This window comes from Gobius niger (genome assembly GCF_951799975.1).
Source record: "Gobius niger genome assembly, chromosome: 19".
NCBI lineage: Eukaryota > Metazoa > Chordata > Actinopteri > Gobiiformes > Gobiidae > Gobius > Gobius niger.
In genome coordinates, this window is record NC_136870.1 from 25,046,647 (window position 1) to 25,116,935 (window position 70,289).

A 70,289-nucleotide genomic window follows, 5' to 3' on the forward strand; every position below is an offset into this window, starting at 1 on the left:
TTTATGTTTTCCAAAGTTTTCTACGTATTTATTTTCTAATTTTTTTCTTAATTTGCCCCATTTTTTTCCTAATTTTTCCAATTTATTTGAGTAATTTTTTGCACATTTTTTCTTAGTAATATTTTCCCTATTTTTGCCCCATTTTCTTTCTTTAAAAAAAAAAAAAAAAACTATTTGTAATTTTCCCCCATTCTTCACACATTTCCTGACATTGGAGATTAACCCAATATTGCAAGAAAAAAATAAAAATCTTCCACGGATTATTGTTCGGTTTTCTGGTTCTAGATGACAAATATTTTAGTTGAGGTATCGGTATCGAAAACCAAGTGTCGTTAAAGTACTATTAAGAGTGAAATTGTCAAAACAACCCGATATAGTGTTCATTTTAACAGACTCGGTAGTATTTCCATGCAGTTTCAGACGGAAAATATTGATAGAAATGTTCCCTGGAAGAAGCTCACGAATCACTGCACTAAAGGACTCGCAGAAGCAAATCCATGCGGCGCTCAGTGAGAGACCACCTGATATCCTATAGGCAGGAGAGTGTTCCACAGACAGCTGTAGATGTCACGTCGCCTCCAGGAGAGAGAGAGAAATATCCACGTCTCCCTTTATAACCCACATATTACGCAACGAGGCACCACCAAGGAGACCAAGAGGCAGAAAATGTTTCCAATACACGTTTCTGAAGTGATTCCTCTGCAAACACTGGAACGAAAAACACCAACATGACTACATTTGCAAGCACTGGCATTCTGCAAAGTGGCTTTTATTGTAGTTTCTTTTTATTTTGAACTGTTCAAAGCCGTTCCAGCACGGACTTGTGTTGTAAATGAGCCTTTGGTGAAGCACAGTGATACCAGATTGTAAGTTGTTATTCTATTTTTGTGTATCTGTCTTTAATACAGGGTAAACCTCTTTACCCCCACCTACACAAGCAAAAGGTATTATCCATCTATCCAGGCATTACCCAAATCTAAAAGCTTACTGAAAAAAAGTGCCAGAACAGCAACGAAAACAAGACGTAAATGAGGATGAAAAAGCAACAAAAAACATGATAAAAAAGCAGCAACAAAGATACAACAATGAAAACACAAAAACGTGACAAAAAAGTAACTAAAAAGTGACAACAAAGCGACAATACATGTCAATATATTGGGCCGATATTTGGGTTTTTTACAATATTGGCTATCAGCCGATCAAGCGCAAAAAAAGGGCGATATTTCCAAGACCACAAATGATAGAGACTTCCAGTTTTTTGCATTGAAAGAGCAAAGTCACAACTTTAAAACGAGTCCTCCCACAACTCCCTCGGCCTCCCTCGGTGAGAAACATCGCCATGAAAATTGGTTAGCTTCAAGTTTATTAAACACAAGTTTTGGTCATTTTGAAGTGCAGAATCTGCAGAATTCTGTCGCTGAGTTAGTTTTAATCTCCAACATTGTATTTTTGATCGACGCGCAAAATGCTGCGGCTAGTAACAACATGCTAATGCTAACGACAACTAACCAAAGCTGGGACAGAAACTATGATTGGATCACCTAAAGCAGGGGAGTCCAAAGTGCGGCCACATTTTTGGTGGCCCTCGGCCTTCTTGCTGAATTGGTACATCATCAGAGATTATCCTTTTTATTTGAAACGGAATAAGTCTACACAATTCTAACCTAACAACTAACATTGGACTGTGAGGCAGAGCTGACTTGAAGGTTTTAAGCGTAAATAAAAGGTATGGGGCACAATTTAAAACTCTGCTTGTCAAACCCCGACCTAAAGTAATAAAATAAAATCTGCCATTGCTGGAGCAGCCAAGACTTTGTTTTTACTGGATTATAGACCAGACATTTGGAAAAATCTGCAAAAAATATCGTCCGAGCATATCGGCATCGGCCAATTAACGTCACAAAATATCGGCAACAACAAAGCAACAAGAAAGTTACAAAAACACACCAAAAAAAAACACAAGAACTCGACGAAAAAGGGACAACAAAGTGAAAACAACGCATGGAAACACAAGGGAAAATCTTATCAGTTATGTAGGTCTTAGCTTTCAAATGAGAGTGGGGTTAAGAGGTTAAACAATTAGCGGCAAGTCACTCTTATGCAATAATAATGTAATAGTAATGGAACAAGCTCAGAGTTCTATGCATTTTATAATTTCCAAACAAGTATCCGTTCTAGTACAAAGAGGATGAAAGATGGAAAGTGCTACAACTGTTAATAAGTATATATTTTAAGATTTATCAAATGCAGTAACTTGATATGAAAAACAATGTTTGTACTGCACGCAAAAGTAGCAGAACCAGTGAACATTTAGGTATTCACTGCATCAGTAATAGTAAAATAACACAGGGAGAAGATCAGACCATAAAGCTGAGATGTTGATTGTGCAGTGGACACTTGAGTTTACAGCAAAGCAAACATTCATGAGGAGCTAAATGTAATAAACAGGGTCAGTAAAACAATGCGTGTGGTCATAAACACGTAGAAGCTGCTCCAGTCCTTATAGGGACATCACTGGTGCATCACAGCCTGTGACTGTCTGTCTGCTGCAGGGGTTTGGTTCACATATGTACTGATCTATTGTATTTGAGCTTCTACGAAAACAAAATAACCGGGATTTATGTGAGACTTTTGATCAAACAACAAAAATATGATGTTTTATGTTTGTTTATTATAGTGTTGTCTGCACTTGAATGTAAAAATGGCATGGAAAACTACAACTGACTAAAAACACAAGATTATTTTGAATTATAATATTTTTATATGTTATGACAGAAGTAGGTAGCCCTGTCACGATAAAATCTGATGTTTGATTTATTGCGGCTGGAAAATATCACGATAAACGATATTATGTAATTCTAAAACTAAAAAATTAAAAAGCTTTGTTTGAAAAGTACAAAGTAGGGATGCACCGATACCAATACCACATGCTTGTACTCATACTCGTACTCATTCATCAGGTCCCGATACCAGAAACCGATACCACCTGACCTGTGGCCGGCGCCGCTACAGGAGCAGCTCCACTGAAGAGAGAAAATAACAACAAACTGGAGAATTCTTTATATACATATACAATATATACAATATTCCACAAAGATCTGACTTTATTACAGACTAAAATCCCTAAATCAGCGTCTGTGTTGGATTAAACCAGAGCTAATGTTGTTAGCGCTGCAGCGTCTGCAGTGTTTATAGAGTTCGGGAATGTCCACAGTTACCATGGAGATCCGCCATCTTTGCAGCTGTTAGCATACATTTCCATAGACTAACATTAGCTAAAAACAGTATAAAAAGTGGAGAAAAAACAGCGGAACGACTCCGTTAGCTGCTGAGATACTGCTGGTAAAAACATCTAACACACTGTGGTCTCCAAGTGTTTTAATGTGAACAATAACTCCAGTATGTTAACATTTAAAATCTCCATTAGTTTACAATGGCTGCTAATCCCATAATGCTTAGCGATATGACGTCACATTCCCGAACTCTATAAGATACAGGCTAATGTTGCTAATGTTGCTAATGTTGCTAACGAGCGGCCGTTTTATGCCCAGGGGTTAATTCATCTGAAAAACTAACCCAGCGACTAAAAACTACTCAGAAAATCCCAAATAAAGAAATACAGCATGTTTATATTGAGCGAAAATGAGCTGCAACAAAACAATCAAAATGCTGAAGCTACTGGATAAGTTACTATAAACACACGAGAAAATTAAGTAAAGGAGAAAAGAGACCATTTATCTGCAGTAATAAGTACCATCTCAATACTATTGTTAAATAAAAATACATAAATGAATAAAGCACGAGCATTGAGGAGCTTTAGGACATGAGCTGTTCTGTCTATGATGGACAGAGCAATAAAAAGTAAAAATAGTATTGAAGTAAATTAACTAATTACTAACGAATCTGCCGTGAAAGTGTCAGTCTATAAACCGTCTATTCACTTCAAAAAGTCTGTTGAAGAAAATGCCTTGTGTCGTATCGGTGTTCGGTATCGGCAAGTAAATCAAAGTATCGGTTTTACAAAAAGTGGCATCGGTGCATCACTAGCACAAAGATATCCTCCAATAAACAAGAAAAACAATGAAACAAGACTTAGAAAAATGGGAAAACATGCAAATAAATGTACAGACGATAAACATTGAGCCCGAAAATGCATTGTTTTTCTGTCATGTGTTGAACGATAAGTCGGTGTAGTAATTATCGTGACAGCCCAGCAGTAGTAGTAGCCTAGTAGTAGAAGTAGTTGTAGTAGTAGTACCTTTAAACATGCAGAGGTGGCTCATAATTGCCCCTGTTTTGCAGATCGTAGACACTTCTGATACATTTATAAGGATTATACTTGTTTAACCCCTTAACTCCCACCTGAACCGAGCACATTTTCTCCAGCTTTACTCCAATCCAAAAGCTTCTGGGAAAAAAGGTGTGAAAATAGCAACAAAACTGAGACGAAAACAAGGATGAAAATGTGAAAAAAGTGACAAAAAATGTACGAAAAAGTGACAAAAAATGTACAAAAAATGTACAAAAAAAATGACAAAAATGGACAAAAAATGGACAAAAAAGTGAGAAAAATTTGACGAAAAATGTAGAAAAAATGGACGAAAAAGTGACAAAAAATGGACAAAAAAGTGATAAGAATTTGACAAAAAATGCGAATAATTTGACGAAAAAGTGACAAAAAATCGGAAAATCTGACAAAAAAGTCACAAAAATTTGACAACAAAACAAAACAAAACAAAATCTGATGATGTGAGGAAAAATATCAATTTAGTTTTGTAGGTCTTAGCTTTCAAATGAGGCGTTACACTGGCCCTACAGGATTTGGGTGAAGCTGACCTGGAGAAAATGCTCTCGGTTCAGGCGGGAGTTAAGAGGTTAAAGCGTTTTGCAAATGCAGGAAAGTGCTTTTTAGCATGCTAGCTAGTTTGCTGCAGTGTCCTTTCGTGTCAAAACAACACATGTCTGCACATGCACGCGCTTTGAATGAGCTAGCTCCATGGATCTATCATAATAAACGGCTAGCTCGCTGCAAAAGCCACAATTTGCATGACACAGATCCTGCAGGCACTGGTGTAAAAATGTGACACGTCGTTAATGGGGGGTAAATCCTCTTGTTTGGGTAGAATAAAGCATGGTGTTAGAATACAACAATAACAATCAACGAGCTGCTGCTTTTCACACCTACTTGCGTCTACTGTCCCGTGTAGTATCCTGCAATCGCCGTTTTTGACTCGGAAAATCGTGCAAAATGAGGGAAATCCAGGGGAGCAGACTCGTCCAGAGCGGAGCCACGCGCTTCTGTGTCTCTCCGAGGAGCCCCGAAGGTCCTGGGACGGGGTTTGGAAGCGCGCAGGGGGGTTGTATCTGGAGGAGGTGTGTTGTAATGTTGTAATGTCAGTCCACCACTACGCTCTGCTCATTCCGCACGTACGTGTTCCGTGTTTCTGCAGCGCACACACACGCGCGCGCGCCTCGGGGATCAACAAAGGTGTCGCCGTCTAGTGGAGAGATGGGGTCATGCATACAGTAGTAAACAGTAAAGAGCTCATTATAAAACCAGAGGTAGAGCTACTCAGGTACATTTACTTAAGTACATGTAGAGTAGTTTCATCATACTTTGTTCTACTTGAGTAAATCTATGGTGAAGTATCTGTACTCTTACTTGAGTAAAAATGTATTAAATAAATCAATGTATGAAAAACCTACTGAGCAATAGTACAGTTTTTTTTATTGCAAAGTTAATTGACAATGTATCTTAATAAAAAAAAAGGCAATACAAATGCATGAAAGTCTAAGCAGCATCAAAAAATAAACAAAAAAATAAACAAAAAAATAAACAAAAAATAAACAAAAAAATAAACATTTGTTAGAAAAACATCAGGGCATTAGCTCATATAGACAGATTTTTATTTTTTTTACATAGTTTTAAGGCACTTTTACATTCTAGAATTTTAAGAGACTCATACAAGGACATCAGTTCATTTTTTAAAGGAACAAAATTGGGATTTACATTCAGAAATCTACATCTATGTAAATAAAATTTACTCAGAATTATCAAATTATTATACATATATTGTATCTTTTTGTCTTTCATAAATACTCCAAATTTGACACAGTTATAATCCAACATGGATACATTGTTCTTTACCTTCAACCAATTGTATAAATCAACCCAACATTTCTTCACATTGCTACATTCATAAAATAAATGTTCTTGAGATTCGATATCAATTTGACAAAATGTACATATGTTATCTTGAAATTGGTATCTAATTCTTAAAAATTCTTTACAAGGGTATACATCATTCATGGTTTTAAAGTGCACCTCTTTCATTTAGCAATAGTACAGTTACTTCAACAGTTACTACATGTGCTTGAGTAAATGTAACTGACCCACCTCTGGATTTAAGACCAAATATTATGTGACAACTTGGTGAAATTACCGGGATATGAAATTCCTTGTAAAATGAGCAGAGATTCGCTCAACCTTACACATGATGATGGATGGATAGACTGTAAACACCGCCTGGTGGCAGGAAAGAGTCAACACATGCATTACACTGCTCTACAGAAGGGGGCGCTGTTGCATCATTTCTGTCCAGGCATTAACCTTTCAATAACCTTTCCCAGTTTTATGAATGAATTCCGCAAAGATTTTTAATAAAACCTAAAAGTGTACCACAGCTCCCTAATAACACTGAAAGACTGGATCATAAGCCAAGAAATATTAAACTTGCTTTTATTTTAATTATTTATAAATGAAGTCACTCTCTTATCTTTGAATTTAACATTTTTTTGTTTTTTTAGATGCTTTATAACCCTTGAATTAGAACAACGAGTTAGTTTGGTGGAACCTTTTTATTTCTGCCATTATATAAAAATGTAATGTAAATGAAATCAATAAATTACATATTGTTGATTACCAGTGTTGCGGAGTAACATCCATTTTCTTCCGCTTTATCCGGGGCCGGGTCGGGGCAGCAGTCTCAGCAGAGATGCCCAAACTTCCCGACCCACACACACCTCCTCCAGCTGTTCTGGAGGGACCCCGACCTCGAAGGAGCAGCGACTCTACTTCGAGATACTCCCCGGTAACTGAGCTCCTCACCCGGTCTCGAAGGCCGTGCCCAGCCACCCTGCGAAGGAAACTCATTGGGTAGTACTACTCATGGGTAGTAACTGAATACTTGTATTCAAAATACATATTTAGAATCATTTTTAAATAACTGTATTAAAGTAACTCTGTCATTTGAGGGTATTTAAAATACAGTTACTTTCCAAATATAAAAGGAAAACAATGAAGTTCTCAATCATTAAATTTCAGTTTCCTATTCATAACCAGGGGCGGACTGGCCATAGGTCCATTCTGGAGGAGCACAGAAGGGCTGCTGTCTTGAGGGCCATCAGTCTGTAAGGGGGTGCTGCTACCCGGCCTTGCAATTGCACAGCGAAGCAGCAAAAACACAAACAATCTCTATTCTATTTGTTTAACAGCTCTGTTGTTAATTGGTGACACAGCAATCGCGCAATAAAAATTAGGCCTATTATAAATTGATGTCAAAATATGTCTTTGTGGACGCGTGTGTTTACACTAACTTGGGCCGGGCTGGTCAGAGTCCAGGGCCATTTTTTAGTCCCAGTCCGCCCCTGTTCATAACAACCAGAAAGAGAAGGTCAAAACAGCGGGGGAAAAACTTAGCCATACAACATTCTGGGCTGTGCATGGCCATAGCTGCATGTCTTAAATCACATGCCACATTTATGCATGAATATAATCAAAATCAATCATGAAAGTATTCCAAGTATTTAGCATACAGTACTCTGATTGATTTGACAAAGTAATGGAATACGTAACAAAATACACTTTGTGGCAAGTGTTCACTATTCTGTCATGAATACAATTGCAAAGTATTCTCCCCTACACTATTGATTACTATATTTTCTTTATGTCATTAATCCATGTTTAACAGGCTATAACCAAAACAATAGGCTAATGGTGTGTCACAAAGTTGCACATCGATAACAATAACACAGGAATTACAGCAATCCTAACACAAACAGTAAGAGCCTGTTTTAATACCGCCACTCCCAACCAACCCAACGTATTCAAAGCTGATTTTCATTCGGTCCCTACCTGTCCCTAAGCCCCGCCCACTGCGCCGCAGGCCCCGCCCACAATGACGCACCTGTTCAGAGGCAAACGGCAGCCAGTCCGTCCAGTTCATCATCGCACTCCTCCTTCTGATGGATGCGTGAAAACACCGCACTTTTAACCGGGATTATGGGAAAGAAATACACCATATTCGCGTGTTTACTTCTCTGTTACATTCCTGTGGGTTTTGGTGAAGGTAAGTCGATGTTTTTTGTCGATTAACTTGAGCCGAGCGAGGAATGCGCGTGCGTGTGTTGACAATCCAACTGTCGGTGACCAAAACTAGCATAAGCTTGACTTATTTAGCATTATTTACCATTATTTACCACAGAACATGTTGTTTGTTGACTTCCCAGATATTTTAAACGGACTACAATCAAAATGGCCAAAACACTCAATTGTAGAGCCAGAAATAATTCACAGAACAACGAGGAGCATCGACAGATATGTGAGTAACTTTATAAATTGGGCGAAATTTGACCTTTTTTTTATTTATTTGGAGGGTATTACTGACCTGTTTTGTTTTGTAGAAAGAGGCAGACGAGGTAATTTCCTATTTAATTGAAATAAACCAGAAGAAATACCGCCTGCATTTGCAAAGGAACAGGTGAGTGATCTAGCTAGCAACACTTAAAAACAATATTGATTAGCTTTTAATGATATTTTCTTCCAATTTCACAGAGAGTTCCTACACCCAGACTTATTTTCAGATGTCAACTTGATAAAAGTGCCTGTGAGTATTTCTAATGTATTGTTTTAATACACTTACAATCCTCCACCTCAAGTTCCCTAAACTATGGACCTGGATTTCCTGCATTTCAAGTCTGATAAAAATATGTGGCCATGTCATTGTATAAGAATAGGAAAATGCAGAGTCATCGTAACGTGAAGCCTTGATTAATAAGATACTCGTCAAGACTAAGTGAGAATAATAAAGAATAAGAAATTAGTGCTTCCTTCTTTTGGAATCCGAGAAAAAGAGAAATGGGCCTGTGGGGAAATTCCTTTTTGAGACTGAACTGTCAGAGACATTATGAAACAAAACCTTCAGAACATTTCAATTAGTTGCTTGTTTTTCAGCCGCTATTGCACATCAAAACAACGATTCTACCAGTGCTTGTAGTGTCATTTTTAGCCCCTCGAAAACTCAAGTGGTTCTCGACTGGTGTGACCTCAGGATCACAAGCCACGACCCAGTTAACAATAGTTTCTCCAGCCCTTGAAACACTTTGCTGTTAAAATTTGTCAAAGGAACAGGCCACCGATTTTTCATACTGAGATATGTTCTTACCTTAGATTAGACGTGTTCATGTGTACCTGTCTGGTCTTCACGCGTGCCCTCAGTCACGTAAACACAGCACAGACGGCGTTAGCATTTAGCCTCTCCTCCTCTCCTCTATAGCTCCAAACCAGGTGAAGATAGAAGCTACCAAGCTCTTCCACGTTTTCCCTATTTAAATATGGTTACGTGAAGAGTTACACAAAATGAAACAATGTGGATTTTCTAAGCTGATATAAAGGGGAACTATATTGTAAGGCGTAATAATACCAGGAGTAGTTTGACATCCACACAGTAAAGTGAAGATATTACAGAGCGGATGTCGATATTATTACGCCTTACAATATTTCCCCTCTTTATCCGCTTAGAACATTGTTTAATTTTTGTGTAACTAGACTTTAGGCTAAGTGGCTAAATGCTAATCCCGTCCTTGTCTTTATACGTGACTGAGGGCACGCATGAAGACCAGACAGGTACAAATGAACTCATCTAAGCTAAGGTAAGAGCATATCTCACTATGTAAAAATGGTGGCCTATTCCTTTAACAATACTTTAATTTCATACAGATTATTGTTGATAAAAGGATGCAGTAAACCTTTGAACTCATGGTCAAAAGAAACATCCAAAAGTCATAAAAATAATTGTCTCAAAATGAAGGCATGAATGTCAATAAAAACATGCAGTTGGATTCAAGCTGGCATTGAATCTACATATCTTAGAACGTAGTAATATTGGTCGTGTTACTCGAGTATTATTACTATTAATACTGATATTAATACTGAAATTTTTGGTTTCAAATGGAACCAGCTGCAGTTTTAGCAGAATTGTTTTATGTTCAAAAGTTGCCCATAGTGTCCAATTTGTTCATGAATAGAATACATGTATGTAACTGTTTGGACATCCGTAAACTCCGGTCAATTATAACTTCCCTACATGTACGTCTGGGCTTGATCTCAGTGGCTGCGTTACATCGGTTGACCATTCAGCGAGCGGGGGAGGCGGGGCTTGTAGGTGACGTCAAGCATTTGCGCCGATTTGCTGGTTGTAGTTTGGCAATGGCGGCGGATACGAAAGAAATGGAAGCTCTTCAATCTGTCCTGGCTCGGCTCCCAAATATCCAGAAATTAAAACTGAAGCCTTGGAATGTGAAAGGAATGACCCCAAGAGTTATGATAGAGTTATGGTAGAGCTGCTTCACTCACTCGTGCACATTACAAACGTCACGACCAAACGCTAGCGAAAATCAGATCCAATGGTTTCAAAGGAGTTCACCCCTCCCACCTGATAACGGAGCTCAATTGAGAAGTTCCAGATCCTTATACAAAACGAAGGAAGTACGAGGGTATGGTAAAACCAGGTGAGACATGTATAGTATTTGGGCAATGAAATGGAATTAAAAACAGTGGACTTCACTCGTGGTGCAACAGTTAGCGTTCGTGCTTCACAGCGAGAAGGCCCCGGGTTTGATTCCCACCTGGACGGGGCCTTTGTGGAGTTTGCGTGTTCTCCCCTTGTCTCGGGGAGAGCTTTACTTCGGGTGCACCAGTTTCCCCTACCACTAAAAACATGTACAGGTGTTTCTGACCATCAGCCTGGCTCCACAGCTGGAGACGGGGGTCCGAGCGCCGGCTCACGCTGGCTGCCTACTGCTCCTACAGGTCACTTAACAAACAACAGCGGCATTGAGCGTCAAATGTAGAGAACTATTTTCCCCACATGAGTGATGTTTAAGTATAATTTTAAACTTCATGTCGGGACCCAACAAAAATGGCCTCGAGACCCGCTTTTTGGTCCCGACCCTGCATTTGAGAACCACTGAAGAAGACAGCAGGGCATAATGGAGCTAGGAACTTGAAAACACACTTTCCTCTACTCATGTAAACAAACCACTGGGTCACTGCTTGTATACATCAAAATGCATCTTTATAAACCGTGGGATTTCACATTATAAAACCTCCTTCAGCTTCTTTTCATGTCCTTGTTCGCAAAAAATCGAGCTCTGTGACTACTGCAAAGTAATAAGAAGGACTTGTAGACTTTTTAACGACACCTCGTCTTAAGAAAAGCTACGTTTGCGTCTGGTTCACTTCCTTATATACTTGGAAAATACCCGATTGTTTCTTGACAATGTCATTTGCAGCGGTTTTGGGACTTGATGGGAACTAGGACTAGACAGTGTTACCACGGGTTTTGATAAGAGACCAGACAAAGGAGACTGTTTACAGATTGTGACATCTTGTAGCAGAAATTCCCACAATTGTAAAATCTTAAAATCGCATTGACCCTGTTCAGACGCTGATTGTATTTTGTCACTCAGTATCTTTGTGTTTCTGGTAAAAACAGAAGCTCTGGAAATAGGAAAGCTACTAGAAAGACTCCGAGCATTGAGTATTGTGTGATTGGTTTGACAATAAAGGCTTGGTTTGCTGCTTATTTGCCTGGTATAATTCTTAAGTCAAGTTCTTGTGTTTGTTTTTCCCTCCTAAGGTTCACTGCTATTACCATGGAGAGGTCGAAGGATACGCAGACTCAATGGTGGCTGTCAGCACGTGCAATGGACTCAGGTTGGTTTTGCTACTAAAGGTATTGAAAAGAGTTCAATATGATCCCGATTGGAAGCTTCCGTTTGTCCGAACTGACACAATCGTCCTGTGGCGTCTCTTTTTCCCCTGGTCCTAGTTTCTCTTTGGGTTCAAACATTGAACACTTACACTTAACCTCTTAACCCCCATTTTCTCCAGTCCGGCTTCTTCTACAAGCTTCTTGAAAATAAGCACAAAAATAGCGCTGAAAACGTGACGTAAACAAGGATGTAAACACAACACAAAAGCAACAGGGATTTCCTTCATTTATCACGGAAAGAAAGCAAAATCACAAAAATTAGAGACATTTTCAAGTCTATTTACTGTGATATTCATGCCCACAAATTGCTCTGGCCATCTTACCTTGGATCAGTAATTATATGCGACATATACTTGAAGTCAAATAGGACATTTATCAATAAGTTACAGCATAATCCTTGAGAATTTATTGTAAAAAGGCCTATATTTTTATGGACATTTCTTAGAGTGACCACGATTCTACAACCTCTTTACCCCCAGCATATTTTCTCCAGTTTGGCTTTACCCAAATCTAAAAGCTTCTTGGAAAAAGCGTCAATATCATGACAAAAACGGAAGGAAATGAGGATGAAAACGCAATAAAAAAAAGTGGCAAAAATTTGACAAAAAAGCCACAAAAACACATCAAAAAGGGGACAAAAAAATTATGAAAAAGTGGCAAAAATGCAATAAAAATATTACAAAAATGTGTAAAAATTGCAACAAAAAAAGTGACAAAGAACTATGAAAAGTTAGGAAAAATGTGTTGAAAATGCAAATAAAAAGAGCCCCCAAAGAGTGACAAAAAAGCGATGAAAATGTGGCAAAAATTCAATGACAACACGGCAACAGTGCAAGGAAAAAGATCCATTTAGATCAGCTTTGTAGGTCTTAGCTTTCCAATGCATTTGGTTAAGGCGGGGCGTAAGAGGTTAAATACTGGAGAGCTACTTGTGCCACTACTGTCACTCTTTCTATTATGAATCGAATGTACTCATTGACATCAGAGGTGGAACTTAATCTATCGCCGTTTTCTTAACAATAACTACTTCTTCACCGCGTTAATCTGTGTAACTTTGGCCCAGTCTTTTCAGCGGTGTCGGCTTCATCTCGGTGTGAATGCTACGGCCGGGTTTCAAATGACATCACAACCTGTTTCACGCCTGCAGTGAACTCTATCTGCTGCTAATCATGTAAAACAGTCTCATATAAGAGCTTTATTCTGCTGGTTTTGTGGCGCGCTTTGATAAATCCAGACTGAGTGAACCTTTACTAGTTTGGGTTTGTATAGTTGTGTGGAAAATGTATCTCAAGACGGTTCCATTACATTTAAAGAGCTTCAAAATAATCTAGATCATCATTACAGTTGGATTATTTTTAAGATTAATCGCTTGGCTGAATGGTGTATGAAAATTGTATTCTAATTATTTTCCATTATGTATATGAGGGTTTATTAACCCCTTACCTCCCACCTGAACCGAGCACATTGTCTCCAGTTTGGCTTTACCCCAGTCCAAAAGCTTCTGGAAAAAAGCAATAAAACTGAGACGAAAACAATGATGGAAATGTGACAAAAAAGTGACAAAAAATGTAAGAAAAAATTGACCAAAATGTGACAAATGACAAAAATGTGGAAAAAACAATTGAGAAAAATTGGATAAAAATGTGACCAAAAATGTGACCCAAAAAAATGACCAAAAAAATGACAAAAATGTGATTTTAAAAAAAGACAAAAATGTGACAAAAAATGACAAAAATGTTACAAAGATGAGTTGAACACCCAACAAAAAAATTATGGAAAAAAATTCTGTGGACCCACCACCTGCAGCGGGCGCCATAGAGGGGCTGGTGCAAATTTACGACCCTGAGACGGAAAAATGGAAGAAAAATGGATGGATGGGTTAGATATTAAATTGCAAAACAGGATGCAGTCACAAGTCACAGTGGGGGTGGCAGGAAGTCTTACGGCAATGTGATTTAAGGAATACACTATTGAAATAAACACATTAACAAACTTCACAAACGCAGTATCGGCATTTCGACATTATGTACATTGTATCTTTGTTGACCGTGGGAAAGAATTCATCATTAGCACAGATCACATTTGTTGAGTTCATTCTCATTGTCTATGAATTAAGGAACCGGCTTATTATTCAAATCGGATGTTTGAGATGAGTCTTTAGTCCAATTCGAAGGTCAGTAAATAATCCTCACCTCTGGTGGTGACCTATTAGATGGGTCCATCACAGTCTGCATTGTCCAAACTGTGTTTGTTCGTTCTGACCGATAGATCATTCACTGGCAGGACAGGAAGTTAAAGAAATTCTGGCTCCACCAAAAGGTGTAGCTCTTGAAGGGGGGGTTTGCTCATCTATGAGGTATGCGGTAACTGTGGCGATAGGTCATAGGTCAAGCCTCACACGCTACAATGTTAATGGAGTAAACTTAAAGTGAGTGTTTTTGGAGGTGCTAATTCTGCTCCGATTGGCTCATTATCTTGAGTAACAGACAGATATTCATAAAAATACAATGCAACAAAATGGGTTTCCATCAAAAAAAAAAAAATCATGTAATTTTTGCTCCTTTTGAGTCTGTGTTTACTAGAAAACGATTAATCGATTGATAAAGTAGTTGTCAACTACTTCAATATTTTGTTTCAGCCCTACAAAAAAATGACACAAATGTATGTTGAAATTGCAACAAAAAAAGCCACAAAAAATTAACAGGAAAGTGACCAAAAAACGTGACAAAAACGCAGCAAAAAAGTGACAACATGAGGAAAAAGATCAATTTAGATGAGTTTTTGTAGGACTTTCAAATGGGGTGTTACTCTGGCCTGAAGGCTCTAAGCTTGGGTAAAGCTGAACTGGAGACAGTGTGCTTGGTTCAGATGGAGGTTGAGAGTTTTAGAACATAATGTGCTGTCCTAATTGTTATCAATATAAATAATCCGGTTCAATGTGGATTTTTTATTTGGACATTTCTTATACAATGTTTTTTAAAGGATCCTGGCTCCATGTGAGAGTGAAAGCATCTGAAAAGCTCTTAAAATCTAAACATTGTGCATCGATATGTGCTTTTATTTTAAAGGGGAGTCATCGCGCTGGAAGACGAGTCTTTTGGACTGGAGCCGCTCCCTGGATCAACCTCAAACCGACACGTTCTGTACGCTCTGAGCGACGTTCATCCGGGAGCCGCCGCGTGTGGAGTTCCCGACGGTGAAGAGCGTGAAGTTTCAAGTCAAAACCAAACCCATTTTGAACCGGGACACAGGCTCAACTCACTGCTGCGGGTACGACGGTTTGTTGTGTTGAGTCTGGTGTGTTTCATGTGTAAATAGAAGTGTTCAAACAATGTACGGGAGCTCAGTAGAAGAACACATGTCTCATAGTGTTGCTTTAGTATCAATCAAGCTTAGCACCAGGTATTCATGTATAGACAGTGGTCCTCAAATGTATATTTCCCAATAACTAAAACTTCTATATCAAAAGTGTGTTCAAATAGACTGGGATCTTCTTATATGATGTTAAAATTAATAATAAATGTTCAATTGTTTCAAAAGAAAAAGCGTAATTTGGCCGAGACCAGTTATGTGGAGCTGGCCCTGATTGTGGATCATCAGCGGGTAAGTGTTAGTGAGAATAATTTCCAAATGTGAATGTCGAAGTCGCTGTAATTCTTTCTTCACTTTTCCAGTACGTTTTCAAGAAGCAAAATGAGACGGCCGTGCGGGAGGAGATGGTGGAAGTGGCTAATCTGGTCGACGGGGTGAGATTTGTTTAAAAAAAAGACATGGATATTTTAAGGTGTTTTAGGTCTGAGAAAAAAACGAGAGTGTTATGGTTGGAGAAGGGCAGCTTAGGAGTATTAGGAAGGAAGAAACAAAGGAGGAAAGGAAGGAAGGAGGAAAGGAAGGAAGGAGGAAAGGAAGGAAGGAGGAAAGGAAGGAATGAGGAAAGGAAGGAGGTGAACAAAGGAAGGAAGGAAGGAAGGAAGGAGGAAAGGAAGGAAGGATGGAAAGAGGAAAGGAGGGAAGGAAGGAAGGAGGAAAGGAAGGAAGGAGGAAAGGAAGGAGGTGAACAAAGGAAGGAAGGAAGGAAGGAAGGAGGAAAGGAAGGAGGAAAGGAAGGAAGGAAGGAAGGAAGGAAGGAAGGAAGGAAGGAAGGAAAAAAGTCACAAGGAAGGAAGGAAGGATGGAAGGAGGAAAGGAAGGAGGTGAACAAAGGAAGGAAGGAAGGAAGGAAGGAGGAAAGGAAGGAAGGAGGAAAGGAAGGAGGTGAACAAAGGAAGGAGGAAAGGAAGGAAGGATGGAAAGAGGAAAGGAGGGAAGGAAGGAAGGAGGAAAGGAAGGAAGGAGGAAAGGAAGGAGGTGAACAAAGGAAGGAAGGAAGGAGGAAAGGAAGGAAGGAAGGAGGAAAGGAAGGAAGGAATGAAGGATGGAAAGAGGAAAGGAGGGAAGGAAGGAAGGAAGGAAGGAAGGAAGGAAGGAAGGAAGGAAAAAAGTCACAAGGAAGGAAGGAAGGATGGAAGGAGGAAAGGAAGGAGGGAAGGAAGGATGGAAGGAAGGAAGGAAAAAAGTCACAAAGGAGGAAGGAAGGAAGGAAGGAAAAAAGTCACAATGGAGGAAGGAAGGGAAAAAGGAAAAAAAGTCACAAAGGAGGAAAGGAAGGAGGAAAGGAGGGAAGGAAGGAAAAAAAGTCACAAAGGAGGAAGGAAGGAAGGAACACAGAAGGAACAAAGGAGGAAAGAAAGGAAGGAAGGAACAAAAAAGTAACAAAACAGGAAAGGAAGGAAGAAAGGATCCAAGCACAAAAGGAGGAAAGGAAGAAAAAAGGAAAAAGAAAGGATGGTAGGAGGAAAGGAAGGAAGAAAAAATGTAATAATGGAGGGAAGGAACAAAGGAGTAACAAAGGATGTAAGGACAAAAGGAACAGAAGGAACAGGAGGAACCTTGGAACAAAGGATGTGAAGAAAGAATGAAAGGAAGATTTCAGATTAGATTTACTTTATAGCATCATGTATAAAAAGGGACTGAGCTGTAGTTGTAGTAACTTTGTTACTTTTGTATCTTTGTTTGTATTGTCAGTATTACAAGCGGCTGAACGTCCGCGTGATGCTGGTTCATCTGGAGGTGTTCAAAGAGAGTAACCCCTTCAGCATCGAGGGAGCGCCCGGAGACGTCCTGACGAGATTCGTCAAATGGAGGAAAGACGACCTGCTGCCCAGGTCCAAGAACGACATGGGGCAGTTCGTGATGTGAGTTTAAACGCAGTGATCGAAGGAGCAGCATTACTGATATACTGTCATGTTTCCACAGGTCATTCAAAAGCGTTAAGGGTCGTACATTATTATAAAATATTATAATATGCACAGATTTTTGCATTTGTGGCATTAAAAAAAACATTAATTTGAATTGCTGATGCCGATACAAACCCTGTCAAAGATAAAACAAAAGTCGGGATCAAACGGCGCTAGTGTAAAAATGGTAATACTTAAAATACCAAAGTAAATCTGAAGTAAAAGTGTTTCCTTTGTGGCCACAGTAAAGCTCTCAGAGGGCGGGGGTTTAAGTTCTAAACTGTGAACTACTGTCAGATTAATAAAATCATGTCTCGTCTCTCCTGCAGCGGTCGGACCAGCGCCTACGGGGCTGTGTTGGGAATGGCTTTTGTTGGAACCGTTTGTTCCACGGCCTCGTCCGGAGGCATCAACGTGGTGAGTGCAAACACTACAACTCAATGGGAGAGACATCCATCCGCATCCAGTAGCGTTAAGTATAGAGAAAAGTCAGAATTACATTTGTAGAGGTCTAAATCAGCAGGTTTAGCAGATTGTTTAAGGCCATGATAGTTTACAACATTATCGTATCTAAATTACAACCAGCCAAATGACTATTTCACAGCCGTTCAATCTCACGGCCCGAGTTCAAATGCGTTTTTAACTCGTGGCACCACCCAACACCTGCCGCCGTCCACAAGAGCCTTTGTCCCGGCGGAATCCGATCCCCTTTTACATAATTCATGAAAAGTGTTAAAGAAGAAAACGTCCCTCGCTTCTCTGCAACAGACGTCCAACAGTAAGTCATGAAGTGTCGCCTAAAACACACCAGTCGAGTTGTCTTTCCACTCTGGGATTCCACACAGGATTAAACTGTGGAGGGAGTGTGAGCTGCAATCAAAAGATCGGACTAATTCCTACGTATTTGCATTTAGTTCTCAAAGATGTTGTCATGAACCTGAGAGATATTGAGTCACCTTCAGAGAGACATTTTTTTCGTTTAATCCATCATCAGTGCAGCGTGTGAGGGGAAAGTGAGGGGCGTGGGTGAGGGAGGGCGAGGGGGCAGCGACAGTGTTTTTCCTAGGATAGTTGGTAGATCAACCAGTCACCTTAACCCTGCCCCTGCCCTAACCACTAACCTTAAGTATTGTGGGCTGGTGCCTAATCTTTATACGTCTCTGATTGGATGATGAATGAACTATCCTAGGAAAAATATTTTTGTGAGCGGGCAGGGTTCATGGTTCGTTCCATTTGTCCTGGGAGGTCGGAACTCAGAGGTAGGAAAAACGTTTTTTTTTCCGAGTTCCCATTGTCAAGTCAAATCATTTAAGCTGTGATGTTACTATACTATGGCTCTAACTTACTTGTTTTACAAACCCGAACAGTGTGGTTATATTTACGATCTCATAAATAATGTCACAAATCAATAAGAGCCGTGAAGGATGTTGGCAACATTAGTATCGCAGAGTAAACAATCCATTTTTAACCACAGCGGCTCAACTCCTGCTTAAGAGTGACAGACAGTGAGCAGCAAAGGAGACCAATTTAAGAGTTAAGAACACAACAAATCTAAAAATATTTTGGTCTGTTGTTTTTATTTACTGCCAACACCGTGCGCCGCCATGTTTTTTTCCCCGACTCAAGGCTTGTGAGAACCGTCCGACTTTCCCAGCGTTTCCCACTGGTAAGTCGGAAATTTGAGTTCCGAGTACAAATGGAACGCACCATCACTACTCCTACTGATGATAAAAATCCAAAACAGTTGAGGGCAGCTTTAAAGCATTAACTGTCTTTAAAAAACATTCAATTAGAATCAAACTGGCATTAAAGGAACAGGCCACCGTTTTTTGATACTGAGATATGTTCTTACCTGAGCTTAGACGAGTTGATCCGTACCTGTCTGGTCTTTGTGCCCGTGGAAGAGTGTGGTCGCTTCCAACTTCACCCCCGTTTGGAGCTATAGGAATATACTGGGAGAGGCCACATGCTAACAATATCTTTGGTCATTTTGCGTGACTAAGAGCACACACAAAAGCCAGACAGGTACACATCAAAAACGGTGGCCTGTTCCTTTAAGTCGAAATGTCTTGGATCATAATTGCTAGACTCATTTTTGCGTTTGTGAGCCTTAAAAAAATATAGTACCTGGGCGTTAAAATGGCATTAAAAAGCATTAAACTTAACTTGTATAAACCTGTATAAACCCTGATCGTTAAGTAGCAGCTCCTTTCTTGAGTGCTGTATGTGTTGTATTCCCTTGTACCTGTATTTGAAAGAGCTTCAGTTTGTACGTTTCTCCAGTTCACGGACACGTCGACGCTGCCGTACTTCTCCACGATCGTCGCCCACGAGATGGGCCATAACCTGGGCATGAACCACGACGACAAAAGCTGCACCTGCGACGGCGGCTGCATCATGGCGGGAGGAGGGTAAGCCACGACACGACCATTACACACAGACTCTGGTGGACTTCAGGGCTGAACACAAAATGTTTCTCCTCACGATCATCCCGGCACTAACGCTGAGCTCCCCTGTTCCCCAGAGGCTCGGTGTTCAGTACCTGCAGCGGCAACGACTTCGAGAAGCTGGTGCTGAAAGGGGGCGGGGCGTGTCTGAGAAACGTCCCGTCTCACTCTGACGTCGTGGGCATCGCCAAGTGCGGAAACGGGCTCCTGGAGGAGGGAGAGCAGTGCGACTGTGGCACCCCAGAGGTGAGCGGCAGGGGGGAAGAGTTCAAATGTTTCAAATAAGCATTATATACTCGATACTACTACTAATTCAACAACACTACTCTACTGTTGTACTTCTTTAGGAGTGCAAAGACAAATGCTGTGAAGCCGCGACCTGCAGATTCACCCCGGGCTCGGTGTGCGCCGCCGGGAGGTGCTGTCATAACTGTCAGGTCAGTGATGCTTCTGTAGGACTGGGAGAGATTGACAAAACTTAATATCTCAATGGTTTGGGGGTTTTCTCGATAACACTTTTCATATCACACAAGTTACACACAAAGCGCTTCACATGAAAATGATTTTTATATTTATTTTGTTTTTTTTATTTATTATTTAAATATGTCAGCAAAGAGCATCAATGTAAATATGCTGGAGTTAGCACAGTAGCTAATTTTCATCCGTTGTCCTAAGGCAGGAAAGATCAGCAAACATTAACTTAGACAATATACAGAGATATTTACACAATACATACTGCTCTGGGGCAGACAAACTCGCATCTCCGGACCAACGGTCCCTCCGACCACCAACAACCACTCACATAAAGGCATTGAGTGAAGTGTCTTGAGTGAAGTGTACATAATAAAATATATATAAATAATACTAATACAATAAAAATGCACAGAGATTAAAATTGTCTTGAGCCTGGTAATGACACCTGGAGCAACAAGAACACGGACTATAATACGTGTATTAATGTGCCCTTATGTCATGAAAACTAGTGAATGTGGCTGATATTTGGCACTGGAAACTGAAAGAAATATATGAATGGTCGCTTTGTTACTTGCTTTGTAGCGATCTTGCAGGAAATAGTAATAGTGTAATAGTGTTTGGTTCTGTTATTATGTGAATAGTTCAAGCAGTGGTTGTGAGTCAAAAAGCTGTACTGAAAGGAAACGTGTTCTTAATTTTTTGTTTTGTTTTCTTTGCTATTGTTCCTTGTTGTTGTTTTGTTTACACTGATTATACTATGAGAAATGAAAAGTTCATCATTTTGAGTTTGGGGTTAGCGCTCATAAGCTTTTGCTTCAGCCTACTCCTTTTGAGCAAAATGTATGCTCAAATAAATAAATAAAAAAATAAATAAAAAAAATCTTGCCCAAGGACACAACCACAGTCTGCACCAGCAGGAGCTGGGATTCGAACCCACGACCTTCCAATCATGAGACGACCCGTTCTACCATCTGCGCCACTGTCGCCAAAAAGATAATTATCCTGAACTGAGTCTGATCCGGAACCCTTTTCCCAATTTTTTTCATTTTTTTTTCTAATTTTTCCCCCCATTTTTCAAGTTGTTTTTTTTCTTCTTCAAAACTTTCCCTAATTTTTCCCCCTTTTTAATTTTTTTCCCTCCTATTTTCCTTTAACCCCCATTTCTCCCAATTTGTTTGCCTATTTTCCCCATTTTTATTTTTTTTCCCCCAGATTATTCCCATCTCAACCCCAGCCATTTTTAGCACAATTCTTTCCTTTTTTTTTTTTAATCTTTTTTTTCCACATTGTCATCGGAGAAATACTTGAAATTGTAAATTTGCAAACCTTCCAAACAGCACTTTCGATATTATCCTGTAGACGATATATTTCCCACCTCCTGCGTCTTGCAACTCCATACACGCTTAGTTTCAATGCTGAAAAACAGGTTAATGAGCAAAAAGCAACAAAAGGCAAGGACAATGATGAGTAGAAGGTTGTGTAACAATAGTTTGCTCATTAAAAAGTGCGATAATGAAATGCTTTAAAACATTATCCAAAATAGCCTAATAGTTTCTCTCCGTTTTGCAGCTCAGAGTGGCCGGCTCCCCCTGCAGGACGTCGGAGAACAGCTGCGACCTGCCGGAGTTCTGCACAGGGAAGAGCGCCTTCTGCCCCGACGACTTTTACATCATGGACGGGCTGCAGTGTCAGAGCGGGGCGGCCTACTGCTACGAGGGCCGCTGCCAGACCTACGACTTCCAGTGTCAGCAGCTTTTCACAGGTGGAAACATCAATGTAGATCTGTGGAGGGCAGAGGTGGGAGTCAGTCACGAAATGCACGTCTCGAGTCAAGTCCAAGTCCTGAAGGTCCAAGTCCAAGTCCTGAAGGTCACGGGGTCAAGTCATAGCTTTTGTCAAGTCTTTCTCGAGCTGGCAAGTCACCTCAAGTCGCAAACGTCAGCATTAAGCTTCATTTTTCTTTCAGAATATGTTTTTTCTCCAGTTCAGCTTTACCCAAATCCTGTAGGCCAGTGTAACGCCTCATTTGAAAGCTAAGATCTACAAAACTCATCTAAATGGATCTTTTTCCATCAGATTTTTTTTCCATCATTTTTTGGTTTTTTTTTTTTTTGTAATTCTTTTGTCAAATAGTAAATTTTTTGTCACTTTTTGTCACATGTTCATCATTTTTTCATCATTTTTTCATCATTTTTTTGTCGTATTTTGTACATTTTTTTGTAAATTTTTGTGACATTTTTGCCACTTTTACACCATTTTTTTGTCATTTTTTTGTACATTTTTGTCATTTTTTTGTCATTTTTTTGTCATTTTTTTGTCACTCTGTCATTTTTTTGTCCTTTTTTGTCAAATTTTTTGTCATTTTTTTGTCAATTTTTTGTCAATTTTTTGTCCGTTTTTTGTCAGTTTTTTGTAAATTTTTGTGACATTTTTGCCACTTTTACATAATTTTTTCTAATTTTTTTGTCACTTTCTGTCATTTTTTTTGCCATTTTTTTTGTCAATTTTTGTCAATTTTTTGTCAGTTTTTTGTCAATTTTTTGTCTACGTTTTCTCACTTTTTTGTCACATCTTCATCTTTGTTTTCGTCACAGTTCTGTCGCTATTTTCTCACCTTTTTTCCAGAAGCTTTTGGATTGGGGTAAAGCCAAACTGGAGAAAATGTGCTCGGTTCAGGTGGGAGTTAAGGGGTTAATCTACTTGAAACTTTAAAGTGCTTTCTCAAGATTTAGCGATTTTGAAAATTCATGCTAAAATCAAACTTGGATTTAAAGTCTAATTAATATTTAAATAGCCACACAATTTAAACTATAGGTATTTTAAATGCTCCAGTCTATGTACAAAATTACTGGGGGAAAAAAAGCAGTCTGAAAGATAAAATAATCTTTTTATTAGTTTCTGTCAGTGGTTCCCGTGCAATGCCCCAGCCCCTGTATACTCGGATTCGCCCCTGCTCTAAGGCCTTCAGTCCCGCTGTCACTGGGCTCTGTGTGTTTTCGGAAAATAACCTCTAAATGCTGTAACTTTCGAGAGAACGCCTTAAAGGGGCTGGATGCAAGTTGGCCATTTTATACTCACTTCTGCCACCTCAGGTCATACGCGTAACTGCAGCTTCTATATTAAGCTCGTGCATGACGGCACTTCAGACCCGAAGTGACGCCTCTTTGAGTGACAGTGCAGGATTTTAGAGGCAGTTGTGGTGAACAGGTCTGAGCTCATTCTACACATTAGGACATGGAGGAACATGTAGGGGGAAGAAAATACTTAATTTTAGCATTTTTAAACTCCCTATAGTCCTTTTAAAACACCGAAAAGCCCCAAGATTTCTGTCATTAATCCAGCTCTTCCGCATCGTGGTTCTGGAGGCTCCGGTCTGCGCCGTAGCTTCAGTCATTGTTTCAAATGTTTTCCTGTCCTTTATAAATGTCTATGAATCGTCACCTCTTCACTCACTGTAGAAAAACTTTAATGTATCCAAAGAAAAACACATTTCCTCCTGCCTTTTCCCGCTGTATTGATTAGATGCTCCGTCGGGAAGCCGAAAAACCATACTGTAAACATAGATGCGCCGCTTTTACGCAATGAATCCTGATCTTTCAACAGTTTTCACACAATAAATAATAACTGTAAAGTCACAGCGAGTCATTGAGCTTTGGTCAAGTAAGTCTCAAGTCCCGAAAATTGCGTCTCGAGTCTCCCATCTCTGGTGGATGGACCTCCAAAGAGTCGTGCGTGCAAAAAACACACCAGAAATCTCTTAATTCTGGAACAAAAAAAAGGAAAGGGCAAAAATCCTTCAATCTTGAGTTGAATGAATCTTGGCCTAGAAAAGCGATTAAGCGATTGGAATGCCTCATCTGTGACTTTATGCCTTTCCTAAACTGAGAGAAGTCAAAAATAAATGATGGTATTAAATGTTTGTATTGATATTTTTACAGATCATCCTTCAGCGTCGAAAGCAGACAACATTTGCTTCCAGACGGCGAACGCTCGTGGAAACCAGTTCGGAAACTGCGGCCAAACCAGCTCCGGGGATTATGTGAAATGTCCCTCTGCGTAAGTCACTCCATCCTGGCAAGAAACAGAAGATTTTTCATGACTTGCGATTAAAAGTTAACATATTTTCTATACAGTTGGTTAGAAATAGCTAGACCGGACACTGCACTTTACTCAGAAGACTGGATTTCTCGGTTTAGGATTTAGAGCGCCCTCTGCTGGCAGGGATTAAACATTGTAATGAAACAAATCAATGGCGCTGTGACAAAGAAAAGGCTCAGAAAAGGTTAAAAATGTATAAGACACGTGGTTAAAAGCAAAGAAAAGTTGATTTCTTTATCCGCTTTCTTCCCTCTCCCCCCTGTAGAGACGTAATGTGTGGAAAGGTGCAGTGCACGAATGTGGACGCGAACCGCCCTCCTCCAGGGGGCAGCATCAGCAACCAGATCGTGAATGGATCGCAGTGTGTGAACGCCGACTTCAACTTGGGCCCCGACGTCCTGGACCCGGCCTACAGCAACCCGGGCAGCCCCTGCGCTCCGGACAAGGTGAGAGACAAGGGATCATTCTGTTCTTATTGGGCATGAGCGTTTCAGAAATGAAGCTGTGAACTGTTCTGTTTCAGACCTGTGTGGATTTTAAGTGCGTGGACGCTTCAGTTCTTCTGCCAAATCTCAAGTGCGACGCTAAGACCACCTGCAACAGCCGCGGGGTGAGTTAGGCCTGTCACAATAACTAAATAAAGTTTGATGCATTGAGGCAGGAAATTATCACCATATTAAGCCACAGAAACTCTAAAGCTATAAAATGACTGTTAAAAGTACATAATAATCCTTCAAAATGCCACAGTGAACATGAAATACAAATATTACTTTAGGTTAGATTTGTATTTCTTTACAAAAATGCCAAAAAATGTGTTGTTTATCTGCCATTTATTGAACATTAAGTCGATATAGTAATTATTGAGCCCTAGGGTGAGATGTTTAACACATTGAGGCTGCTCTGTTTTGGGGATTTATCTGTAGAGTGTCAACAATCCAGACCATTTATCATGATATTTGTTGCACTACAGCGTGTTCTATGTTATAGCTGTGGCTCGTTTGGAAGGTGAGACTCTAAGCTCTCCGTAGGTGAAAACAGTTTAATTCTACGTGCCTCAGTTCCTGAGAAATCTAAGCTGAACCGAGGCTAGTTTTGATCAAAATGAAATGGAGATAATGCGTCTTTCATGAAACTCTCTCCTTTCTGATTAATTCCTCTCTCCTCTGTGGACGGAGACCAACGTTATGTGAAGAGGCAAAGCCTAAATATTTCCGTTTCAGTTCAATTTTCCACGACATCATTGTTGACATGTTTTGAAACACGCATGTTCTCGATCTCTTTTTATGGCGTGTGCATTTAAACAGCCTGGTTCTGGATTGAAGACTTTAACAGGATGTTTCTCAGTCGTCCTTGGATCGATTTTGACCATTTAAAAACTCAGAGAAATGTTAAAATCTCAGCTGTTTCGATCTTTCCATGGGAAGTGTCGGCTTTACAGCTGTCTTTGCACAACACCACCTTGGACTAAAAAAAAGAAGAAAAGAAATGCAACAATATATATGAAATGTCTAGATCGTGACTTTCCACAAGGTTTTGATCGACATCTATTTCACTTCTGTTCATCACAGAGTTAACAAAATCACACATACGGTGTATTAGAGTGTCTAGTTTCGTAATAAAAACAAAACGCAAAAACGAGTATTTCCGTTTTTGTCACTCAATGTGTTAAAAACTGTTCACAGCAGTCGCCACCAGTGTTGGGCAAGTTACTTGAAATGTTTTATATATTCTATATTAGTAGTTACAGCTTTAAAAATGTAATATGTTTGTATTACATAATACTCTTTCAAAAATGTAGTGATGATGAGTTACACTACTGAGGTACTTTTGGCAAAATATAAACTCAAAATAGTAATAAAGCCACTGAGCAAAAGTGCAGTCGTGTTTTGTTTTGACGACATTAACCACAGACTGCAGATCTTAAACACCAAACTCCAACTTGATTTGATGCTGCATTTTATTTGAGGGAGTTTGGCCTTTTTTGCTCTATTGCTCTATTAACTCAAGTTACTTCAAATGTTATAATATATATTATTATTAATATATAATAATATATTCCCTTACTGTGTTTAAGTAATATGTTATATGCCTTAGTTACTATATATAATATATTTTTGTAGCTCTTTTGTAATACGTTACCCCCAACACTGGCTAAACTCTGCTCGCCCTGTTTATTGTTTATTTTTTATTGAAAGGATCCCCATTAGCGCAGTCATCGCTATTCTTCCTGGGGTCCCACTAAATCCATTCACAAAATATATAAACGGTATCTAAATCCATACAAAATGCGTATCAATACATCTGTATATCCAACTAAAATCCTATAAAAGCTGTACATAAAAGCAGTACATATTTGCATTCAGAAAGGAATATCACATGACACATCCATTCGCTAAATTCAATACATATTTGTTTGTAAGAGTTTTCTCAGTAAAAATTTTAATCTCTTCTTGTCCTCCACTAGCGTTAGACTCTCTGGAAGTCCATTCAATGCCTGCAGAGCTCTGTATGTAAAGGTCCTCGTAATGCTATTCAATCTTACTATTGGCAAGAGAAAAGAGTACAAGAGTCTGTTTTTCACTGACAACCATTTTAGTTTACTCTGCATTTCTTTTGCGCTTGTCATGTAGTCACATCCTAGCACCATTCGAGCTGCTCGGTTCTGTACTACTTGTAAGGTTTTTTATCCCTTCAGATGTTGCATTTGACTGTGTGCTTGTTCAGGTTTGTAACGACCAGGGCCACTGTCACTGTAACCTGGGCTGGGCTCCTCCGAACTGCGCCTATTCGGGACGAGGAGGAAGCATCGACAGCGGACCAGCCACCATCGGTCTGTCCCAGAACTCCTCATTCACTTAACACACTCAACATTATGTTACTATTATGTTACTATAAAGTTTCAAGATTGATTTCAAGTTTAACTAAAGAAGAATTGTAGCTGCTTTATATATTTGTATGAAAACCGGCTTCAAATGGCCGTAACTCCTGTAAAAACCTCATAAACGATACATTTATCATACAGATAAGTTTTTCTTTTTCTCTGCAGATCACTCCCTGAGAAACGGACTCCTGATCTTCTTCCTGCTGGTGGTTCCGCTCCTGGTCTTGGCGATTTTACTGTTTCTTTACTTGTTCAGACGTGACACGCTGGACCCCTGCCTCAAGAGACGGCGCAAGTAAGAGACGTTCATTCATCTGTATCAGTTTCCCGTCTTGTAATCAGTTGGTTTTTTTTGCCATAATCGAGCAGCAACATGTCTTTGAACACTGTTGATGAAGATTTTCTCCTATTTTCCTCCTCACAGATCTCGAAGCACCACAAACGGGACGTCGGCTCCGGCTCAGATGAACGTTTCCGCCCCGGTGCACACGTCTACTCAGATGCCGCGGGCGCCGGTGCAGACGGTTTGTTTTAAAATGACTGAATAAGTTCTAATATTTTACTGAAAAATCATCATTAAGTCATAAAAAATAACTTTCGCTTGAAATACTTTTTGACTCTGACATAGTTTAACCTTTTTTTTTCAATCTGAAATCTGTCCAAGTACTGCCAGCAAACGGAATCAATTGAATTTTGGTGAAAGACTGGAGTGTCCGTCTCTATTTGGGCTGGTTTATACAATTAACTGTAAATTAAGAATGGACCAATTGAAGCTTCCTAATTTTCCTTTTGATATTTTTTTTTAATTTTTGCCCTGTTTTATATAGTGAAGCTGGCTCTAAAACCCAGTCAAACTACTAAGCATGAACAAGCCTCAGTTAGTCAGGGGCTAGATGCAAGTTGGCCATTGTATACTCACTACTGCCACCTCAGATCATACATGTAACTGCAGTTTCTATATTAAGCTCGTGCATGACGGCACTTTGGACCCGAAGTAACACCTTTTTGAGTGACAGTGCAGGATTTTAGAGGCAGTTGTGGTGAACAGGTCTGAGCTCATTCTACACATTACATGTAGGGGGAGGAAAGTTTTAACATTTTTACACTCTGTATAGTCCCTTTATCTACAGTCTGTGGTATAAACCGGCACAAAGAGAGACGGATATTCCAGTCTTTGAATTAGTGGCTCGCAAAGTCAGGCTGGAATATTTCCTCTGCTCCCCAGAAAATCATGAAAAATATAATAACACATACAGTGAGGAAAAAAAGTATTTGGTCAGTTTCACATAGACATTCTATTGGATTTTGGCCAAATACTTTTTTGGTATTGTAATGCTGTAAAATACAGTTCAGTTAGCTGAGGGTACTTGGAAGGATTGCATTAGGATTTATAATACTGTATGATACGTCTTAAGGCTTTACTGTACTGTATGTAAAATGTTTGTTGTACTTTTGTTTTCACCAGCCTGGAAACCCACCACCAGGGCAGGGAGGATACCCGCCTGAGCTGGCAGTACCAGGGTAAGAACAGCTTTTCCCACAAATTTTAAAAATAGATGTGATTAATGGACTGATTTGGATTTTCAATGATCCCCCCCCCCTCCATTACATTTTTACAAATATGGTTCATGAACAGGAGTTGTAAATGAATTGCTCCTTGGGAAAGGGCTGGGCGATAAATCAAATTAATTACATTAATTCATGTTTTTAAAAACAGACGATTTGGAAAATGGCTAAATCGTAAAATGGAGTCCGCCGCTCCATGTCCACCCAACGTGCAGCCATTTTATCAGACGTTCCGTAGGAAAATGACTCCAGTGGAGAAGCAGAGACTTTCTAACGATCTGCTGCTTCACAAAGGCCAAAGTGTTGAGTTTTAAGAGGACACGCTGGAGTTTTCTTTCCCACTTTCCTCCGGTCTGCTCCTGTGCCTTTCTCTCTCGGACCATTTAACTCCGCCCCTTTCCCTTGAATCTCCATGGAGACGGTTGTCAATCACAGCAGAGGCATGAAGACGATAAAACAGTTCTGAAATGGGCCTAATTGTAGTGACATTATGAAATATTAATGAGCAGGACTTGGAGCAGTTTTCTTCATATGAAAGATCAGGAGACTTTTTAAAGTTTATTTCAAATAAAATCAATTAAAATCATAATTGTCCAATCAGAGTAAAAAAAAAGTCAAGTTGTTTTTTTTTGGCCATCTCGCCCAGCCCTACCTTGGGGATAAATAAAGTTTTCTGAATCAGTTTCCTTTCTATTCCCTAAACTCAAAATATGAGCCGTACTGTTTAAAGCACAACCATGAGATAAATGTGTAATAAAACTGTGTCTCTCAGTTGGAAATACGGAGAGCTGGATTACTGGAAAGAACAAGACCAGGTCCCGTCCGAGCCTCAGTCCGAACCACAGTCCGATGTCCCGTCCAGACCTGCTCCTCCTCCCAGACAAGGGCCCGGAGTCCCCCGACCCATCCCTCCCAGACAAGGCCCCGGAGTCCCCCGACCCATCCCTCCCAGACAAACGGATACTATGGATTATAACACATGAACTGGAGTCATTAACACTGTGTTAATCATGTTCACCACACAGGGGGTTGTTAATATTTCACTAATGTAAAAAATAAACGATGTATGTTACAAGAGTAAATATCATGTATTTTAAAATTATTATTTTTGGATGAGCTGTAAATTTAAGTGACTTTCTAACATGTTTTAAAATAAAGTATGTTTTTATGCATATGTTACTTTAAGTTTTAGATATAAGTGTTTACCTTTCTAATATGACAAAATAACTAATGGAATAAATCACAAAACCACGGAAAGGAAGCTGTTTCCTTTCAGTAGATTTTCTAATTTTTTTTTGGGTCCTGTTTTGAAATAAATATTTATGTATGTACCCCATTTCCCTTTTCATATTTGTTTATATATTTATTGTACAAATGACATCACCTAATTTATCATTTCCCATTTGATGTATTTGCTGTACCGAAAGCAGTAGCTTGTGCCGTTTTAGAATATATATGTTTTTATATTTCTTTCACCTAATTTGCCGTAATCTTTGAGCCAAATTTGAGACGCGCTCGGTTCAGGCGGGGGTTAAGAGGTGAAGCTTTTCTCACTTACTTTTATTTTTTGTGTAATTTGTGCTGCGTAGCTTTCAAATAATTACGCATACTTTCTTTTTTTTTTTAATTATTATTATGAATCTCTTAACTCCCGCCTGAACTGAGAGCATTTTCTCCAGTTCAGCTTTACCCAAATCCTGTAGGCCAGTGTAACACCTCATTTGAAAGCTAAGACCTACAAAACTCATCTAAATGGATCTTTTTCCTCACGTCATCAGATTTTTTTTCCATCATTTTTTTGGGGTATTCAACTCATTTTTTTTTTCACTTTTTTGTACAATTTTTCTGTGACATTTTTGTCATTTTTTGTGACATTTTGTCCACTTTTTCGTCAATTTTTTGTCACTTTTCGTCATTTTTCCGTCAATTTTTTTGTGATATTTTTGTCATTTTTTGTGACATTATGGCCACTTTTTCGTTAATTTTTTGTAATTTTTTCGTAATTTTTTTGTCATTTTTGACACATTTTTGTCCCTTTTATTTGTCTTTTTTTTTCGTCAAATTTTTGTACATTTTTTTTTGTCATTTTTTCGTCAAAGTTTTCTCACTTCTTTGTCACATGTTCATCATTTTTTTCGTCTCAGTTTTGTTGCAACTTTCACACCTTTTTTTCCAGAGGCTTTTGGATTGGGGTAAAGCCAAACTGGAGAAAATGTGCTCGGTTCAGGTGGGAGTTAAGGGGTTAATCATTTTGGCAAAGCGGAACCCAGTAAGTGGCGGTAATGCTCTGACCAACCGCCAACAAACCGAACAGAAGAAGAAGAAGAATCTCGCTCTCTGATTGGCCAACTCCAAACCATAACACGGAAGTCCGCCAGTTCTCTCTCCAGCTCCTGTAGTGTCTGTATTTTCATTTTTAAGCGTGTTTCGTGTGGCTCCATGGCCTCGCTGGTCGGGTCGGAGGTCTGCCTGGTTGTCCTGTGTGGTTTACCCGCTGTGGGGAAGTCCTCGCTGGCCCGGGAGCTCCGTGAAGCCGCGGCGGGGCTCGGGTGGAGGGTTGCGGCGCTGAGCTACGACGAGCTGATCCCGGAGGAGGCTTTTCTAACCAGGCATGCGGAGAATGACACGGGGGAACTGGTAAAATATCAATATAATGCAAAGAAATGTAGACATAAGCTATTTTTATTTTTATTGTATTAATTAAATTTAATTAATTTTATTATCTGGGACTGATCACCTCAAAAAAGTTTAAAGGATATGAGACAGGTTGTCGCGAGATGTGGTGGGACGGACTTAACCTCTTAACCCTCACCTGAACCGAGCACATTTCCTTCAGTTTGGAAAATCAACAAAAAAAAATGGCATAAACGCAACAAAAAACCGGAAAAACAACAACAGTAAAACTAGAAAATGAAACAAAAATCCACAAAAACATGAGAAGACAATGTGACAAAAAGTAATAATCACTTTTGTAGGTCTTAGCTTTCAAATGAGGCATTACACTGTTGCTCTCCAATCGAGAAGCTTTTATATTTGGGTAAAGCCGAACTGGAGAAAATGTGCTCGTTTTAGGTGGTCAGGAAATCAAAACGTATGTGTCCTGGGCCTTCCGCGAGGCCTCCTCCCAAAAGGACATGCCTGGAAAACCTCCCTTTCAACATGAAGGAGCAGCGACTCTACTCCGAGCTCCTCCCGGGTAACTGAGCTCCTCACCTGATCTCGAAGGGTGCGCCCAGACACCCTGCGAAGGAAGCTCATTTTGGCCGCTTGTATTCGCGATCTCATCCTTTCGGTCATTACCCGACTCAGCTCCCTCTTCACCACGACAGACCGATACAGCGACCGCATCACTGCTGACACCGCACCGATCCGTTTATCGATCTCACGCTCCATCAAGTGTTAATTTTGACAACATATTTTAATTCAGTTTTAGTCTTAGTCTTTTAACTAAAATGTAATTCGATTTTAGTCTAGTTTTAGTCGAAAAAATCTTTTCAATTTTAGTCTAGTTTTAATCGACTAGAATTGCATGTTAATTTAGTCGACTAAATTTAAGACGAATTTAGTCGATTTTGCATTGATAATATTCATTATAATCATATTTAATGTTGTTCCTCTGCTTCATGGAGCTGCTCCTTTAACAGAGAATTTACATGATATGAGGCTCTTTCAGACGGTCAGTAGAAGTTTGGATGATTTTAGTCTCTCCTTTTCATTTTTATTTAGTCTTATTTTAGTCGACTAAAATATCTGGACATTTTAGTCATAGTTTTAGTCTCATGAGAAACTTTTAATTTAGTTTTAGTCCAATTTTAGTCACAAAAATATCACTTTGACTAAAATTAAGACTAAATGTTTTAGTTGACAAAATTAACACTGGCCTCACTCGTGAACAAGACCCCGAGATACTTGAACTCCTCCATTTGAAGCAAAGACTGACCTCCACCTTTTTCCGGTGGAGAACCATGGCCTCGGATTTGTAGGAGCTGATCCTAGGCAGATTCTTGATAAGAGAAAAATATTAAATATCAAAATTAGCGGTGCAAACAATGAGACCATATATATTTAAATCTGATCACAATTGCTGTGTATTGCAGTCATTTTTCTCAATCCGTCTCATTGTTTTGCTTTTCACAGCACACAGAGTGGAAGCAGCATCGTCAGGCCGTGTTGAAAAGCATCGAGCATTTTCTTCAGAACCCAAACCGCTCGGAGCTCCCAGACGTCTGTATCAGCAAAGCATCATGGGAGAAGTGCATCCAGGACCTGCTCAAAACTCCATCTCAACCTTCAGCTCCTGCGATATTTCTACTGGACGACAACTTCTACTACCCCTCCATGAGATACGAGGTCCACCAACTCGCCAGAAAGTGTGAGTCCTTCGGAGAAAAGAGAAAAAAGTACAAATTTTCAATCGTTTCATGTTATTTTCCTGCAGATTCTTTGGGTTTCTGTCAGCTCTTTCTCGCCTGCGACTTGGAGACTCGTGTTGGGAGAAACCGGAGTCGATCTCGGCCCGTTCCCTCGGAGGTGATGGAGGAGATGCAGCGACGCCTGGAGCCGCCGGATCCGCAGAGGAACGCGTGGGAGAAGAACAGCATCGACCTGGACACGACGAACCGCCTCAACGCACACGACATGTGAGGCGACACTTTTGGACAAACTTCCCATATTCGTTAGATTATTAAAGCTGTCTGGTCTTATTTAGTATTTATCCCAGGATTTGGGGTTTCTTATTGTGCTGTGTTTTGTCTGTGCTTTTGCTCATTGGTTCCGGAAGTACGTTTCTCATTCCGGGCAAAATACTTATTCCTGTAGCAGATAGCAACTCAAATAGTTATAATTTGAGCAATGATATTCTTTATTTGCAAGGTAGACCTTTTGTCACACCCCCAAAAAAAAGTCTAAATAATGTTAGAGAGTTAATATGCCATGTGGTTAGACGAGTTGATGCGTACCTGTCTTTGTGCGTGCCCTCAGTCACGCAAAACGAGCAAATGATGTTGAAAAGATGTTGTTAGCATTTGGCCTCTCCCAGTGTATTCCTATAGCTCCAAACAGGGGTGAAGCTCTTCCACGGGCACAAAGATCAGACAGGTACACACATAAGAACATATCTCAGCGTGGAAAAACGGTGGCCTGTTCCTTTAAACGCTCCACACCACAGGTTACATTAACCGAAAATTCTCCATCATTTACGGAATATTTTTTATTTTGACGGAAAATTTCAAAGGCCGTTTTTTTGAAGGATTGAAAATAAAGACTCTCTCTCTCTATCTCCTCTCCCTCTCTTCCTTCTCCCTCTTTCTTCTCTCTCACTCTCTCTCCTCTCTTCCTTCTCTCTCTCTCTCCTCTCTCTCCCTCTCTCTCTTTCCTCTCTCTCCTCTTCTTTCTCCCTCTCTCTCTCTCTCCTCTCTTTCCTCTCTCTCCTCTTCCTTCTCCCTATTTCTCTCTCCTCTCTTCCTTCTCTTTCTTCTCCCTCTTTCTTCTCTCTCACTCTCTCTCCTCTCTTCCTTCTCTCTCTCACTCTCTCTCCTCTCTTCCTTCTCCCTCTCTCTCTCTCCCTCTCTCTCTTTCCTCTCTCTCCTCTTCCTTCTCCCTATTTCTTTCTCCTCTCTCTCCTCTTCCTTCTCCCTCTTTCTTCTCTCTCACTCTCTCTCCTCTCTTCCTTCTCCCTCTTTCTTCTCTCTCTTTCCTCTCTCTCCTCTTCCTTCTCCCTATTTCTCTCTCTTCTCTTCCTTCTCTCTTTCTCCTCTCTCCTCTCTTCCTTCTCCCTCTTTCTTCTCTCTCTCTCTCTTTCTTCTCTCTCTGTCTCTCTCTCAAAAAACGGATCAAACAAAACTGATCTAAATCCTCGTGTTGTTGTTGACTTTTTTGGGGCGTTTTTGTTGTGTCATTCATCCTCCATTTTGTCTCGTTTTTGTTGCTATTTTGACATTTTTTCAAGACGCTTTTAGATTTGGTTAAAGCTGAACCGGAGTAAATGCACTCTGTTAAAGTGTGGAAGAGCTTGGTAACAACATCTTTGGTCTTTTTCCGTGACTGAGGGCACACAGTTTTTCCATACTGAGATATGTTCTTGCCTGAGCTTAGATGATGATGATGATGCACTTTTGTTCTTTCTTGTAGACAGAAGGTCGTGGATCTCATATCGTTTGCTTTGAAGAACCCACTGTCTCCCATTGAAGACGACTCCGAACAAAAGGCAGGTCAGCCCAAAGAATGGATCTGCAGGAACTATAGAACGTTTCTCATACAACATAATAAACATAATTTTATATATATAAGTGCATGTAAAAGGTTGGTTTTGTTTCTCAGGAGGCTGACCGACTGAGATGTGCCAACAGCGTGGTGCACCAGGCGGACCAGGCCTGTCGGAAACTCATCTCTGAAGCCATGAAGACAGCCCGAGGTAACGGACAACCACGTATCAGACCATTCAATACTCATTTGTTTCTTCAGTTGGATCTTTCTGTTCTTCCCTTTCAGATAATCAAGTCTCCTCCTCGACTCTGCGATCTCTGGCGTCTGAACTGAACGAACGAAAATCGAAATTCCTTCAGGATTTGAAAGCTCAGCTGCTTCGAGATTCCCCGTTAGGCGAGTCGGAAAACGTGGAGCGAGCGGTGAAGGCGGCGGTGGAGGTTTTTGATCGAGAGAAAAGGGAAATATTGTCGAGGACTATTGAGGAAAACACACCAGTCCAGCCTCGTTAGACAGAGATGGTTTATTGCGTGTAATAATCTTGCACTTTATGATAGATTTAAATAGTATTTTTACTTTGTATACGGTTATAATTCCCGTAGTACTTTCACTGTACAGGTGGAAAAGTTTTTCCCTTGGACAAAAGGTTCGATGAAGTCATAACTTTTTTATTTGTATACGATTTTTTAAGCTTAGTTCTGAAATGACTGACCCGCTCAGTGAAACAAGTGAATTACTCCACACTAATAGTTTGCACCCTTGGGTAACGAAGGCCATTAAAATCTTGATAGAAGATCGGAAAAGAATATGTGGCTTAGACCTGGTTTAGTTCTGGTTTTGTCCATGAATATTTGCTGGCTATCTCTGTGCAACTGAGTTCTACTTTAAGATGTGCAAACATTACATCAAACAGAGGAAGGAATTTAAGTAGTTTGAGGATCTCTACTTTCCTTTAGCAGTATTTGTTTTGAGAACTTACTTTTACTCCACTACATTTGAAAGATAAATATGTGCTTTTTTATTTTAAAAGTCTAATAATGCACACTCTATGGACAGTAGGTGGAGCTTAGTGATGGGCTAATGATACCTCTGTGTGTCACACTGTATCACACCGTGTTGGTCGGCTCATAAGCGCCATCTGGTGGTGTAAAATCATTGCAGCAGTGAGCCTGAAAAAAAGCGAACTTAACTCATTTATTCTTGTTCAAAAATATGAACCAGGATTGAGCTGTTTAACCGCCGAGAGTGAGAATTTAGAAAGAGGAAAACTGCTCTGGATACTGAGAATAGAAACGATACAACCATCTAAAAATGAAGTCACTGACCAAGGTTTAACCTTTTAACTCCCGCCTGAACCGAGAGGATCTTTTTTCCTCACGTCATCAGATTTTTTTCCCATCATTTTTTTGTTGGGTATTCAACTCATTTTTGTAACTTTTTTGTCACATTTTTGTCATTTTTTCGTCTTTTTTTTAAATCAATTTTTTGTCATTTTTAATCAAATTTTAGTCATTTTTTGGTGACATTTTTGTGACATTTTTGCCACTTTTTCATCAATTTTTAGTCATGTTTTTGTCAATGTTTTCTCACTTTTTTTGTCACATTTCCATCATTGTTTTCGTCTCAGTTTTGTTGCTATTTTCACAGCTTTTTTCCAGAAGCTTTTGGATTGGGGTAAAGCCAAACTGGAGAAAATGTGCTCGGTTCAGGTGGGAGTTAGGGGGTTAATAAAGTCTAGTACTTGTGACAATAACAGGGCACCAAACATGTTTTTGATTTTGTTTACCAGCGAATATAAGTCAAACGACTAAACCATCATCGCCATCATCTACTCATCGAACTCACGCCCCTCTGATTGTTTACCGGACGCTCTCCTTACAGAGCTACGTGAACTGCATGCTTTGCGTACTTGCCTATATCTATGTTTTTGCGCTTCAACATGGACGTGAAAGAGAAGAAATTCGACGGCTCTTGTGCTTTACACGTTTTCCATTGAACCATTTGATCAGCGCCTGGTGCATAAATCCCACATGACTAAATGAGCCTCTCGTTCAGCTGGCGCCCCCTGCTGCACATGACACTACACCACTACTCATCACTAGGTGGCGCTGTGCAGCTGTCCTGTTTCCATACAGAGGGTAAATTCACTCCTTTGTGTGTTAGATGATGCAAAGGTATTTTTCCTAGCACTTATTTAAGCAAACTTGTACTTTACACTTTGAATACTGAAGTAATTTCTACTTTCATGGAGTAATATATGGCCAGTAGTATCTGTACTTTACTCAGGAGATGAAATCGAGTACTTTTACCATTGCTGTGCATTTTAACCATCCAAGACATTCATAGGAAAGAGTTTTTAAAGGGGGGGTATTGTGCAAAATCAACTTTTTCAAGCTTTACATCATGTTATCATGTCATTCCCTCATTAAAAACATGCCTGAAGTGTTGCCTTGGCACATTCACGTATTTTTGAGTAATCTGTAAAAACTCTGATGGCGGCCATTTTAGGGATCGGTTTGCCTGAGTCCTCCTAGGAACGCCCCCACCTCCTGGAGACGCCTCCGAGCTTTCGTCACCAGCCGAGTAACCAACCACTGCTCCTCAGCAGAACCCCCTCCCCACTGATGCCACAGACAGCGTGTGGAGGGGGCGTGTCGGAAAGAGTCAGAGGTTCTTAAAGAGACAGAGGCCTATTTCAAGACATTCGCTACAGCCATTTTGAGAGAGCAATTTTATACAAGGCAGTTATTCTAATTTACTGCATTTACAGACCAACAGAAGGTTTGCTCATCATTGTAGTGTGATATAGACTGTTGCTATGTGATTGAAAAAGCATAATACCCCCTCTTTAAGCACATTTCACAGCTTTCAGGGCGAAGCACTGTCACAGAAATGAAAACGACGACTAGCTGCTACTTTACCATTGATATAAAATACTGTATAATTAGACATAGCGTTAAACATCTGAGTTTTCACTTCTTGTGCTGCCCGCGGGCGAAGTGGCAGGCGAAGTCGTACTTGTCCCGGCACAGGTGTCCGCACACGTTGCACTGGAAGGGCTGCTCGAAGCCGTGGCAGCCCATGTGAACCGTGTACAGGATGTTGTCCGTGAAGAGGACGTCGCAGTGGAGGCATCTCTGCGGCGCCTCCTCCTCGTCCGCCGCCGCCAGGTCGGGCGAGTTGGGCGGGCTGTCGCTGCCGACGGCGTTGCTGTCGAAGCTGATGCCCGGCGTGGGGCTGCACTTCTGAGACACGGGGGGCGACGTCTGGACGCTGCTCGTGCACTTGACCTGACTCGTGATCTGCTGGATGATGATCGGCTTTTCCTCGTGTAGGTTTTCACTGGAGTCCGGTACGGAGTCGGAGAGCTGCCCCGCTAGAGTCGAGAGCTGATCGAGAGGATTCGTGAACGGCAAATTCCCTTCACACATTCGACTTTGATCTAAATTTGGGATATTTCTGAAGTCGTGGTGCTTCTGGGAAAAGTCGCTAAGGTAGTCTGGTTTCTGCATGAGCATCTGAGCCGGGTTGAAGTTCAAAAGCAGCCGGCGCCCGTATCCGTACGGGCTGTTCCTCTTCTGCAGCGCGCTGTGCAGGCGCTTGGCGTTGAAAGGCTGGAGGCGCGGCACTCGGGCGGGCAGCAGTTTGTGGCGCCGCCTCCGGTGGTGGGACAGGTTACTGCGGTCGCTGCAGCGGAACGCGCACTGGTCACATTTGTAGGGCTTCTCCCCCGTGTGGGAGCGCATGTGGGCCTCCAGGTGGCGCTCATAGGCGGAGGCGAAGGGGCACAGCTGGCAGCGGTGAGGCTTCTCTCCTGACGGACAGAACAAACAAATGTCTTTTTTATGACATGGTTTAATACGTTTAAGAGGTGCCAATATGCAAATGAAGGCAAAATGACAATAAACCAACTGCCTGTTTAGATACTTTAACATTATCTCCTCCAAAGTTGAAATAAACTTTTTATATGAGCTTATAAAATGTACTTGTATAGTGAGAATTGAACGTTTCATCCCCCATACAAATGAAGAGGGAATACGTGTGCAGTACTAAAGTATGGGGAGGTATGTTTTGTCCTTTTCATGGCATTTATATCATTTCTTTACCATTAACATATTGAGATTATGTTAAGTGACCATTGGACGTGTATCCGACCCAGAAAAAGGAAAAACGTGACTGGATTTACGTTAGCATTTAGCTCAGAGGAGGCTTGTGTACACTAATCCAGGGGTGGGTAAGTTTGTTTGGCGGAGGGACGATTTTCTTCATTGTAAAAAAGACCAAGGGCCGGACCTGTCAATTTAAGCCCAAAGTAAAACACCATTTTCAACAAATGCCAGCGTTGTCTGTACATGATTATACCGTTAAACAACTCCAGTCTGGTATCGGGGAAAAAAAGTTTAAGTTGTACTGATGTTTAAAGCAGACACGAGAGAAAAAAACAGGCTTTGATGCCGTTAGTCCAGGGACAACGTTAAAGGAAGAGACTCTATTGTTTCAGCTCAAATCAAATGTTTTTTTAAATATTTTTTTAAGTCTTGCCCAATGTTTGCCCCATTTCACCCAATTTTTTTTTCTTTCTTATTTTTCCCTTTTTTTTCACAATTGCTTTTTCCTTCTGCCCTCCTGGAACCGCCACCTTAACGTGGTGGAGGGGTTTGAGCAGCTCTGTTGTCGGGGGCTTCGTGCCCCTGTAGGGTCTCCCAGGGCAAACAGGTCCTAGGTGACGGGTCAGACAGAGAGCGGTTCAGAAGCCCCTTATGAGAGACCACCAGGCCCGATTAGAATCGTGAGGCCGTCCTTCTGTGGACCCACCACCTGCAGGAAGAGCCATAGGGGCAGGAGCAATGTGATTTGGGCAGCTTCAACTGCTGCCCCCACGACCCGGCTATGGACAAGTGGAAGAAAATGGATGAATGGATGGATTGCTTTTTCCTTCTTACTAATTTTTCCAAATTGATTCCCTATTTTTGCCCCTTTTTCCCCAACATTTTTAAATTAAAATTAAAATAACACAATTTTTCCTTATTTTTAGCCACATTTCCCCCCCAAGTTAACACATTTCCTGTCATTGGAGATGAACCCAATATTGTAAATGTGCAGATCTTCCACACTGCTTTCTGATTCTAGACGACACATATTTTAGTACAGATAGTATAGAGTTCGGGAATGTCCACAGTTACCATGGAGATCCGCCATCTTTGCAGCTGTTTCCATAGACTAACATTAGCTAAAAACAGTATAAAAAGTGGGGAAAAAACAGTGGAACGACTCCGTTAGCTGCTGAGATACTGCTGGTAAATACATCTAACTCACTGTGGTGTCCAAGTGTTTTAATGTGAACAAAAACTCCAGTATTTTAACTTTTAAAATCTCCATTAGTTTACAATGGCTGCTAATCCCATAATGCTTAGCGATATGACGTCACATTCCCGAACTCTATAAGATAAAGCATCGTTCAGATATTGAACGGTACCCAGCCCTATACATGACCTAACTGGGTGTTTTGTTTAGATATTTTGAAAGATTTGACTGTATTTTGCACATTTTTAGAGTATTCAAATTTGTTTGATAATACCATCTTCAAAATCATTCAAAGAATCCTGAGGGCCAGAGCTTCTATGCTGGAGGACAGGATTTGTCCTTCGGGCCTGACGTTGCCTCGCCCTGCACTAATGTGTATCTTAAGTTAAATTTCAAAAGGTCTGAACTCTCATTAATGATTTCAAACGAGGCTTTGACCTAAATGTGGCTGAAAACATCTGGCTCGTTATCTTCTGATATTGATATTTTGAGCACTGACCGGTGTGAATGCGGATGTGCTCCACGAGCCGGGTCATGCCCTTGTTGCTGTAGCTGCAGTAGCTGCACTTGTATTTGCCGTCGCTGGTTCTCTCCAGACCCTCCATCTGAACCTCCGGAGCTTCAGCCAGGGACAGGCCCATCTCTGGGGGCGAGGGGTCCATGGGGCTCTGGGCCACAGCCTGGGATTCTGCAGAGGGACAATGTTTTTAGGAGAATTAGTTCTTTTTTAATTGGATTGAATTTATTTAAACCTAGTACATTTGATCACTAATTCTTAACTCTCATCACCCCCTTTTAGATTTTAACCCCTTAACTCCCAACTGAACCGAGCACTTTTTCTCCAGCTTTACCCCAATCCAAAAGCTTCTGGAAAAAAGGTGTGAAAATAGCAACAAAACTGAGACGAAAACAAGGATGAAAATGTGAAAAAAGTGAGAAAAAAATGGACGAAAAATGTATAAAAAAACTTTAAAAAAATGGACGAAAAAGTGACAAAAAATGGCCAAAAAAGTGATAAGAATTTGACCAAAAAAAAAATCGAAAAATTTGACAAAAAAGTCACGAAAATTTGACAAAAATGAGATGACTGCCCAACAAAAAAGTGATGAAAAAAAATCTAATGATGTGAGGAAAAAGATCAATTTAGTTTTGTAGGTCTTAGCTTTCAAATGAGGTGTTGCAGGATCTGGGTAAAGCTGAACTGGAGAAAATGCTCTCGGTTCAGGCGGGAGTTAAGAGGTTAATTTGGGAGTAATACATATCCAGAAATTGTCCTGGTTATAGAGTTTATCTCATGCTCGGACAGTGGGGTCTGCACTGTTAGAGGTTAGGTTATCATTATGTATAACCCTCACCGTGCACATTAGAGTGATACTGCTCCATCGCTGCCTCTTTCTCTCCGCACACTGAGCCCGAGATCATGTTGACGTGCTGGGTCTGCTGGCTCAGATACTCCTGAAACTCCTTCACGAAATCCACCGGCTCCGTCTTTATCCCTTCCATGTTAGTCCCCCTACGAGCTGCTGCAGAAGTCAATATGTTAATACAATGTTAATGTGCAAAGCGAAACACATTACTCATTCTTGAGAGAGTTACAACGCTCTGTGCTCATTGGTATGCCAAAGATTAGCATCGTTTAATTTTAGCTTTATGTCAAAGAAATCAATAAAGTCCGATTCAAACCTCGACAAAATTAAAGCTTAACATGTCAGAGGGGCGTTTCTTACCTTTAGACCAAAAAAAACATCATAATCTGCTTAAAATGTTGAATTAAATGTTGAAATTGTGAAGATATTCCACGAAGCGCTAACGCTGTTGCTAGGTGACGAGGACTACTTCCGCATTCTGGGTCACGTGAGTTGCGAGGTCAGCCCTTTTTGTTCAAGTCTGTCGGAAAATAACTTACACGCTTAATTTTCTTTTCAAATATTTACTTTAATAAAGTGTTGTCAAATAAAATTTAACCTGTTGAGGTTTTAAAACCATTGAAATGTTATTATTTTTATTTTTGGTCGTTGTTTTGATGTATAAAAATGATCTATTGTTGCTGGAAAGTGAGAAGTCCAAAGGGAACTTAAACGCAGCCCTCGCATGTAAACAGTTTTGTAACTCGCCATGGCTGCTCCTCTGATCAGGATATTGTCAAGGGTAAGACAACAAACCATGCAATCCCCGACACATTTTAAAACGCAGATCTTGTATCTGTTTGGTGGAGTTTGTTCGTGTTTCATGCGCTTGTTTAAAGCGGGTCACCTTGCTTTGAAATGACGTATGCTGCTAATGCTAAGCTAGCTGTCATACGCATCTTCTCCTGTAAAAGGTGATATATTCTACTAAATCAAGCCTTGCTTATTCTCTTTTTAGGCACAACTTGCTGTATCTTATAGCTAATAGAAACTCATTCAAATATTGATGATAATACATATTAACCTCTTAACTCCCACCTGAACGGATCCCATTTTCTCCAGTTTGGCTTTACCCTAATCAAAAAGCTTCTTGGGAAAAAAGCACCAAAACAGCCACAAAAAAATGAGTAGAAAACAAGAATGTAAATTCAACAAAAAAACAAAAATTCAACAAAAAAATGACAAAAATTCAACAAAAATGTGACAAAAATTCAACAAAAGTGACCAAAATTCAACAAAAGTGACCAAAATGAAAAAACAAACACACAAAATAAGGTGACACAACGCGGCAACAACGCGAGGAAAAAGATCAGTTTTGTGGGTCTTAGCTTTCAAATGAGGTGTTACACAGGCCTATATAATAGCCAAAGAGGACAGAATGCATTTGGTTTAGGCGGGTGGTAAGATGTTAATGAACATATAATTGGAACTAACTTACCTTCTATAATATATTGCACTAAAGCTCCATTCACTTAATAAATGTGCTACTTCAGTCTTTACACAGTGTCAGTCAGTCTACGTCTATAAACATTTAATTACAAAAGCTAAAATGGAATAAAATTGCCGTCTTTGTGTTTAAAATGGCATTGGTGTGTAAAACTTTTTTATTCCAATATTTAATTATGGGCAGGGGCAGGTGTAGGAGCCATAATTAAAGTAAGGGCGCTGTCACTATGACTGGGTTGTGACGTGCGGGGTTCGAGGTCACGTGTTCACGGGCGGAGTTTTCTTAAGGCGCTCACCTCTGTTTTTTGTGAATGGAAACCAGTAGTAGAGAGAGGGGGGCCGGGGTCGCCGTAGGTTTTGTTGACCGTTCGTTCGTTTGTTGGTTTAACACATTATTTCACCTGGACTACATGCAATACGTGCGCACTGTAACATCTGCTTTGTATGTTAACCAAAGACACTCTTTTAATTAAATGCAACTCAAACGCATTTGGTTGAACTCTGTGCTTCTGTGCTACCCAAGCAGCGCGTCATACAACTAGACCGAACCCAAGGTTTTCCCTCTCCAGCGACAATAGGACTTTGAGTCGCTACAGCAGGTCTAGAATAATACTCACGGGGTGGCAAGCAGGGTCAGGGCTCATTCCTGGGGTGGCAACATATTTTACAATGTCGAATATTCATAGTGGGAGCAAGTTTTGCTTGACCGCAGGGCAATTTTTCCTTTTAGATGCAGACTGAGCCTCCCAAAATTGTATATAAATAGCATTGTCCATAATATAAGTCAGGGGTTGCTAACAACAACAACAACATAATCTTGGGAGCCACAGGAGTTGGCACCTAAAAGATAAAAGTACTAGCTGAGAGTGAGCCTCTGTAAGCACCAAGTACCTTCAAGAGCAAGACCTTTATTAGGGGAGACAGCTGCCACCCTGTGCCACCCCTCTAGATCCGCCCCTGTTTATGGGAAACAAGATGAACCCATTTCAAGGTGGTAAAAAAAAAGGATTCATTTTTCCATATTGCTTCTTGGTGCTAGTTTTGATTGTGATTTACTATATTGTAGGTGATTGGAGATTCAAAGCGTCCTGATTTCCTTTGTCTGCTCAGTCTTGCAGGCAGCTCTCGGGTCCGCTGAGGGCGGTGCAGGGCGGAGGATGCAGACTCAGATCCACCAGTTCGGCTCCAGACCCGCATTCAGACCAAACCAGCGGGTTCGCGTTCCCTCCTCTGCAGACGTTCTCAGAGGAGGAGGCCATGATGAGGGAGGCAGGTGAGATGAACATGTGCTATAAGTCGATATTTATAACAGTTGTGGAAGTTTACCGCCAAATTATTGTTTTTGGAATACTAGGTGATGCAAAATCCATATCGAAAGAACCTGCAATATATCGTAAAATCACTGAGCTCTTCACATTTACACTTTTTTTGTTTACGCTGCCAATAAAACACAACTTGATCAACCCAGTCCAGTTGACTAAATGTCTATTATGAATGCAAATTACTCACTTAAAGGGACTATAAGGAGTTTAAAAATGTTAAAATTAAGTATTTTCCTCCCCCTACATGTTCCAGCCATGTCCTAATGTGTAGAATGAGCCCAGACCTGTTCACCACAACTGCCTCTAAAATCCTGTACGGTCACTCAAAAATGTGTCACTTCGGCCCGAATTGCCGTCATGCACGAGCTTAATATAGAAGGTGCAGTTACACATATGGCCTGAGGTGGCAGTAGTGAGTATAACATGGCGAACTTGCTTCCAGCCCCTTTAAATAACTAGGGCTGGGACGATCCACTTTTGTCACGATCCCATACGTATCACAATACAATAAGTAATTATAACAAGTGATATGTTTATATTAAAATGTGTAAAAAGGCATGTGTCCAAAGTTTATAAACCAAATGCCAATTTACATTACATTTACATTACAAGTGCTGTGCAAGAGTTACTGGAAAACGAAGCAGTGCAGGATAAAAAATGCCTCCAAACACAAGTATTGAAAGTATTGCAATACTTGATAAAGAATCAATACTTGGTATTGCAGCACAAAGTATTGCGATCCAAGTCCAATCCGATATTTTGTCCCAGACCTATAAATAACAGGACTTAAAAAGTTCAGTTTGAGTCATGATTTTCCTTATATGGCCTTGTTTTGGTCACTGTTTTACTATGTTATGAGACTGTTTATTTTGTGAGAATTTGGGGAAGATAATAATAATTTACAATTGCAGTTAAATGGATCATTCAGTCTAAAATCGTTCAGTAAAGTTATACGTTTGTTAAGTGATGATGTCATCACTCCACTTCTGGGTCCAAAGGAACTTAAAGGGACTATACGGAGTTTAAAAATGTTAAAACCAAGCATTTTCCTCCTACATGTTCCAGCCATGTCCTAATGTGTAGAATGAGCTCAGACCTGTTCACCACAACTGCCTCTAAAATCCTGCACTGTCACTCAGAAACGTTGTTACTTCGGGTCCTAATTGCCGTCATCCACGAGCTTAATATAGAAGCTGCAGTTACGCGTAAGACCTGAGGTGGCAGTAGTGAGTATAAAATGGCCAACTTGCATCTAGCCCCTTTAAGTCCTATTCACTTTTAATAGGATTTCACTAATTTGAACCTGCTGTAGAGCCGATTACAAGACTCTTTTTAAACATCTGATCACACAGAAATATTACCTTTCCGCTGGATTTTCTTTAGTCTTTTCTGACATTAATTATAAATATTTATTTTCAAGACACAATGAAGGATTATTTTGAATATAAAAATACCTTTGTTTTGCCCGGAGGAATGGTGAGGGATTTTGTTCTTATTAGGTGTAGAGCAGTTTTGAGCTTTTATCTGTTGTTATTTCAGCAGGAGATTCAGATAAAGTTGCACTATTTTCCTCACATCGTGCTGCTCTACACTGACCTGGTTTGGACATCTTTCAAGTAGAAACAAAAGTCTTATCTCTGAAGTTATGTTATTTTATGTTTTTCCTCCAGTTAAAAAGTATGCTCAGGAACGCATCGCCCCGTTCGTGTCAAAGATGGACGAGAGCTCGCACATGTACGACGAGGTCATCCAGTCTCTGTTTGAACAAGGAGTGAGTTCTTTTTACTGCTCATCGTGTCTCATTCGATGATTTGCATTCATAACCTTTAGCTTTATTTTTTGGCGGCCGCCCGTAGCTGATGGGGATAGAGATCGACCCGGAGTTCGGCGGCACCGGCTCCACGTTCTTCTCGTCCATCCTGGTGATCGAGGAGCTGGCCAAAGTGGACCCTTCGGTGGCGGTGCTCTGCGACATCCAGAACACGCTCATCAACACGCTCTTCTCCAATCTGGGCACCGCGGCGCAGAAGGACAAATACCTCAGCCGCCTCTCCACGGACATGGTGAGTAAATAAAGGCTAAGATCATTTCCTAGTTATACAGAATGTTGTTGATTTCTGGAGATATTTTTTTTGTAAGTCATGCAGTTCTTATATTTGAAGAGTTTCGTGGCGCTAGGCTAGTGCATGTCTATGGTATCAGCTAGCCTGCATTAAAAACAGTGTGACCCGCTCCACAGAGCACCTGAGGCAAATCACTTATAACACCAGACTAACCATATTGTTGGAGCTATTTTGTACTTTTGTTTATTTTAGGCTTAAGTTAAGTTATAGCCTAATTTATTTTCTTTCTTGCTAAAGTTAATTTGCTTATTTTGCATTTATGCATATTATTTCTTCTTTGTTATTTCCGCTAATTTAGATAATTATTTACGTCGTTGTTTATTGGTCACTGTTGCTTTCGTTGATTACATAAGTGGGTCAAGGTGGGAGGGACCTCAGGCTGCGAGGGCATATGGTTTTTTACCAGCTACAGAGAGGCAGCAGAAATATGTCTGTGAGCTTGCTTACTGTTGTGAATAAACCTCCTCAAACGCATTTTTCCGCATGGACATTTTGATTTTGGTACCTCTTACCCTGCGTAAACCCAAAGTCACGACGCAGCCTCAGTGGCCATTTGAGAAATTGGACCTTTTGTTTTTTGATTTAAGTTTAAGGACAAATAGCCACTACATTAAGTAAAAAACCCGCCTTTACCTGGAAACTGGACTATTTTGCTGGATTACCCCTGGAAAGCCTGGATTACGCACCTGGACGCTGGAACCAAGACAAAGGCTGGGCCGAGCGGTGGAGGCGGCGCGGGCTGGACACAAACATCGCAATCCGACCCATCCGTCTGTGTAAAACTTCGCCGGACGCCGCATCGTGGAACGGGGACGGCACTGGAGCGCTGGAGCTGCATGTACGCGTGGATGAGCCATATTGTCGCAATTTGGACTCGCACAGGCCCAAAGCCTCAACAGCTGATTCACGGCCCCACTCAACGCCAACGGCGCGCACCAACTCCGTGCGCAAAACCAACCATCGCAACCATCAAGCAACAGTTCTGCATGGTACGTGTCCCAGCCTCTTTGCAAATAACTCTGGCCAACAACGTCAATAAAAAAGTAAAATGTCTGACGTTGCATCCAAAGTCACTAGTGACACGGCGCTTTCCACTAAAAGGCGCACAAGTTACACCGTTAAAGGAATGATGTTTTTCATACAAACGTGTCAGGAAAAAAGATCTAAGAAGTACAAACAGGCCAAGTCGTACATGAGTCAAATGGATCAATTGATGCATTCTGCAGACAATATCGATGCAGTCAAGTCTCTTTTGGATAAAATGATAACATGTGTTGATGAGGCTAAACAACATCATTTAGCGTTTGTGTCACTGGACTTACCTCAGGATGAAAAGGAAAAACAAAATAAATATTTTGAACAAAAGGAAAATGTGTTTTCAAATTTTGTTGATGATGCCAAGGGTTGGTTGTCAAATGCAGGCCATTCATATGAACTTCCAATCAAGCCTCCTGAAAATCAAGCTGATATAGGGCCTGAGGACAGTGTATCCAATAAAGGCTCTGTTGCGCGCTCAAAAACTGTCTCTAAAGTGTCAAAGGCTTCATCAAGTGCGTCTGCAAAAATATTAGTGCAAGCAGAAAAGGCAGCATTACAGGAGCGCATTGCTGCTCTAACGCAGAAGCACATGTTGGAGGCACAGGAGGAACAAGTAAAACTTGAACAAGAGGAATTAAGAAGGAAACGGGAACATTTAAGAAGAGAAAAGGAACAACTTGCTCTGGAGGCAGAATTAAAGGTGCAAAATGCAAGATTGGAGGTTCTGGAAATAAACTCAAAGTGTGGCTCAAAAGTGTCAAAATGTGCCTCTAAAGCATCAGATGGCATGAATTCTTATTTGGAAAGGTCAGAAACTCAAGGAACATATGGACTAAATCCAAATGCTGAACGTTTTGTGCCTATCAAGAGCTCTGAACCTCCCCTCATGCGCTCATTAAATTCTGTCTCTGCCAGTGTCAAACCCAAACATGTAATAAAACCACCCATACCAAATGTCATTCATGTTCCCCAAAGACAAAGTACTCAATCACTGTTTTTGCAAAATGCTCATGACAATATTCAATCAACCAACACTCCAGACATTTTGAACATCATGCAGCGTCAAAATGAAATTACTGCCCTGTTGGTCCAACAAAACACAGCCTCAGCTCTGCCTATGAGAAACATACCTGTATTTGATGGTGACCCTCTCCATTTTAAATCTTTTCTCAGAGCCTTCGAAAATTGTATTGAAGATAAAACTCAAAATTTCAGTGATTGTTTGTACTTCCTAGAACAATACACAAGGGGTCCGCCAAGAGACATTGTAAGAAGTTGTCAGCATCTCCCCTCTGAACCTGGTTATCAAAGAGCAAAGACACTTTTGATGGAACATTTTGGCAGTGAACACAAAATCTCCTCTGCTTATATGGACAAAATCGTCAACTGGCCCTCAATAAAACCTGAGGATGTAGCTGCTTTGCAGTCATTTGCTTTGTTCCTCAGAGGTTGCTCCAACATAGTACATCATATAAAGTATATGAAGGAGTTGGACATGCCAGCTAACCTCAGGACAATCCTAATGAAACTCCCATACAAGCTGAGGGATAAGTGGAGAAATGTGGCATGTGACATACTGGAGCAAACAGGAAGCAGAGCTGTGTTTGTTGATCTTGTCAATTTTATTGAAAAACAAGTCAAAATTGTGTCAGACCCGCTGTTTGGAAATATTAATGATGTTTCTCCAGCCAGCCACACAAAGGTATTTACTCAAGTTAAGCAGAAGAGGAAAAGTGATACCTTTGCCACCAGCATCAATGCAATAAATGATGAACATAAAGAAAAGGAAAATTTAACAGCTCACAGTAACCAGCTCAAATGTCTGTTTTGCCATCTCACCAACCACACTCTGGAAAAGTGCTTTCAGTTTAAAAGGAAGACGCAACAGGACAAAATTAACTTTCTAAAGGAGAAAGGTGTTTGTTTTGGGTGCTTAAAGTATGGACACATAAGCAAAGACTGTAGGAGTCGCTTGGATTGTGAAGTGTGTCACAGGAAACACCCATCTGTCCTGCATGTGGAGAAAGAGGATTCTACCAGGATAACCTCTAAAGAAACTGTGAGCACTGTACCAGAGCAGCAGCAGACGTGTGGTCATATTGGGGCTGGTGAAGAGGACACTGCTGTTTTCTCCATTGTGGCTGTGCAGGTGAAAAGTCAGAAAAGCAACAAAGCTGTACACACTTATGCTTTCCTGGACCCTGGAAGCTCTGGTACCTTCTGCACTGCAAGTCTGGCTGAAAGGCTGGGAGTATCAGGCAAAAACTGTAATGTACTTTTAAGGACAATGGGACAAACTAAAACCATTAATACCACTGTAATAACCGGTTTGGAGGTGTCTGGTCTTGACAATGAGGACTTTATTGAGCTGCCATCTGTTTTGACACAAACAACAATGCCTGTGTCTAAAGTCAATGTGCCATGTCAAGATGATGTTGCCAAATGGCCGTATCTGAGCAGCATTAGGCTACGTGAAGTGGATGCAGATGTGGACTTGCTCATTGGAACTGACTCTCCCAAAGTTTTGGAGCCATGGGAACTAATAAACAGTCAAGGTGGTGGACCGTATGCAGTGAGGACCAGAGTTGGCTGGGTCATAAACGGGCCTCTTCGTGCTGGAGACTCTGGAGGTGCTGGTGTCAAATCAGGATGCACTGTTGTAACTGCTAATCACATATCTGTGGAGCACTTGGAAAATATGTTGATGCAGCAGTACAATCATGACTTTAATGAAAGAACATTTGATGAACAACTTGAGATGTCAAGAGAGGACATTAAATTCATGAAAATTGTAAAGGATACAACAGTGCTTAACAATGGACATTATTGCATTGACTTACCTTTCAGAGTTGAAGATCCTGTTTTACTAAGTAATCACTGCATTGCATTACAAAGACTCCAAAGCCGGGAGAGAATTACCAAAGACAATCCTGAAGATGAAGCATCTCGAGGACTAAGAGCTCAGGAGTTTGGAAAAGGGAAATGGCTAAAGGGACCAGACTTTTTGCACTTGCCTTCCACCGAATGGCCAAAACTTGACTTGGACTCCTCATCCATCCAATCTGATGATCCAGAGGTGAAAAAGGAACTTAAAGTGAATGTTATTACAACACACAGTGACAATCCTATTTGTCGACTCATTCACTATTTCTCATCCTGGAGAAAGCTTAAAACATCGGTGGCCTGGATGTTGGAGCTGAAAGAAAAACTTTTACTTTTGAGCCGAAAGAGAAAGGAATATGTGGTCAAGCAGAATGAAAATGTCCAAAATGAGCTTAAAAAATTCAAAGCCACATTTGGAAAATCCAGCTTGACACCAGAGCGTTTGGAGGAAGCTGAAAGGGCAATAATTCAGTTTGTACAAAATCAAAGATTCAGCAGTGAAATTTCCTCACTAAAACGTGATTCAAAGACTGTATCCAAAGACAGCCCTCTGTATCGTCTCGATCCTTTCATTAAAGATGGCATCCTCAGAGTTGGTGGGCGCCTGTCTAAATCTGCCCTGCCGTTGGAGGTAAAACATCCTGTGATTTTGTCAAAGGATCTGCATGTTTCCCAGCTTATATTACGTCACATTCATCACCAACTTGGACATGCTGGACGCAACCACATGCTGTACAGATTGAGGCAGAAGTATTGGATCATAAATGCCAATTCTGCGACCAGGAAGATTCTCTCACAATGTACAGTGTGCAGAAGGTACAGAGGAAAACTTGGAGAACAGAAAATGTCAGACTTACCTGAGGAAAGAGTTGTGCCTGATAAAGCACCGTTTACAGATGTGGGAGTGGACTATTTCGGACCACTGGAACTGAAGAAAGGGAGAACTGTGCTGAAGCGATATGGAGTGATATTCACCTGTCTGAGCAGCCGCGCAATACACCTGGAGGTGGCGCACTCCCTCGACTCCTGCATCAATGCTGTGCGAAGATTTATCTGCAGAAGGGGACCTGTGACAAGTATAAGGTCAGATAACGGCACAAATTTTGTTGGTGCAAAGAAGGAGCTGAGGCAGGCTCTAGCTGCTTTAAACCACTCTAAAATTGAAAGGATTTTTGTGCAGGAAGGAGTGAAGTGGAGTTTCAACACCCCAGCGGCCTCTCACCAAGGTGGAGTTTGGGAGCGTTTGATTCGCTCTGTGCGCAATGTACTTACCTCTGTTGTCGGACAACAAATGCTGGACGAGGAAGGCCTGCAGACACTTTTTTGTGAGGTAGAGGCAATACTCAATGACCGGCCAATCACGAAGGTCTCAGAAGATCCCAATGACTTGGAAGCACTCACTCCGAACCACATTCTCCTGTTAAAAGGCAAACCCATTCTGCCACCAGGCCTGTTTGAAAAATCTGACCTGTACATCAAGAGGAGATGGAGGCAAGTGCAGTACATCAGAGTATTTGCTTGTAATGCAAGAAAGGCAAAAATGGACAAAGGAAAAAAGGAACTTCTACTCAGGAGATATTGTCCTAATCGCTGATGCCACAGCTCCAAGAGGCTCATGGATGATGGGAAGAGTTCTGAGCACCACAGCTGACTCAGAGGACTGGTCCGCTCTGTGAAGGTCCAAACGAAGACCAGTGTTCTGGACAGACCAATAACCAAGCTCTGTCTCCTCTTGGAGGCCAACAAATGACTATGTAGCTCATTCTCTCTCCTATCTCTGTCTTCCAGCTATTTGTTTCTTTCAGGCATGGAGAAAGTGAAGATGCAAAGACTCTAGCTTAGGCTACATTTAGAAAATAGCTCTTGTTGTAAAGCTAAAGTTAATTGTGGGAAAGGTTCCGTCACAATTAGGGGCTGGGTTGTTGGAGCTATTTTGTACTTTTGTTTATTTTAGGCTTAAGTTAAGTTATAGCCTAATTTATTTTCTTTCTTGCTAAAGTTAATTTGCTTATTTTGCATTTATGCATATTATTTCTTCTTTGTTATTTCCGCTAATTTAGATAATTATTTACGTCGTTGTTTATTGGTCACTGTTGCTTTCGTTGATTACATAAGTGGGTCAAGGTGGGAGGGACCTCAGGCTGCGAGGGCATATGGTTTTTTACCAGCTACAGAGAGGCAGCAGAAATATGTCTGTGAGCTTGCTTACTGTTGTGAATAAACCTCCTCAAACGCATTTTTTCGCATGGACATTTTGATTTTGGTACCTCTTACCCTGCGTAAACCCAAAGTCACGACGCAGCCTCAGTGGCCATTTGAGAAATTGGACCTTTTGTTTTTTGATTTAAGTTTAAGGACAAATAGCCACTACACATATAAATGTCTGTGTCCATACAATATTTTTTTTAATATAACTGACCTTGTATCATATGAACGATCGCATTTTGAGGGACTATTTTCTAGCAGATCACTCCGCCGCTGCGTAGCTTATACAACCACAAAGCTGATGCTGCTCAAATATAAGGTCTTTTAAATGCAAAATGGTTAAAATTATTCTATGGACACAGATATTTATATGGTTAGTCTGGTGTTGAACTGAACTGAGCTGTGGATCTTACAGGGATATTTCAGGATTTTTGATGTAGGGCCTCATTCCTAGTTATCCATGTTATCTATGTTGATGATTTCTAGACATTTATTTTTTATTCATGCAGTCCTTATATTTGAAGAGTTTAGTGGTGCTAGGCTAGTGCTAGGCTAGTGCTAGGCTAGTGCATGTCTATGGTAACTAGTAGCCTGCATTAAAACCCTCTTCAAAATCACGGGGTCGTCCTCCAAACGTTGCCATATCTGATTTGTAGAATGCTCCTGTATGAATTCCACGTGTAGTAATGCGGCCGCAAGTAAACAAACTACTGTAGATCCGGTAACCGTGAGATCACTCCTCCGCTGCGTAGCTACAACCAGGAAGCTGCTCAAATGTAAGTTCTTTTAAATGCAAAATGGTTATATTTCAATAATTATTCAGGCAACACAGACATTTATCTGGGTAGTCTGGTGTTATAAGTGATTTGCCTCAGGTGCAGGACTGTTTTTAATGCAGGCTACTAGTTACCATAGACATGCACTAGCCTAGCACTAGCCTAGCACCACTAAACTTCAAATACAAGGACTGCATGAATGAAAAAAAATAATAGTAATCTCCAGAAATCAACAACACTCTGGATAAGTAGGAAATGAGGCCCTATGTCAAAAATCTGACGGAGCTGAAAATGGAGTTGATCCGTATTTTTGTCGGGGGGGAACAGAGCGGTTTGCTGTAGAGGTCAGGGCGGAACTGGGCGAACACAGAGAACGTGGCCTTGTCTTACTTTAATGTGTGTTTTCTCTGTGTGGATGTTTGAAGCAGCACCATCTGCCCATAACAAATAAAAAATAATAAAGCAACACTTACACATTGATATCCATGAGTTCTGTTTATAAATGGTTGAGTTGCGTCTTGTTTGTCACAGGTCGGTAGTTTCTGTCTGTCGGAGGCGGAGTCTGGCAGCGACGCTTTTGCCTTAAAGACCCGCGCGGAGAAGCACGGCGATTATTACGTCATCAACGGGTCCAAGTTGTGGATCAGTAACGCGGAACACGCCGGAGTCTTCCTGGTCATGGCCAACGTCGACCCGTCTGCTGTGAGTCTGTCTGCCATTTCCACATCAAAATATCTATTCCAGATTTTTATCTTCTCAAGTCAGAATGAATGTCAAATATTTAGCTATGAATCATCTGAAACCAGGACTTAATGGATCTGTATCATGTTATTTTAGCTATTCTAAAGTAAAGTATAGGCATTTATATGATATATTGTACCTATACCGCTATGGAGTACTCATTTTTGTGAGAAATATAAGTATTTTCTGGGTGTATTTTGCAAACCCGGAAGACACGACGTTTCGATTCAGTTAACTCCGCCCCCTCTCTCTGATCTCATCTGACCATGCATTTTTAGCAGCAAGAAATATAAATATCACAGCAATAAGTGAAGTTACTTCACGATGCAGTTATAAGGGGTTAACATCTGCAACACAGCTTCATAAATGGCTAATACACACACGCTAACACACACGCTAACATACACGCTAACACACAAACTAACACACAGGCTAACACACAAGCTAACACACAGGCTAACACACACGCTAACACACACGCTAACACGTGTTTTGATTGACTCACCACTCGGTCTTTGCCGCACAATATGGGACGGGCGTTGGTTCTAAAAGTTAATCCACTTTGTTTCTGGTGAAGATTCACCAAACATCCATCAGAGACAGTCACAGAAAAACACTTTTTGGTGAAAGTCGCCGAATCCCGGAAACAAATTCCAACTTCTGGCGAGTGGCCACTTCTTTAGGAAGGTTGAATAAAGTTCTGTAGCATTTTTCTCTGTGACATTATCGTTTGGTACGAAAAAGGAACAGGCGTGTCCAGAGTAGGTTAGAAAGAGCTCCTTCTTCACAGCTTTCAGCGCAAACATGAGGTCTGTTCGGACACTCAGGGGTGCGTTTGTTTTGGCCGCAGGGGCAGCGCTGACCTGGAAGTGCCTCGGGTACTTCGTTTTGTTTTTCTTCTTCTTTCTTGCAACAGAAAGAATGAAAAAGCTGTTTTATAAATTAAAATCAGGCCACATTACAGATGTCGGGCTCTTCCTGTTTGACACAACTCAGTGGTTTTCCAGCAGAGGCGGAGCAGCTGCTCAGAGAGCAGGATTCAGGAGGATTGATGAGAACTGTGAATGAAGCCAAAAAACACTCTGGGGGTGTTTTTGATAAGGAAGTAGCAAAACAACTTGGCATTTTGCATGATATAGGTCATTTAAAATGTGAAGTATTGAAGGAGTTTTATTCTGTGCTGTTTTTGACCTAAAATGTTTTAATGCCGTCATTTAGGGCTACAGAGGCATCACCTGTTTCATCGTGGACAGAGACACCGAGGGGCTGGAGATCTGTAAAAAGGAAAACAAACTCGGGCTGAGAGCGTCCTCCACGTGTCCCCTCATCCTCGAAAACGTCAAGGTCCAAACAAAGCACCCTTAAAGTGTCTGTGTTTGTCTGATTCTGGAAAAAACACAATATTTCACACCTGTTGTAGGTCCCGGAGAAGAACATTTTGGGTCAGATCGGCCACGGTTACAAATACGCCATCGGGATGTTGAACGAGGGGCGGATCGGGATCGCGGCTCAGGTGAACCCTCGGGACACGGTGGTTTATTCACTAACGGACGCTTGTAAAGTTGTTTTGTCATGTCGTTTTTTCAGATGCTGGGTTTGGCTCAGGGCTGCTTCGACCACACCATCCCGTACACCAGGCAGAGAGTGCAGTTCGGGAAACGCATCTTTGACTTCCAGGTGAAAACAGGAATCATCTTTAAGTGTTTGAGTTTGCGCTGCCAATAAAAGGCCCTGAATTAATATTGAACTGGACCTTGTTATACATTTGTCACACAGAACTCCCTCATATCTTTCCTCAGAAGTTGTAAATGTTGTAAATGATCTTTTTTCAGGGGATGCAGCATCAGATCGCTCACGTGGCGACGCAGATCGAAGCCGGTCGTTTGTTGACGTACAACGCGGCGCGGCTCAAAGAGGCCGGACGTCCTTTTATCAAAGAGGCCTGTATGGCCAAATACTTCACCGCTGAGGTGAGACTGTGCAGCAAGGAACCACTCACCCATCCATTCTCTCATCCACACACCAACACTGTGGTCAGAGATGCCATTTATGTTTGATAATAATAATGATAATGGCTCACCCTGCACTTTACAAGCCTGTGTTACCGAGTTTCTCAAAGCGACACACTGTCGTCATTATTCAGTTACTTCACACCATACTTAACTTCTATTGTAGCCACATACGCCATTGGGGCAAACTGACGGAAACGACCACCACCAACCACTCACTCACTCACTGACCCTCTAATTCATTTTGACCTATTGTACATGTTTTTAGAGGGAGGGGGAAATTAAAGTAAACGTCAGGCATTCTGCCCCAGAGCAGCTGTGGGTTCACCTGAGAAGGAGCCACTGGAGCAGGGATGTCCAAACTTCCTTTAAAAGAGGGTTATACCATGATCAAATCTTTATGCAGGATTTGAACCTCGATGTCGGCTCTGTCTCACAATAAAATGTTTTTGAGGTTTTAATACGTATACGAAAACTTTATTGTCCACCAAGATGGAAATTTGTCTTTGGTTTCACCTTTATAGAGGGGGTATTATGAATCACAATTGTCACAATTGTATAAAATTGCTCTCTCAAAATGGCTGTAGTGAATGTCTTGAAATAGGCCTCTGTCTCTTTAAGAACCTCTGAGCCTTTCCGACACGCCCCCTCCACACGCTGTCTGTGGCATCAGTGGGGAGGGGGTTCTGCTGAGGAGCAGTGGTTGGTTACTCGGCTGGTGACGAAAGCTCGGAGGCGTCTCCAGGAGGTGGGGGCGTTCCTAGGAGGACTCAGGCAAACCTATCCCTAAAATGGCCGCCATCAGAGTTTTTACAGATTACTCAAAAATACGTGAATGTGCCAAGGCAAGACTTCAGGCGTGTTTTTAATGAGGGAATGACATAATAACATGATGCAGGCTAATGCCTCGTCAGCAAGAACGGCTTCTCTTACAACTTTAAAGAGTTTGTAGCTTTTACTGCTCTTGGCACAAAGGAGTTCTTATGAATGTCTTTCTTTGCGGGTGTGACTCTTCATCTCCGTCCTGACGGCAGTTGTTCAAACTCATTGCTTAGCGGGTGGAAGAGCGCTCCTTATATAGGCTCTCCAAAGATCTCTGTGGCTTCCCAATGACCTTTGAGCTCATGGTCACGATCTTCTGGAGTTTGTTCTTATTCTTTATGCTAATTGTGTTCAATCTCTGGAGTCTCTGGAGATGTGTGCCAATTCATGAGATGCCTAAGGGCCACCAAAAATGTATCTGATCCAGGCCTGATCTGAACCACTTTACGTAGACATCCCTGCACTGGAAGCACTGAATCCTGGTTTCTGCAAATATCAGTAAAACATTTGTTCGATCGGCGCTTCATTGATTCATTCACATGGTGTTGTTTTTAGGTGGCGACACTGACCACCTCCAAGTGCATCGAGTGGATGGGGGGAGTGGGCTTCACTAAAGATTACCCCATCGAGAAATACTACAGAGACTGTAAGATAGGTGAGACCAGCCTTTAACCAAACACTGGGTTTGACTGTGATCGTTTTGCTTCTGAGAGACAAAGTCATTATGTACAAATAATCCTTTAATCATCTCTTCCAGGAACTATTTACGAAGGCACCACAAACGTCCAGCTCTCGACGATGGCCAAGTTCATCGACAAAGAATATGATTATTGATCGGCTTCACCTGAGACCGGCCTCGCCCTGAGACCGACCTCACCTGAGACCGGCTTCACCTGAGACCGACCTCACCCTGAGACCGACCACACTCCAATTGAACTGCTGCTCGTGTAGATGATCTGTTTAAAGAGACGTTTTGATGGATTTCACTGCTTTGCACCAGGACTGCTCGATATCACACACACAAACATCAACACAGATACTTTGACACAGATCAATAAGACCGGAAACATTGCAATAAAGGTAAGTTTCCACCATTGTGCAGTCCAACTCTGTACCATATCTGTAAAGTAGAGATTTTTCCTTTGATGTTACTGAAGATTGTCAGTGTCTTCTTTTGTTTAAATGTAGCACTTATTTTTCAGAAACAGGTTTATTACAGGATTATCATCTGGTTTATCAGGCTTAAATAACGGTTTAAGTAGGTCAATTATGATTTCATACTAAGCGAACAGTTTGTATGTATGTTTAAGCTACTTCATCATCTCTTCTGTTTCAAGTAGAAAGTTATTTTCTTGGATGTTTCAGTGCCTTGATGAAGCAGTGACTGTTTTTCTATGCTGTAAATGGTCTAGTTGTGTTTTAGAAAGTGTGTGATTTATTGTGTGTAAAGATATTAGAAATGTCTTAATAAAATTGAAACTCATCCATCCATTTTCTTCCACTTTTCCATTGCCGGGTCGTGGGGGCAGCCCCTTATGGCTCCTCCTGCAGGTGGTGGGTCCACAGAAGGACGGCCTCATGGTTCTAACTGGGCCTGTTGGTCTCTCATAAGGAGCTTCTGAACCGCTCTTTGTCTAACCCGTCACTTAGGACCTGTTTGCCCTGAGAGACCCTACCAGGATCATTCGGGCTCAAACCCTCCACCACGTTAAGGTGGCGATTCCAGGAGGGGACACTGAAACTCATCCCCATCTTAATATTTCAGATTCATGTTGAGCCACTAGATGGCAGCACTGCACAAAGCATCCCGTCCCGTGTCTGTTTGTTGGAGTTATCGATTTAAAACTGTTGCTGTAGATGACTGACAAGAATATGAGGAAAAAATGTATTGCAAGTTTTTGGTAATTTTATGTTTTCATGGGAGTTTTATGCCGTTTTTTGGTGACGAAAGCTAAAAAATGGATCGAGCCTGGTTTAAATTGATGGTTTTATTTTGTTCCAAAGACTGTTTCAGATAGAAGTTTGTATCTATCTTGTTTAGTTTTATAATAAGTGTTAATAAGTGGGAAAAATCTGGGGGAAAAAATGCCTTTTTTAAATTATTTTTTTAATTCAGAACTCAGTAAATCGGGGTAGGAATTAGATGTTAAAAAATCCCTCTGGAAAGAAAAGTCCAACACTACGAGTGTGTAGGTGTCATTGATGTGGAGATACTCAGTGTGAGAAATAGGCACTTTGAGAAAATGGCTCTGGAAATGACAATTTTCCATATAAATCAATGGAGTTAGTGCAATAATTAAACATTAAACACGTTATTGTGAAGATTATTTTTTTTGTACTGTATGAAAAAAGCTACTTGCAAAAGCGCAGTTACTTCAAAGGTTACTGAGACACATGTGTAAATCTAACTGGTACCTCTGACAAAAACTAGCCTAATAAAGTCAATATTCAGTCTTAAAGGAATGCAAAATAAAATGGAATAAGACATTAACCAGATACGGAATAACCCCCTGCATAAATAACAGTGCAGGTCATAGTGATTCATGATTCTGTCAGCAGGATAAGCTGTTCATGTGGCGGGAGCGTCAAACAAAAACCTCCACTTGAGTTGGGCCTATGTGGTTTTAGACACTTCTCCTCTCCAGCCTTTTCTTGCGTCTCCAAATGCACCGACTCGGTCTTTAACAGGGTAATTGGGCTCGTTCAAGTAGCTCTTCACCAAATACTAAAGGCCTATAACAACGTGAAGTGGAAGAGGATAAAGGGACATATGTTTGAGGAGAGCCAGGTGAAGATTATTCTATTCCGGCTAATGTGGCGTCTTATTGAGCCAAATTAATGTTACACAACGGAGCGGGTTGATTCAATTTGCTTAAAAGCCCGAGCTATGATTTGCAGGTGGAGATAATTCTTGGGTTAATTTCGGCTCATTTGTAAAATAAAATGGGAGTAAATTGGATTGAGCTTGTTGGGTGATCCGTTTTTACGCACACATCAACGTAAACGTACATCAACGCACGATTTCCGTCTTGAAATGACACAAATGTTTATCATAACGCATCAAAATTTGGATCTAATTTAGCCACAGTTGTTTCTTGCCATTCTGTCGTTGAATAAGTGCGTAATGTTTGGGAAGAGCGACAAAAACCCACGTCTACAGTCAAATGCGTCAAGCGCTTTGTGGAAATCTCCGATAAAAAACGAGCATTTTAAGCAAGACTGACCGACAAACTCCATTCATCCATTTAATTTAGCTCCAAATTTAAAAACTGGTAACGAAACGTGTCCGTATTGACCGGTTCCGTGCGTTGAAAAAGCCTTGGCATCACATCGAGGCCCCTTTTTGTTCGTGCGTAAAAGCGCTCAATTAGGAGCGGATCCTCTCCTCCCGCTCCATCTCACTTTCCCCGTGCGCATTGGCGATAATATCAGTGCGTTTAATCCAATTCCCCGGACAGCTGATCGAGCACGCCCCTTTAAAAAAAAAAACTGGACTCTTTCCTCACGTTTCTAATTGGTCGATTAGTGGCTCGGCCTTTTCTTTTACGCATCACATCCCTCCGCTCTCGTCTCTCCAACGCCATTCGCTGCAGCACCTGCCCAATAGAGGATCCAATACGGACGTTTTTACAAAGAATAGGAGGAAGGAGTCAGTATTCCCAAGCCAGTACGCGCTAAACAGGGGGCTCTCCAAGGCTTAAGGGAATTTTCTGCTTTTTACGCACGCTTACAGCTCAATTTTTACGCAATTCATGCTCATTTTCCGGGCTGTTTCTGACGTTCCTCCAATTTGTTTAGCATTTGAACCCACGTCTGCACGGATACTTCACCACTGACGCGCCAGAAGTGTTTTCCCTTTTGCGCACGTAGCCTAAACTTCAAGGACTACATCTATTTCTGTTCACCATGTCTTCGGTTTACAAACGGGACACTTTACGCATGACCTTTTGAGCCAATTTCTTCCTCTTACTGTGGGTTTACAGTCGCACTTCTAACCAGGAATAATTCTACATTTGTCCCACATTTGTTACGTCAACTTGAACTTTTACGCACCGCTGCGACTTCCAATCCACACCGCGTTTTGCTGTAAATGTTTTTCCTACAGCAAATTTGACATTTTACGCACCCCTAAACGCTTTTAACCAGGAATACATCGCCGTTCCATCTTTCTCAAGCCAAATTTCGCGTGATACATTATTTTTACGCGCAGCTTCAAGCCAAAAACTTTGACGTTAACTTTACGCACGGCTCTCCGCCTTTCCCCCACACACTCCAATCTCGCCCGTTCGCGTTGTTGGATGTTGATCCGCGCCGGCCATGGCAGACCCTGACGCGCGGGAGACTCGCCAAACCTCCGCCAAAGACTCGCCCTTCTCCATCAAGAACCTGCTGAACATCGAGGACGGACCCGCGCCGGCGAAGCAGCAGCAGCAGCAGCAGCGGCGGAGTTTCCCGGCGCCGTCCGTCAAAGCGGCGGGGCTCGAGGGCGCGTTCTTCTCGCGGCTCGGCGTCAGGGGAGACCTGCCCTTCCCGCGGCTGGAGCTGCCCGGGCACAGGCTCGCGCTCCCGGGGCAGTATCTGGACAGGGCCGCGGCGGCGTGGTGGTACCCCTACGCGCTCGGGCATCACTTCAGGAGCACAGGTGCGGAAATACGACGATGCGTAAACGGTTTCGGCCTTTATAAATCTCTTAGATAAACATTGGCTCGTTCTAGCATAAATGAACCTTTTTATGCTATAATCTTGTTAGTAAGAAATTGAATCCTGAAAATGTAAAGGCTTTTGTAGAGCCGCGTTTTGTAATATCACCATAGTTTATTTTCTTTGCGTGATAAACTCAGATTCAGCAGCCGAAAAATGAGCTGCATTTTGTAACACTTTTTCATGACTGCACACACCATCTATACATTTCTAAACCGAGCGCATTTTCTCCAGTTCAGCTTTACCCAAATCTAAAATAGGCCAGTGTAACGCCTCATTTGAAAGCTAAGACCTACAAAATTGATAGAAACATTTTGTCTTGTTGGTGCGTTTTCGTCGCTTTCTTGCCGTTTATTTGCCTGTTTGTTTTTTTAATCGCGTTTTCATTGCTTTTGTCGTTTTTTTTTTGTTCAGAGCCATTTTTTTTTTTTTATTTCATAAATGGAAAACCCCTTCAGATGCAGCATCTCGTTTTCAAGGGGGACCAAAACATTTAAACACTGAACACTGCACAGGACAACACAGGACAAGCAGACAGTTACAGACAGACATTAAAGACTCAGATATATCTCCAGCTCACACGAAGATCTCAGAATTTACGATAATTTTTACAATAGAAAAACAAATAAAGCAGCAAAAAAAAATTATAATGTTATTCCAACCAAGAGTGCACTACAAGCAGTGGCATTCAGTTTTTTAGATAAACAAAAAGAGACATTTTGAAGGGACCAAAGGTTGATAAAGACCTCAGTGATACAGGCAGATGATTCCAATCAAAGGAGAAGGACCTCCAGGCAGCTGTGTGGGATATTGAGAGTATCTAAGAGGGCAGGATGAAGTATAAGGGACAAATATGGTTGTAAACTAGAAATGCAATGGCTGCGCCATTGCGATTGACTGCGGAATTGCGGGAAGCGAATGCAGAAATTGCATAAACTGATCAAATTGCATAAAGTGGTTAATTTGCATAATCTAATTTGCATAAACTGGTAATATGCATAAAATGTCATGTTGCATGAACTGTATAAACTGCATAAAGTGGTAAAATGCATGACTGGGTTAATTTGCATAAATTGTGTAAATTGCATAAACTCTTTAAAATTCATAAATCCTAAATGGCATAAACTCTTAAGTTGCATAAACGGTTTAAAATGCATAAAGTGGTTAATTTGCATAAATTGTTAATATTGCATAAACTTTTTAAATTCCATAAACTGGTCAAACTGTTGAAATGGCCTCAGTGCTTGATTGGCAGAAGCTGCACAAATGGCTGAAAGTCCTGGAGTCTCCCCATTGGCTGGATTCCCCCATACACACTAATGCAAACATTTCAAACTCCTGTATAAAAAAACTGGAAATCTGCAGAAGGACAATTTTTTCTCAAAACCCACAAGTTGCAGAAGCTGAACATGCACAAAGTGCAGAAATTGCATAAAATGCAGAAAAAAGTGCAGAAAAGCATGGATTTGCGGCAGCCCCATTATAAGTCAATGGGAAAAATCTCCGACATTTTGGCCGATTGCGGAAAAAACATAAGTTGCAGAAGTCCCAAAAGTAATAGCACCTTCTCCTCAACATGCGGAACATTTTGATGCATAACTTGCATAAATTGCACAAAGCATGAAGGTGCTGAAAGCTGGAGAAAATCGGGAAAAAGATGGAAGAGGAATAATAATAAAGAACATGAAAACCAATAATTGACTGCGGAAGAATTCCGCAGTCAATTGGACAGAAAACATTAAGAGGTTTGAGGTTTGTATCATAAGTATTAAAATAAACAGCGTCCGCATAGTCAGTAATTGCCAATAGGCCAGTGCGATGCTTCATTTGAAAGCTAAGACCCTGCCGTTTCTGAAAATAAGATGTGTGTGAGTAAAACACAACTTACAGGAGGTGGATGGCAGGGAACTGGTTAATCATCCCATAGATATGTTTAAATGAAAACCTCTAAAACAACATCAAACCTCTTTCCTAACCTTATCGCCTTCGTCTTAACCAGACACAGGGATGGGCCGCATGATTGAGGTTTAAAAATGGTTAAAAAAAAAAAAAAAAAAAGGTAAAGATGCATAAATGTTTAGGAATGATGCATTTAATTTATTAAAATGGGTTTTATTAACTATAACTTAACCACAGACCTTTGAATAATGTTAAACCACCAACAAAAATCATATTTGGCGACGGTTTTGTTAATTTTCCGAAATTAAATCACAAATAAAAGAATGTTCAAGGTGAAGTTTCACAAATATTAGCCCTTTGTGAATCAGTCGGTCTATAAAAGTATCGCTGTTTTTCCAAAGCTTTATATAGTCTGGAATTATATGACCAGAGCAGATTAAAATATATATATTGTCGGCCTTTTCTGCTATATTAGAAAAGTTTCATTTCTCATGTTTGATTGATTGATTGATTGATTATTCTGAGTTCAATGTACATTACATATCATACACACGTCTATTTTGCATTCATGACATTTCCACATGCTTCCATATATACGTTACACTGTAGATAAACTCGAAAAGGAGTGGGAGGAAGTGAAGTACATTTCTCTTTTTCTTTGTTACAAACACAAGCAGAAACATGAACGTCAGTGGCAGAAACTGTACAATCTGTGAGCTTCATCTCCATAACCAGCGCGTTCTGTCTCCCGCTCTGTGATGTTGAGAAATCATCCGCACAGGTCTTTGTGTGGCTGCAGATCCGTCTGTCAGCTTTGTTAGGCCATCCTCAGTGTGGGCTGCACAATATAGAGCAAAAAATAGGAATATTAGTGATGCAAAATCGAGGTCATGGGACATTTTTTGCTGACTCTGTTTTTTCCTGTGTGAATGGCCATGAAGGTCATTTTAATTTTACCGAGATCCAAAGGTAATTCTAGTCTTCTATGTCCTCCAGCATAGAAGCTCTGGCCCTCAGGATCGTTTTTAATGATTTTGAAGATGATTTTATCACACAAATCAGAGGTCAAATCTTTCAAAATGTCTAAACAAAACACACAGTTAGCTCACGTTTAGGGCTGGGAACTGCTCAATATCTGAACGATGCTTTAACCGATACCGATACTAAAATATGTGTCGTCTAGAACCAGAAAACTGAACAATAACGTCTGGAAAATCTGCACATTTACAATGTCGGGTTCATCTCCAGTGACGGGAAATGTGTGAAGCTTGGGGAATAATTTTTTTGGGGAAAAATGTGGCTAAAGATAAGGGGAAATCATGTTAAAATAGGGAATGAATTTGGGGAAATGAGTGAAAAGGAAAAAACTATTGTGAAAACAAGAAATTGGGAAAAATAAGAAAGACACAAAAAATTGGGTGAAATGGAGCAAACATTGGACAAGAAACTGATATAATAGGAAAAAAAAAATGTGAAAAACAAATCATTTGATTTGAGCTGAAACAACAAAGTCTCTTCCTTTAAAGGACCACCGTTGTTCCACACTGAGATATGTTCTTACCTGAGCTTAGACGAGTTGATCCGTACCTGTCTGGTCTTTGTGCCCATGGAAGAGCTTGGTAGCTTCCCACTTCACCCCGTTTGGAGCCATAGGAACACATTGGGAGAGGCCAAGTGACAAAGACCAGAGAAGTACACATCAACTCGTCTAAGCTCAGGCAAGAACATATCTCAGTATGGAAAAATAGTGGCCTGTTCCTTTAATGTTGTCCCTGGACTAACGGCATCAGAGCCTGTTTTTTTTTTTTTCCGTGCCTGCTTTAGACATCAGTACAACCTAGACTTTTTTTCCCCGATACCAGACTGGTGTCGTGTAACGGTGTGGCGATAATCATGTACAGACAACGCTGGCATTTGAAGAAAATGGTGTTTTACTTTGGCCTAAAATTAGCAGGTCCGGCCCTTGGTCTTTTTTACAATGAAGAAAACGACCTACCCTGTTCTAGATGGTCAAAGTGTAATTTCAGTTCGAGCAGAGACCGATAAATAGTCTCTGCTCAGGTATCTCAGTTTTGGAAAGAAAGAATGTTTTCCCCGGTCATTATTTGGAAGTCATTGGATTCACAAACCTGTGAATCCAATGACTTACACACCTGTTACACACATCTTCTGGCCAAAAGTCCCTCCATCTGACCAAGATCAAGCCCATAACTTTGAATATCGTCTCCTCTTTTTCTCCTTAGTTCATAAATGCTGAGAGAGAAGACGCTGACATTGTGAGGGTTTTTGTTTCACGTGGATAGGTCCAGCCCTCACAGAGATATTACCCACAAACCAAGTTGAAACCCTCTAAAACGTTTCTCTTTCCTCCAGGTTCAGAAAAGCCGGTCGCCTCAGACCTGTCTCCACTCTCGGACCGACGCTCTCCGTGTTCGCCCAAACCGCCAAACCCGGACCCGCACGACGACGATGACATCACCCTGGACGACAGCGACCCCGACGAGCCCAAGGAAGACGTCCCAAACCCCGAGCAAAACTCAAACCCGGAGCCCGACCAGGACCAGGACTCGGAGAGCTGCTGCTGGAGGAGCTCGAAGGCCGACGCGGAACAAGGACTGGACTCCAAAACGCAGTGCCGCAAGAAGAAGACCCGCACCGTGTTTTCCCGGAGCCAGGTCTTCCAGCTCGAATCGACTTTCGACTTAAAGCGATACCTGAGCAGTTCGGAGAGGGCGGGCCTGGCGGCGTCGCTGCGCTTGACCGAGACGCAGGTCAAGATCTGGTTCCAGAATCGGAGGAACAAGTGGAAGAGGCAGCTGGCGGCGGAGCTGGAGGCGGCCAACCTGAGCCACGCCGCCGCGTCCGCGCAGAGGATCGTGCGGGTGCCCATCCTGTACCACGAGGGCAGCGGTGGAGGTGGTGGTGGACAGCAGGACAGCAGCGCCACCTCTGGTCAGACTGTGACAACAACAGCAGCACAAGGCCTGCTGGGGTTTCCTCACCACCACATGTTCTATTCCCACCACCTGCCGCTGCTGAGGCCGGTCTGAAGAGGAGAGAGGAGGGGCTTCCCTTATATGGTCATGTTCAAAGCAGAGGGAAAACAAAGAAGAGAAGTAACTGAGCTTTCTCACATTTCCTCAAATTACTTTAACCTCTTAACCTCACAGGGAAATGGTTCAACAGCCTATAAATACTTAAAAAACAGACATTAGCTTAACATTAGCTACATGCTACTTGAGCTAACGAGTGCCGTTTTTCGCTTCTACTGAACAATTAGGTATGAAAAAACATTCATGTGGACCCGATTTTGGCTTGACTTTATTGGTGCGATAAATATGTTCATAGTCCCACCAGAAAACGGCTAGGCCACGCCCTCTCGGCTAGGCCACGCCCCCTCATATCGATCAAGTTGATGTTCAAACTGAGCGGATATTGTGTCTTTTGCAGGTTTGCTAATAATCTCAAACACATCTTTGTCACCATCTTACACTTTGTTGGTTAGAAAATGCGATACATGACACTAAATACAATGAGCTCTTTATTTCCAGTAAAAAGGCTGAGGCCTCATTGCTCTTCAGTCACAGACTGAGAAGTGAAGAAGGAAGTCATGGAGATTCTGCATTAGACAGAACTGCAGACTTCTGCTGGATCTAAGACTTATATCATATTCTGAAACTCAAATATGTAGTAAAAACATAATATATGGAAAATTATTATTACATTTGCAAAAAATGTGAAAATTCTGTATATAATTAAAATATTAGTTAATTATGACTTTCTCTCATTCTAAAAACAACAACAACAACAAAAACAGGTAATTTGTAGCTGCTGGAGAGTCATGTTTGTCCCAGTTCCTCTGAGTCCTGGTGGGTCATGGTGGACCATGACAGATGTGGACAGGACAGTGGTAGATCGCTCGTGCTTCACAGCTAGAAGGTCCAGGTTCGATTCCCACCAGGGACGGGGCCTTTCTGTGTGGAGTTTGCATGTTCTCCCCGTGTCTGTGTAGGTTTTCTCCGTGTACTTCGGTTTCCCCCACCACTAAAAACATGTACAATAGGCCAGGATGAATGTGAGTGTGTTAGAAAGCAGTTACTATAGTAACTGTGTTGAAGAAATGAACCTCATGAGCTTCTTCTGTAACATCTGTCCACATCAGTCCTGCTGCACCACCACTCAGAGGAACTGGGACAAACATGACTCTACAGCAGATACAAATGACAAGGGTTTGTTTTTGTAGAGTAATTAATAATTAACTGACATTTAATCACATTCCACACCTAAGGAATACTGGAACTTAAATACTTTATTGTTACATTCAGCAGAAGTGTAATCTTCAAACGCTGCATCTCCATGACTTCCTTCCTCACTTCTCAATCTGTGACTGAAGAGCAATGAGGCCTCTGACTTTTTACTGAAAATAAAGAGCTCACTATTTCGCGTCATGTTGCTGTGACTCACGGTGTCTGACCTACAGTGTATCCCTGCAGCCAATCAAATCACAGTGACTCAGAGTGGGCGGGGCTCAAATGTGACCAAACGCCAAGATCCAAGATCTGAGACTAAAATAGTAAAACTTAACGGGTTAAGCATAGCAAAAGATGGAGAGGTGAGGAAAGCATTTTTGGACACGTATGAGAGGAGCTGCCGCCGCACTACCTGGATCAGCCACTGGGAAAGTTTCAAAGATAACTCAAAGATGCGCTAGCAGCTCGAAACTCCAGGCCTGTTTTTGATGAGAGAACAACAATGTAACTCTGAAAATACGATTTTACATTATATATACATTTAAATCCAAACTTCTTGGAAAATAATGACGTTGCTCGACTATATTCACCGCATAAGTTTATCGAACAGACAGAAATTATTGTGTGACTTTTTTACTGACTGGCCAAAAAAAGGCACTTGTTCATCACCTGTTTGTGTCTCCTGCTCCTAAACCACTTTTTTCTTTGAGCCATTTGAAATGTCCTTGGTATTAATTATTACCATGTTATTACACTTAGCAATGCTATCTTCATACAAGTGTAAGTGCTAAAAGATTTTATAAGTAAATCTAACAAATTTCCTCATTAATGTTCTGCAAATACCCCTTTATTTGAGAACATTTGTTTCAGTTTAAGCTTTATTGTCTTCACTCTTAATATATTATTTGTTTTCTCAAGGTGTGTTTCAACTTCAGTGTTTGTGTGAGCTACAAAATGTGACTTTTTGGTACTTAAAATAATCAGAAAATTGTGCAATACTGAACACTTCGCGAACGCCTCGAGTCACTTTTGCCTCGTTTCTGGAATAAACCGAGACGATGAGGACGAGTGTGCGTCCTCCTCATGTCGACAAATACTGCAGGTTTAAGGTAAAAAGCCATGTTTGAACCAAATAATGATCTTTGTCAATGTTTTTTGTTGTTAATATTGAATTTCTGTGTGTTATTTTATTGAGTAAAGATCCGATTATTTCAAATTAAACTTGTTTCCTTTGTTCATTCTTCAACACACTAGGACCCTTTTCATTTCCAATAAGAGATCAAGAGAATAATTCACTTTAAATGTCATTTCCAGTCATATTACGGGTCACAGACTGTTTCATGAACCTTTCACTGCAGTTAATACAATATCTAGAGTCCAAGATTGGCTTTGTCTGTGATTGCATTAAAAGCGTGCGACTTAGCCCAGACGTTTATTCATAAAGTTGCAATAAATGTGGGTCAACTGAAACAAAAATAAAAATGTAATAGAGATATTACATTGCACGTTTGCTGTAGAGACTTAAATGTTGTCACTGCAATAAAAGAAATGTAGTGACAACTGTAAAATGTCATTCACATTTATACAAATTTTAGGTTCGAAACATTTAAATGTGGTATATACACTTTTCAGTCATGTGACTTTTGTTGTTATGGAGGCCATTTTGAACACCGAGGTAGAATTATGCAGTACTACAACATGTAATGATATCTCTACTCAGGATGAAAATGAAAGACAATTTTTTATTTGCTCGTAATCATTGCTAAAGGAGAAAACAGTTAAAACACGGCCCCAGACACGCACGTTTATGAGAAGAAACCGCTGAGTCAGTGTTTATTAAGCTGCTCAAGATGTTAGCATGTTACCGGTTGAGGTCAGAGGTCAGAGCTGTTACTGTAGCATTTCCTCAGTGTTCATGAATGTCTCCCATGTGTTTATCGTGTTGAAGCCAATGGTTGACAACTGCTGAGCAGCTTAAACACTGACTCAGACTGAGACTCTGTTGACAAACTGTAAAAATCACAAAGAAAGATTTTCTGTTTCCTCTTTAATGCATTCATTTAGTCTAAAGAGTGAAGCATATCTTTAGTAAATCCGGCTGTTGCTCCACAGACCGAGCTGCTACGTCTGTACATTTGCTGGTTATAGGTTATCAGATACATGTGCGTCTCTGGGGTCATGTTATGACTATCTTCTTGAGCAATGATGACAAGTACATAAAAATGCCACTGTCAATCAGTTGTCTTTCATTTTCATCCTGAGTAGAGATATATTACATGTTGCAGTACTGTATAATTGTACTTTGGTATTCAAAATGGCAGCCGGAACTATGCGTGATGTCATTGGAAACGCATGTATAAGTTTG

The 70,289-nt window shown here is 41.0% G+C and overlaps 5 protein-coding genes across 5 annotated transcripts; 4 read left to right on the forward strand and 1 right to left on the reverse strand.

The window, feature by feature from the left end:
• The first annotated feature begins 8,234 nt into the window (after nucleotides 1-8,234).
• adam9b (ADAM metallopeptidase domain 9b) lies at nucleotides 8,235-29,886 on the forward strand. Its single transcript, XM_079577138.1, has 22 exons — nucleotides 8,235-8,348; nucleotides 8,509-8,600; nucleotides 8,683-8,759; nucleotides 8,834-8,885; nucleotides 11,919-11,995; nucleotides 15,122-15,323; nucleotides 15,594-15,656; nucleotides 15,728-15,799; nucleotides 17,118-17,287; nucleotides 17,659-17,746; nucleotides 19,613-19,740; nucleotides 19,854-20,022; nucleotides 20,124-20,213; nucleotides 21,820-22,012; nucleotides 24,189-24,306; nucleotides 24,614-24,794; nucleotides 24,872-24,958; nucleotides 27,073-27,178; nucleotides 27,395-27,524; nucleotides 27,654-27,753; nucleotides 28,695-28,750; nucleotides 29,568-29,886. The coding sequence occupies exons 1-22, from the start codon at nucleotides 8,249-8,251 to the stop codon at nucleotides 29,776-29,778; spliced, it is 2,562 nt and encodes an 853-aa protein (XP_079433264.1). The 5' UTR covers nucleotides 8,235-8,248; the 3' UTR covers nucleotides 29,779-29,886.
• Nucleotides 29,887-31,140: 1,254 nt separating this feature from the next.
• On the forward strand, nucleotides 31,141-35,576 carry pstk (phosphoseryl-tRNA kinase). Its single transcript, XM_079577258.1, has 6 exons — nucleotides 31,141-31,432; nucleotides 32,933-33,167; nucleotides 33,234-33,435; nucleotides 34,925-35,000; nucleotides 35,114-35,207; nucleotides 35,285-35,576. The coding sequence occupies exons 1-6, from the start codon at nucleotides 31,235-31,237 to the stop codon at nucleotides 35,509-35,511; spliced, it is 1,032 nt and encodes a 343-aa protein (XP_079433384.1). The 5' UTR covers nucleotides 31,141-31,234; the 3' UTR covers nucleotides 35,512-35,576.
• Nucleotides 35,577-37,852: 2,276 nt separating this feature from the next.
• LOC306979020 (zinc finger protein Pegasus-like) lies at nucleotides 37,853-42,144 on the reverse strand. The gene is made up of 4 exons (XM_079577790.1): nucleotides 42,031-42,144; nucleotides 41,659-41,823; nucleotides 40,803-40,991; nucleotides 37,853-38,813 (listed from the first exon to the last, which is right to left on the reverse strand). The coding sequence occupies exons 2-4, from the start codon at nucleotides 41,804-41,806 to the stop codon at nucleotides 37,972-37,974; spliced, it is 1,179 nt and encodes a 392-aa protein (XP_079433916.1). The 5' UTR covers nucleotides 41,807-41,823; nucleotides 42,031-42,144; the 3' UTR covers nucleotides 37,853-37,971.
• A 247-nt stretch (nucleotides 42,145-42,391) lies between these two features.
• On the forward strand, nucleotides 42,392-57,919 carry acadsb (acyl-CoA dehydrogenase short/branched chain). The gene is made up of 11 exons (XM_079577223.1): nucleotides 42,392-42,451; nucleotides 44,266-44,428; nucleotides 46,148-46,248; nucleotides 46,334-46,540; nucleotides 54,034-54,204; nucleotides 55,462-55,587; nucleotides 55,664-55,756; nucleotides 55,831-55,920; nucleotides 56,076-56,213; nucleotides 57,630-57,729; nucleotides 57,832-57,919. The coding sequence occupies exons 1-11, from the start codon at nucleotides 42,419-42,421 to the stop codon at nucleotides 57,906-57,908; spliced, it is 1,299 nt and encodes a 432-aa protein (XP_079433349.1). The 5' UTR covers nucleotides 42,392-42,418; the 3' UTR covers nucleotides 57,909-57,919.
• Nucleotides 57,920-61,296: 3,377 nt separating this feature from the next.
• Nucleotides 61,297-66,724, forward strand: hmx3b (H6 family homeobox 3b; the record flags this gene model as incomplete). Its single annotated transcript, XM_079577264.1, has 2 exons — nucleotides 61,297-61,716; nucleotides 66,048-66,724. Exons 1-2 carry the CDS (start codon nucleotides 61,392-61,394, stop codon nucleotides 66,722-66,724), a joined length of 1,002 nt encoding a protein of 333 aa, XP_079433390.1. The 5' UTR covers nucleotides 61,297-61,391.
• Nucleotides 66,725-70,289: the final 3,565 nt, after the last annotated feature.

What these genes read in the sequence shown, in the direction of transcription:
- adam9b (XM_079577138.1), top strand. Translation starts at nt 8,249, where the DNA reads ATGCGTGAAAACACCGCACTTTTAACCGGGATTATGGGAAAGAAATAC. An exon ending in TCAACTTGATAAAAGTGCCT is followed by an intron (nt 8,886 to 11,918) that starts GTGAGTATTTCT and finishes TTCCCTCCTAAG; the next exon opens with GTTCACTGCTATTACCATGG. An exon ending in CGCGGGCGCCGGTGCAGACG is followed by an intron (nt 27,754 to 28,694) that starts GTTTGTTTTAAA and finishes TGTTTTCACCAG; the next exon opens with CCTGGAAACCCACCACCAGG.
- pstk (XM_079577258.1), top strand. Translation starts at nt 31,235, where the DNA reads ATGGCCTCGCTGGTCGGGTCGGAGGTCTGCCTGGTTGTCCTGTGTGGT. An exon ending in AGAATGACACGGGGGAACTG is followed by an intron (nt 31,433 to 32,932) that starts GTAAAATATCAA and finishes TGCTTTTCACAG; the next exon opens with CACACAGAGTGGAAGCAGCA. An exon ending in CCACCAACTCGCCAGAAAGT is followed by an intron (nt 33,168 to 33,233) that starts GTGAGTCCTTCG and finishes ATTTTCCTGCAG; the next exon opens with ATTCTTTGGGTTTCTGTCAG.
- LOC306979020 (XM_079577790.1), bottom strand. Translation starts at nt 41,806, where the DNA reads ATGGAAGGGATAAAGACGGAGCCGGTGGATTTCGTGAAGGAGTTTCAG. An exon ending in GTATCACTCTAATGTGCACG is followed by an intron (nt 40,992 to 41,658) that starts GTGAGGGTTATA and finishes GTCCCTCTGCAG; the next exon opens with AATCCCAGGCTGTGGCCCAG. An exon ending in GCACATCCGCATTCACACCG is followed by an intron (nt 38,814 to 40,802) that starts GTCAGTGCTCAA and finishes TCTGTCCGTCAG; the next exon opens with GAGAGAAGCCTCACCGCTGC.
- acadsb (XM_079577223.1), top strand. Translation starts at nt 42,419, where the DNA reads ATGGCTGCTCCTCTGATCAGGATATTGTCAAGG. An exon ending in GGATCGGGATCGCGGCTCAG is followed by an intron (nt 55,757 to 55,830) that starts GTGAACCCTCGG and finishes TCGTTTTTTCAG; the next exon opens with ATGCTGGGTTTGGCTCAGGG. An exon ending in CTACAGAGACTGTAAGATAG is followed by an intron (nt 57,730 to 57,831) that starts GTGAGACCAGCC and finishes CATCTCTTCCAG; the next exon opens with GAACTATTTACGAAGGCACC.